Raw genomic sequence first — 72,089 nt, 5'->3', positions numbered from 1 at the left:
TATCAAAACTAAAGAACTAAAATGGTGTTGGGTAGGACACACAGTTCGAAGACATGATGACAGATGGACTAAGAGAATAACAGAATGGTGCCCAAGAGGAGCTAGAAGAAAACCTGGAAGACAACGGCGGAGATGGATAGATGAAATTCATGAGTTTGTGGGTAGTAAATGGACGACCATTGCACAAAAAAGAAGGAACTGGAAAGTTGCTGGAGAGGCCTTCATCCTGCAGTGGATTGAAAATGGCTGATGATGATGATGATATGAACCTATGAGTGTCCCTCCTCCAGTAGCCAACTGTTCAGCTGGCCTTTGAATTTCCCCAAACTGTCAGCCTCTACTACCCGTGTAGGTACCTTATTCCAGTAATTAATAACAGGCTGGTTAAAATAAAACTTCCTGCAATCCTGTCTAAACATCTCCCCCCCCCCGTAACTTGAATTTATGATCCCTAACTCTAGAATCATTTATAACCATGAAAATTTCGTCCTTATTCATTTTGATTATGCCTCTCAGAGCCTTAAACAGCTTAATCAAGTCTCCTCTAAGGTGCCTAGCTTCCAAACTGTGCAACTCACATATTCGCAGTCTTTCCTCATATGGACGCCCTTTTGCCGATCTCACCAGGCGAGTTATCCGTCATTGGACCCTTTCAAGAAGCACAATTTCTTTCTTTAGGTCTCCATACTTGAACACAGTGTTCCAAGTGTGGTATGACAATAGCCTCATATAATTAAATTGTGACGTATTTATCTCTACTAGCAAATGTTCGAGAAATCATCGATAAGACACCATGATCCTTTCTTGCAACCTGTCTAAAATGCTCGGAGAACTTCGTGTCTAAACGTATCGTAACACGCAAGTTTCTTTATTCCATTAACGACTTTAGTTCAACTCCAAGCGTATAAGTTATTTTGGGATTATTGTTCCTCAGGTGTAAGACCTTGAGCTTTGCTGGATTAAAGGATTAAAGCAAACACTTTTCTGACTATCCCTGAAGTCTATCTAGCTCTGAAGAAGTTCTACTGGGCGGTGATTATTAACTACTCTACCAATCTTTACACCATCTGCAAATTTAGACATCAGGCCCTCTATCCCTTCATCGATGTCATTTAAGAAAATCAAAAACAACAGTGGTCCTAATACTGATCCCTGGGGAACCACACTTCTTAAATCAACTGAGGAATAACCATTTATCACCACTCTCTGCCTCCTGCTCTGAAGCTATCCTGCTATCCATCTAAGGATTTTCCCTGTGATTCCAACTCGTTCCAACTTACAAAGTAACCACTCATATGGGACTGGGTTATATGCTTTGCTGAAATCTAAATAATGTAGAAATTATTCCCTAAATAAGGCTCATGAGTAACTCTGTCAAAATAGCTAACCAGATTTGTTAAACATGATTTACCCTTTACAAAACCATGCTGCGTATTCTTCAGAATTCGATTTCTATCTCAATGATTCTGAATTCCACTCTTGATCATTGTCTCCATGATTTTCCCTACTACTGAAGTTAGACTGACCGGCCGATAATTTCCCACTACACTCTTAGAACCACCCTTATGTATTGGAGATACATTGGCACTTTTTCAATCCAACAGAAACTCTCCTGAGTCCAGTGATGCTCTCATAATTAGCCTCAATGGTTCAATGCACTCATTAGCCGCCTCCCTTAAAAGCATATGGTATATGCCATCAACCCCATGACCCTCACTCGCCTTGCTCGAAATTTTTTTCATTAAATAAACATGTGAAATTTCAATATTATTAATTACGTATTTTTCAACTTCACTTCCATAATTTCTCATTAACATAAAAGGCTTTTCTTCTATAAATATCGATGCAAAGGAACTGTTGAGTTCATCTGCAACTTCAGCTGGGGTATCTAATAACATCCCACGTCCATTACACAAGGGTCCGATCTGATTTGTCCTTCTCTTCTTTATATATATGGGATATTTTTATGTATTAAATAAATGATCCTTTCTGATTATTATAAATAGATTAGAGATCCTACAAACGGAAACGCCGTTCTTGTGATTTGTGTATTAGGCTTGTATGGCCTTGGAACCCCTCAGGAACCCCTTGGCTCTTATCTGATTTCTCTCATTTGTGACTTTCTTAATGTTTTTAAAAATAAATTTAAATTTAATTTAAATTAACAATAACAATAACAGAGCGTACCGAAGGAGATTACAAAAAGGTGGTTCTGTAAATGGATCCGAAACTCAAAAAGGTGGTTCTGTAAATGGATCCAGAACTCTGAAGTCTCTCAATGGAATCATCTTTGAGACATCGGAATGCACGATTATAGCACTGGATATTGAAAACAGATTTATGAGATTCATAGTCATTTTAGAGTTTTTAATTTTGGTTTAATCCTAAATAATCATATATACACTGAGTGATCACTGAATTATGACCATCCCTATGAAAACTGAATGCGACCCGTTCACTACGTGAGGTACGAGAGTGCGCAGTTAGCGGACCTGCGTAGCATAGATGAGGTGCTAGTGGTTCAGCAAGTAGTAAAATTCCGAGCGTGATGGGTAAAAGGAAACATTTATCGGAATTTGATAAAGGACAGATTGTGGGAGCTCGACGAGCTGGTTCCTCGATTTTCCAAACGGCTGAACTGGTGGGGTGTTTTCGAGAGCCGCCGTTGTTAAAGTGTACCAGGACTGGCGTCAAAATTGTCAAACAACGACCCGACGGCAAAACTACAAAGGTCACCAAAAGGTTGTTGTTAGAAGTGAGTGCCGGGTCTGATGACTGATACAGGCAAACAGGCGCAGCACTGTTGAAGAGTTACTACCCAATACAATATGGGCCAACCCGGAACAATATCTTTCATGACCATGCATCGCACGCTCGCACGTATGGGCTATACGAGAAGATGACCCCTACGGCATCCGCTCCTAACCAAGGTTCATCGGCGTAAAAGACAACTTGCAAAGAGCATGCAAGTTGGACGTTAGAAGACTGGAAGAAGGTGTGCTGGTCGGATGAGTTCACGTTATTTACTCCACACTGATGGTCGTGTACGGATTTGGGGTCAACAACGTGAGGCTCTTGATCCATCATGCATGGTATCAAAAGTGTAGGCTGGTTGAGGCGGTTGTATGATGTGGGGCATGTTTCATTGGCAGGATCTTGAACCCCTGGTGCATGTGGAACAATGTATCACTGGTCTCTGCTATCGCCAACTGCTTGCTGATTGTGTACACCCGGCTAAGTTACACTTTTTCCCGAATGGCGATGGTGTCTTCCAAGATGACAATGCGCCGAGCCATCGGGAACTTGATGTGCAGGAATGGTCTGAGGAACATAGTTCTGACCTCCAGCATATCGATTGGCCTCCGATATCAGTCCCATAGAGCACTTGTGGGACACTATGGAAAGGCATATCAGGCGTCTGGATACACCAATCACCTCCATACCTGCATTTCTGACCGTATTACGCAAAGCTTGGTTGGCCATACCTCCCGAATGCTTCCGACTTCTTGTTGAATCAATGCCACGTCGGATAGCTGCTGTACTGAGGGCAAAAGGAGGACCTACGAAGTATTAGGTAGGTGGTCATAATTCAGTGATCACTCAGTGTATATTTCGCATTAATCTCGCATATAATTTTTCACACAACTTTTTGTTTTGTTTTAGGTCAGTATATTCAGTAAGCAAGAGATCTGCAATGTCCCAAGAGGGAGAAAGAATTTTTCAAACGCACCTTTTCGTTTAATATGTCTATGATTGTTTTTTTTTTGTAATATATGTGGTAATAAAACTGAAATATTGTAATTATTATCAATCGTGCTCATTACAAAATGTATTTGCTCTTTTCACTCAAATAAAGGCATTTTTAAATAAGGTTTATAATTTTATTTTAATTATTTAATTAAACAAATATTAAATAATTATTAAATAATGAAATTTTCATTTTAATTATTTAAAATGCAATTTGGATGTAATTTTAAATAAATTATAATCAAAATTTCATGCTGAAATTTGCCAGTTGCGATATTTTGACACAGTATCTGGGACCTAATACTTTGTAACTGCAATATACACATTATTGGTTGCCAAGGGAACAGTCTGATGCTTTGTATTAAATTAAAATTCAATATTTGAAAATTAATTATTCATTTTAATTTTTTATGAATACGCTATGTAAATTTTTAATTAAAACAAATTGTAAAAAATTAATGATTTGTAATTATCAATTAATAACTGTTAATTAGTAATTTCTAAATTAGTAATTAAAAAAATAACAATTACAATACAACAAAAATGTTTCCTCTGTGTGACCGCGCGCCATCTATTGACAAGAGGTTAATATACGCGAAAATAATTGATAAAACAATTAAATTGCAAATTTTGATTTAAGGTATGTTTAAGAGAATTTTAACCAACAAAATGATAAAAAAATACTTAAATTATTAACCGAAATTAATTTGAATAAAATAAAGTAAAACATTGGATTTCTAAATACTAACTGTTAATTAATAATTTAACTTCCAATAGCGATAACTTTGCTGGCGAAAAAAATTGGTTAAATTATTGATTTAATTAATTGATTTAATTAATTAATTAATTTAATTAATTTAATTGGTTAAATTATTAATTTATAAACAACAGAGGATTAATACCAATCAATGATTAATTAAAACATTTATTTATTATTATTATTGCGTATAAAAGGAAGTTATTTTACGAACAGGGCTATATAGAAAATGAAAATAAATGAAAACAATTTTTAAAACAAACAAATATATTTTTGTTTTTTAAATATCATTTTTAGTGTGTAGCGTAAGGTTTTTTTAAGTAATTTTGTAACTGAACCCACTTTGTTAACTACTATTTAAAAACTGCACATTGTGTATAAAAATGTAACATGGGAAACAAAAATTGCTATAACATTTTCTTTATTTTCAATAAATGCATTTATTACTGATTTTCATTAATTTTATTAAATCTTAATTCTACAATAGTGACCTCTTTCACAATCACTGCAAAGCAGAATAAACAAATTTATATAAGTTGAATATCTTCTCCATAGATGGCGCAGCTAGATACTCTGAACCCAATTATGCGTTGTTCATAGTTACCGGTGTGGGTTAAATTTGGATTAAATAATATCTTCATTAATTTTCATCCAGCAAATTCATTAATTCATTAATTCATTAATTTTCATCCAGCAAAATAGATAAACAAACCATACATCACACACAATTTATAGATATAATACCCAAAAAAACTCACAACTTTAGTTGCTTTTGCACAAAACGTTTGACACTCCACCAAACGTTTGACAATGGCCTTTTTAAGTGACAATATTCAAATATAGAGGAATGATAGCAATAAGTGGGCCATTTGTTTCTTAAGAAAAGGCCCAATAATAATAAATAATAGAGGATAAGATTTGAATTATTATTATAAAGGTTAGTCCGAATACATGGCGAATCCGTGTACAATCATTTCAAGCATTTATTTTATTTTTATTTTCCTTTTAGTATTCTTTTAATCTGGTTCCCTCTTTGGTCAAGAGTGGACTATATGCTTGCAATAATTCTGACTCTGCAGCTATTTCTCCTAACCTTTATAACCAAAATTCAAAATTCAAAATTCAATTTCGTTAGTCGCCCATTGAAAATGGTATTAAAATTAGATGGTATTCAGTAATACATCCTGTACATAGTCCTGTACACAAATATATAAAAAAACATATAATGTTTTTTTATATGTTTGTGTACACCTGTGGGATGTATACTTGCTGAGACAAGTTGTTTCTTTTTCATCCAGATAGTCTTCCAACCAATGTACATAATATATAGTCAGATCAATCCTAAATCATCAATACTAGAATTTCTTACAGTTGAGAATATTGGGCTGATCCTTACGAAGGAAGCCTATTCTTCGTCTTTCACAAACAAGAAACAAGAAAATTGCTAACTGTTTCTTTGTTTCGGCTTTCCTCCTGACCGTTGGATTTCACTACCAGCACAACGGACACCTTTAAAGAAGAGAATATTGGATTAGTTATATCTTCATTTGGCTTATTGCAACTCCCGATGGAGTTTTAGCATTGGCGCTTCATGGTAATATCGGCCCCCCTGAGCATTAACGTGCTTTAGGGGACGATGTTTATTGATCTAGGGGTACACATCTAGTGAGTAATGGCTTGACACACCCAGGGTCCTGAGCTAGATATCATCATTCATTTCTTTCTTGGTGATTCCCTTCTACTTCTCTCTCTCTCTCTCTCTCTCTCTCTCGCTCTCTCTCTTAAGCCTCAGGCTTCTTTGCACCATATGGCTAATAATAATAATAATATATATATATATATATATATATATATATATATATATATATATATTATATATATATATATATATATATATATATATATATATATATATATATATATATATATATGCAGCTTGAAATAACCCCATAAAACCTCAACCATCTCACTAGGAAGTAGTCTTCAAGTTTTCCAACGATGGAAAAGAATCCACACATGTACAGACACGATATACTATTTCCTCATTGTGGAAGCTTTCTCTTGGGTAGCACAGAGAGGTTAATATACTGTCCTTCCGACACCCGGTGTGAAAAAGGCCCGAGTTCGAATTCCGTCAATGACGCGAGGAATTTTTATGGTTCTTTTTCACAACGCGACTGAGTTAGTTGGTCTCGGGAGAGAAAAGCATGTTTGTTTTTTTCCAGGAAAGTCGGGTTTTTTCGTCCAGCAAACAGCAAATCGACCATGAACACATGCAATTTACAGCCATGTCGTTGTTGTGCTTAAAACCCTACAATAAACAAAAATCCACTTTGCTACCTGCGAGTGTCACTTTTAGCCCACATTCAAAAGCTGAAAAAAAATCAGCTTTTTTCATTTTTTTTTTCAATTATGTCCTTCAGGTATTCCCAGCGGAAATTGCTCACATACTTCTTATCTTTAATGAATACACTCCAAGGCGATTTGCATTATTCCGATATTAATTAAAAGAGGTCACGCTGGATAAAAATTCAACGAAACTGCTTTTCATTTCTCCTTCAGGCAGCTGTACTTTTTCAAATCATTACATTGATCCATTCAGTCTCTAGAGATTAATAAAGATACTTGGAGGTAGAGCAACAAACTCTGAAACTTTAAGCGAAGAAAACATTATGTAGATAAAGGCAAGGTTCTACTAGACGGGAAGGGTGACCAAGGAACTGATATAGGTCATTTCTTTGTTAAAGACCTTAAAGAGAAGGTGTGACACAGGAATACCCTATCGACTCCACCCGATGACGTCAAAGTACAGGAAATACCATAAGGTGATCACTCAACGTAATATAGAATGACTACACTCGGAAAGAACTTTTCTGTTCAGTTTATAGTTCAGGGAGGTGGGGATAAAGCAATCCATGCACATGAGTACGAAGAGGGAAAAAAGCCATATACATCAATTAATCAATCCAAATTACAGCGAAAATAAAATAAAACAATTAAGGTTGTAACAGTGCACAAACGAAAGTTCCTAAGGGGACTTGTGAAAATATCAAAATTTGGATTAATGAATTCCTTTAAGCTATTTGTCTTTTAGAATTCAGATTTCCAATTTAGGGTGAGACCACTTCTTCAGGAAAACGAGAGATGATAGCAGTCACCACGTGAACAATCATCTCGAAGGGGATACTTTGGTACACCAGGTGTACCAAAGGACCAGACATAACTGGCCTATGCTAGAAGGTGCCAGACACTGGTAAGAATTGTGTACAGGATATACCATAAGGTGGTCATTCAACGTAGCATAGAATTACTACAATCGGAAAGAACTTTTCTGTTAAGTTCTTTCCGATTGTTCTTGTCTAAATAACATTTAACAACAACTGCAGATTTCAGCAACAGTTATTATATACCATGATGCTTCAGAGACATTGCCGAGTTTATAACACAACAGCAGAACATCCGAGCACAACACACTAATAGGATTATGATGTAGAGAAAGTGATATTGCAGAGCCGTGTAGATAGATAGTGATATCTACACTGTTGTGCAATAATATTTAGGGCATATTTTGTTTATTTGGGACTTTGAAAGACATAGGTCAATGCACGGATAGTATTCTTATATCGTCTTATATACATCTTATCATGATGATTTTTCACCGTCATTGCAGTTCCTGGACCTAAACGCAATAAAGAATTTGTTAGTTATGTTTTAAGCATGGGATGCATATAAATTATCAGGCGACACAGAAGCCTATGGCAGATATAAGCTAGACTGTAATCAAGTCACAAAGGACTACAAAGACAGATTACAAAAGACTTGATTATGGAGGTGAAGGTAGATTACGAGAAATCTTTGGCAAAGGACGCAAAGAAAAACAGCAAAGAGTTCTTTACTTATGTAAAAACCAAAAGGAAGGGGATGAATCAGATTGGTCCACTTAACATAGATGGTTCGACTATTGATGATCCTGGTCAAGTAGCTGATAAACTGAATGAGTATTTTGCATCTACATTCACACATGAGGAGTTATTCAAGGAGGGGAATTCCAGAAGTTTAACAAATGCTAACAGGGAGTTTGTGATTTTATAATAATTGAGAGCAAAGTGGAGGAGAAACTGTTGAAGTTAAACATAAAAAAGGCACCTTGGGCAGATGGAATCTATCCAGTTATAATGAAGGAGGGCAGCAAGGAAAGTAAGCAAACCCTTAGCTATAATTATGAGAGCATCCTTAGAGTCAGGGGATGGCCCCATGGACTGGAGATGTGCAAATGTATCCCCAATTCACAAAGGGGGTTCAAAGGGTGACACAAATAATTATAGACCTGTTAGTTTTACTTCTGTTCCGGGGAAAATAATGGAGTCACTGGCTAAAGAGGTGATACAGGATCACCTAGACAAGACAGCTGCAATAGCTCAATGCAATAGCTTAAAAACACAGCATGAGTTTTTAAGGGGAAGCTTTGTATGACCAATTTGATTGGATACTACGATGTGGTCACAAAGGAACTGGATGCAAAAAATAATTTTGATATCATATACTTGGATTTCAGGAAAGCTTTTGATATTGTTACCCATGGAAGACGTCTGTACTTATTAGCGTAGTATGGCATTAAGGGCAAGTTACTGCAATGGATAAAGGGATGGTTGAGTGGGAGATGGCTGAGAGTTGTTATAAATGGACACTGCTCTACGTGGACTAATGTTATTAACGGAGTCCATTGTTGTTTTCTGTATTTATCAAGGATATCGATGAAGGTATATCAGGCTTAATGTCCAAGTTTGCAGATGAGTTGGCAAGGTTGTTAACGACAGTAAAGACAGTATGCTACTGCAGCAGGATCTTGAAAAGTTAGGCAGATGGGCTGAGAAGTGGCAACTGAAGTTTAACATTGACAAATGCAAATTACTACATATGGGTAGCAGTAACCCAAGAGAAACGTACCAACTGTGTGGTACTACACTCAGAGACGTGGAGAATGAAAAAGACCTGGGGAATGAAAAAGAATGAATGAAAGACCTGAGAATGAAAAAGACCCTATTTTGTCAATGATATATAGGAATTTTGCTAGCAGAGACAAGGAGGTAATTATCCCTTTGGGTGTAAGGCAATGGTTAGGACACACCTTGAGTACTGTGGTCTGGAGGCCTCATTTTAGGAAGAATGTAGAATTGCTAGAACGAGTACAGAAAAGGGCAACAATATTGGTGAGAGGAACAAAGGGGTGCTTTGACGAAGAAAGGCTTAAGTTCTGCAAGTTACAGCATCTGGATACTAGGCACCTGCGAGGTGATCTGATCAAGGTGTATAAGGCTTTGAATGGTTTGAGCAGGCTCAATGCTGACAAGATATTTCCGTTTGCTCAGATTAAGAACCTGAGGGGGCTCAGATTCAAATTGAGGAAAGATAGCTGTAGAATAGATGTGAGGAAGTTTGCCTTTAGCAAGCGGGGAGTTGATTGCTGGAACAGACTTTCATCTGTTGTTGTGGAAGTTGATAGCTTAAATAAATTTAAGGCTGAACTAGACAAACATTTTGGGTGACTGGATTGATGGAATGAGAAGGTTTTTTTTTTTTTTTTCTTTTTGCTGATACTGTATAAGCTTGCTTTCTTGCATCATATACCTCAACTAATGCTAATGCTAAGTGCTATCGGACATATTATTGGATCCAGCCTTGTAGTAGTAGTAGTAGTAGTAGTAGTAGTAGTAGTGGCACATGATGCAAGAAAGCAAGTGTAGGAGCTTATGCAGCATCAGCCAAAAAAAAAAAAAAAAAAAAAAATCACACCATTCCCTCCAAATGCCTGTCCAGTTCCTCCTTAAATTTATTTAACCTATCAACTTCTACAACGACAGATGGAAGTTTGTTCCAGCAATTAACCACCCGCTGGCTAAAGGCAAATTTCCGCACATCTATTCTACATCTGTCCTTTCTTAATTTGAACTTATGTCCCCGTAGGTTGGTAATCTGAACAAGTGGAAGGATCCCATCAGAATTCAGCGTGCTCAACCCATTCAAGGCCTTATAGACCTCAATCAGATCACCGCGCAGGTGCCTAGTCTCCAGCCACTGCAATTTGCAGAACTTAAGCCTCTCTTGGTAAGAGAATCCCTTCATTCCCCTCACCAATCGTGTTGCTCTTCTCTGTACACGCTCAAGCAAATCTACATCCTTCCTAAAATGAGGCCTCCAGACCTGTACGCAGTACTCAAGGCGTGGCCTGACCATTGCCTTATACAGAGGGACAATCACCTCCTTTTCCCTGCTAGCAAAATTCCTATATATCATTGACAAAACCCCATGACCCGCCCTAGCAGCCTGTCTGCACTGCTCAGAAAACTTCATATCTGACTGCACAATTACTCCCAGGTCTTTTTCATTTTCTACCACCTTAAGTGTAGTACCACACAGTTGGTACGTTTCTCTGGGGATATTTCTACCCATATGCAGTACTTTGTATATTCAATCCACGATTCATCTGGATTGACCTTACAAGGCTGGTTCATTAGATGATCAGAATTTTTTATCTCATTATAGAAAATATGCTAACCGTGTGAAACTTGAGAAAACGCATTGGCTGATTTAGAATTTCGCTGAGGCATCTTCATTGTTGGTTGATAGTTACTGTAGGGTTTTCGGCGCATCAGCAACTTAGACCATATTTAGTTGTATATGTTATATCTGTAAATTGCATGTGTTCTCTGATCCACCTGTTGTTTGCTGGACGAACGAAAAACCTAAATTTACGGGATCAAAAATATGCTACACTCTCCTGCCACATTGTGAAAAAAAACTCACAATGATTTCTCACGTTATTGATGGGATTCGAACTCGGGTCTTTTCTACTCGGTGTGGGGGAGGACGGCGATTGTACGAACTATCTGTGCCTGTGTATGGATTCTGTGGTGAGTTTGCCTGTATTGTGGAGGATTGTGAATCCAAATGAAGGAAAAAACCATTTGTTTATGTTTACTGCTTGATGTATAAATTATACGACTGCAAATAAATCAGTTTTTGTAGAATTTTTATTTCGAGTGGACATAAACATTCATTAATATTATTTCTGGCAAGTAATTGTTAATTGTCCAGGTTTTGGTATGAAAATTTTATACGCTTAATTGTCCAATCTGATGATAACTTTCTAAAATCTTAATGGGTCGCCATTCCTATGGAGCACTGGGATAACATTCTTTTGAAGTATCTGCTAACTTGATGGAATATCTTATAGCAAGAAGACTCTCACTGGTAGCAGGTGGACATAATCACCTTCCTCCACACATACCGGCTGGAAAATGCTCAAATTCCAATTTTGTGAATAAAGAACAATTTTTTTCACAACGTGGCCATTTTAGTCGGTCTCAGGTGTGTCGCCCCTGAACATCGTGTGTTTTCGTTGAGTAAACACATAAAGAGCAACACACGATACATGCTATTTACAGACACAATATATTGACACCTCATAGTCTTAGTTGCTTTGGCGTTTAACACGCATCTAAGAAGTAGTGCTTTTCACTGATTCCAGAGGATTTTTTTAAAAGGAGGTTCCGCCTTAAAAACGACAACAGACCCTTCCCCAGACGCCGAACCCTAAACCTGTTCGAACTCTTAATAAAGCACGTGCGCTTAGCTTATAACTAGATCAGATCGCGTGACAGACACTTTCTACGTACCTTCGGTTTCCAGCATGACCTTCAGCGAGAATCCGCTCACGAGTGATTGAACGACATCACGAGCAGATCTGGGAAGGTAGAAACGAGTCCCGAGTGTGGGAAGCAGGTCACATGCAGGAGCGGCGGGCAGTTCGCCCACCGTAAGGTGATCTGAGGAGGAACAAAAAGCCATTGTGTTGCCAACGAGGTGATTAAGAGTTTTTTTTTCCCCTAGTACACTCATTTCGCTGTTTGAGTACTTTTACAACCCGTGCTCGTGTGGAGGTCAACGTTTTTGAAAATTTTCTTCAAGAGCAAACCGTAATTAAAAAATAATAAATTCCATTATAATCGAATTATAATTTAAGTTTCCATATTGGAAAAAATGGACAGTTGTTACCATGGTGATTAACTTATGTATAGTTCAGTTGCTGTCTAGCTAACATTTATGGCAACTACAATCGAGAGTTTATACAATAATTTTTTTTGAATTATTCGCTTTAACTAAAAATTTATGTTCACTAACTTTTGAATTTTAACTTTTTAATATTATTATTAAATAATATTTATATATTATTTAAATATTATTTATAATAATATTATTATTATTTAATATTATCTTACATCATATTTGTCTCTGTTCGTTTGGATGTTCGAATATTATCGAACAATATATATGCGATTAAATTCCAGTCGCTAGAGGGAGCTGCGGATTGGTGATAACAGTCCAGTAAATAAAAAAATAATAATAATTAAAATATAGTTGAATGAACTTAATGTTACTTATTACAAACGAATAGAATATTTAATATCCGTTACATAAATAAATATATAACGGAAAATATAATTAAATAAATAGTGTATATAATAAAATTAAATATAAAAAATATATAAAAAAATTAAATAAATAGTATATATAATAAATGTTTTCTGAATTTTTCACTTTAACTAAAAATTTACGTTCATTAACTTTTGAATTTTAACTCTTTAATATTATACTACGTGATTATAATAATAATAATAATAATAATAATAATAATAATAATAATAAGAATCAGGTTTCATAAATAAATTACTATTTTATCAGAGATCATATTTGTCTCAATCGATTCAAATGTTCGAATCTTATCTTATCGAATGATATTGCCATCGTAATTCCATTCGCTAGAGGGAGCTGCGGATTGGTGGTAATAGTCTATTAAACAAAAAAAAAAAAAGGAGATTGTACTTAATTAATGTTAATTATCATAAACGAATAGAATATTTAATATCCGTTACATAAAAAAATATATAACAGAAAATATAATTAAATAAATAGTTATTTATTCAATTATATTAATTATAATTATTTAATTGCTTATAATATAAAAATTATTAATTATTTATTATAAACCATTAATTTAAAATTAATTATAATTAATTAATAATTTGTTATAAATTAACTAATCGTATTAAATAATTAAATATAAATAATTAATAATTTGTTATAAATTAATTAATCGTATTAAATAATTAAATATAAATAATTAATAATATTAATCAATTATTATTAATTATTTATATTAATGGAAAATGATAATTTATTATATTATATTAAAAAAATAAACTTTGTTGAAGTTAAACATAAAGTAATGACCTGGGGGTGGTGGGAGCAATCGAATTATACTAAGGGTGGCAGCAAAGGAGGTAAATAAACCCTTGGCTGTAATTATGAGAGCATCTTTGGATTAGTGACAAATGGGCCTGGAGTACTGGGGTCCATAGTTTAATAATTTTCAAATAGATATTTACAGTATACCCAGTATAAAATAAAATATAAGTACAAATTCAGTAGCTTTCGGAACCCGTGTCCCTTTATCAACTGACAAATTTGAATACATTACAAGCAAAGTGGCACGTTACTCATGCGTCATTGTTGTAGCACGGACGTGTGCTGCCTTACGCCAGTGATCATCCATCAATAAAACGGTTGTCTCTAGGATGGGATGTATACGCATGCCTTTCTGGCGATTTAATGCCTTAGGGTTGTTTATTATGTTTAGTGACTCTAGCCATAGGCGGTGGCGAAAGATTTTGGATTCAGAGGTGGTCATGGGGTGGATATGTGCGAATTCCAATTCACAAAAGGGTGATCAAAAGGTGAAATACGCAGTAATAGACCATTTATTTAAACTCTCTTCTAGGGAAAATAATGGAATCATTGGTTAAAGAAGCAATGTAGGACCACCTAGACAGGAATCCAATTGTATTGCAGTCAACATCGATTTGTTAAGGAGCGATCTTGTATGACCACTATCATTTTGCATTCAGTAACAAAGGAAGTGGGTTCAACAATAATTTTTACTTGGACTTCAAAAAGCATTTGATACTGTTGCACATTAAAGACAGATCTACAAATTGGAGTTATGTGGCATTAAGAGCAAGGTACTGCTATGGATAAAGGGATGGTTGAGTGGGAGACGGCTTGGAGTGGTTTTTAATGGACATTGCTTATCATGTACTAATGTTAATAATTGAGTCCTGCAGGATTCAGGGTTGAGTCGATTGTTATTTTTCTATATTTATTAATGATATTGATGAAGGTATGTCAGACTTGATGTGTTTGCAGATGATACAAAGGTTGGCAGCGTGGCTAATGATATTAATCATGGAAAGCCACTGCAACAAGATCTAAAAAGTTAGGCGATTAGCTGAGAAATTGCAGTTAAGTTTAACACTGAAAAATGCAAACAAAGTATTGCATATGGATAGCAGTCATGCCAGATTAACGTACCAACTGTGTGGTACTACGCTCAGGGTAAGGAAAAAAATGAAAAAACTATGCAGTCAGATATGAATTTCTCTGGTAAATGCAGACAGGCTGCGAGTAGAGCTCATAGAGTTTTGGCAATGATTAGAGGAGCTTTGCTAGCAGAGATTAAAATGTGATTATCCCATTGAACAAGGCAATACTGCATACAGAACTGAAGGAAGGATGTTGAGCTTTTTTTTTAGGAAGGATGTAGAGCTTTTTTTTTTTTTTGGAAGGATGTAGAGCTTCTGGAAATAGTGCAGAGAAGTACAACAAGATTGGTAAGGGGAACAAACGGTTCTCTTTCCAAAAAAAGGCCTCAGTAGTTCTGTAAATTACAGCGTACGGAGACTAGGAGCATGCGAGGTGATCTGATTGAAGTGTTTAAAGCTTCTCCGCCAGGTAGTTGTTTATTGAAATAAAGTTCCATCTATTGTTGGGGGAAGTGGGTAGTTTGAATAAATTCAAGGAGAAACTAGACAAATTATTGGAGAAGATGGAGAGGTGATGGAGAAGGTTTTTTTTTTTTTGTTTTCTTTTTTGGCTGATGCTTTATACGCTTGCTTCCTTTTGCGTCATTTGGAATCCAAAAAAAATCAAACTATTATTTTTAGGCCACCCAAATAATTAAATTCATCTGCCGTGCTCTGTGTCTTATGTCTATTAATTGCGTGTGTTCTTTGGTCGATTTGTCTGTTCTGCTGGACGAAAAACCAAGTTTTGGGGTAAAAACCTTGCTATCTATGCCTGAGACTGACTAACTGAGCCACGGAGTGAAAAAAGCCTATTAAAGTTCCTCGCGTCATCGATGGGATTCGAACCTGGGCCTTTTCAACCCAATGTGGGGAGAACGGTGACGATACCACTGTGTTACACGCGCAGACCATTGGGAACCCAATGATGTCCATGAACACAGCTGACAAACCATGATACCACTTCCTCTGGCCAAGCCTGCAATTTGGTTGCAACTGTTCACCTGCTCGCCATCGAATACGAATGCATCCATCTGCATGATGAAACTGGAACCTTGATTCGTTAGTCCGAATGATTCTTTTCCAGTCGTCCAAATTGCAGGAACGGAGCTCCCATGCCCACTGCAGGCAGAGGTGTCAAGGACGGCTGGTCAACATGGACACAAGAACAGGTAGACAACACCGTAGTGTCCGCTGGATGGTATGCTCAGTAATATTGCTCTGCGCGCGCTGATTGTAGTATGCTGTTAATTGAGGGAAGTGAGCCATCTGTTGTCCAGGACAGCCGTGCCGATCGCCATTGTTCCCGTCCGGGCATGTCGGGTGGCTATGCCTCCCTTTTCAGACCTTTTCCACGACATTTTCGCTACAGCAGCCATCGACAATGCTTTCGGTTGCTGAAATGCCGGCCCCGCTTTCCTTGTGCTTCGAATCAATCCCGGTCAAACTTCTTCCAGTCTTTCCCTTTCTCCGTTGCACGATCTTGGTACTGACTAACTGATACTCACGCCATCACTATATGTGCTGCGCTTGCGTGACGTCACTCCAAACTGTTGTGATATGCATCCATTCATGAAGATAGGGAGTGATAATGTTTTGGATAATGATTGTATATTCAAGATAGACATCATTTATAAATTTAAATTTTATAAAATTTTGAAATTAAAATTTTCTCTGAATAAACATTTCTTTTAGTCAAAGTGTTTAAGTTCACTTTTCAAATGTGAACAACTATCGATAATATAGCATCTTGCTAATGGAACTTTTCAACTTGAAAATTATAATTACTGAGTCTATAAAAATACTTTTTCAGGCATTTTCCTAAATCTTGTTGTATATGGTCAATCAGCGCGGATGCTAGGCGGGACCAACTCAATTCTCTAAACAAGAATTTCTCTTTCTATGACGCCCACAGTTGGTAGAATCGCCGTCCTCTTCATACTCAGTGGAAAAGACCTGAGTTTCTGTCCCTTCGATGACGGAAGGAATTTTTATGGTCATTTTTCACAACGTGGCTGATTAGTTGGTCTCAGGCTAAGGTAGCATGTTTTCTCCAGGTAACTTAGGTTTTTTATCCAGCAAACAGAAAATTGACCGCAGAACCCATGAAATTTAGAGACAGTATACATGGAGCAATATGGCCTTAGTCGCTAATTCCCTTACTACAACAACAACTATCCAGAATTCTCCTTCATACTCAGTGTGCAACCGGAAGCAAGAATTCAAACAGAAATTATAAAATAAATAATAAACTTCATGATAATTGCAGTCAAATGGAAGTTGTCAAGGAAGGTCATGAAGCTGAAAAGAAGAAACAAAAAAGTGATCACCAATTATTCACACCATGTGGGCTTGGTATTATTCCTTTCCGTTTTTTTCCAAGGACATCTTTTCCAAGTGTCGGAACTTGTAGAAGGTTGGGTGTGGTTGCCTTCATCTTCCCCTCCCCCTACCTCCGCAGTTCATTTATTAACTGTAGTCAAACTTCTTAAATTCTTATCATGAGAGAATTCACCTTACGCAGTGGCGTGAGAGAGGTCATAACCTTTTGTCGTTTGCGTCGTTCGTCTTCCGCTTGGGCCGGTCTGCGCTACGATCCCCTTAACCCTCCACATCGTCATCGTGAGCTTCGCTCTGACCAGAAATGGGGGGATGCTGTTAGAAGAGTTAAATGCACGTATTGAAAGCGTATTTACGGTCAAGGCAAATGGGATGGCAGTTCAACTTAACTTCGGGGTCACCCAACCCGTGAGACAAAAGATGCGGTAAACCTTGAAGGACGCTATTTTAGTATATAAGTAAGTGGCGGTGGTGAGAATGGGATTGTTGGATCATCTGTGACAAGCATCAACATGAAGTTTATGGTAAGTGCTTGAAGTTTTTCTATTCCAAAGTATTTTGGAGTGCTGTAAGCATGTTGACTTCTTGGAAGATTGTTCGAATATCTTTGCTTTTAATTGTGAAATTCTCTGAATAATTACTCGTTCTTGTAGTTCATAATTTGTGCGGTAGATGTCTCCATAAACGGATGTTGACATTGCAATGATTTATTTCAAAATTACCCCGTTTGTTTGGTTTGGCACCAACTTCCTGTGCCAAATCGACTGTTATATGGCACTTTGATTATTATGATGGAGAGGCGATTAGTGGTTAATATCAAATAATCGGATATGGCTAAAAGAGAAAGATAGAAAGATGTTTTTAAACAAACGGAGGTGAATGATTAATTAATTAATGATCTTTAAATGCTCGTTTAAGGAGTTCTCTGAGAAGTGGTAAATGGTACTAAAACTACAAAATTATTGGTGTTTGTGAGTAACTGTGGGTGGATTAACTGGGATTATCTTGCCTGCTGAAGTCTAATTAGTCATCTGCTAATAAGAAGAAATATGTAGAAATGTGTTCTGTGGTCGAATTCTGTTTGCTGGACGAAATGAACTTTTTCTCCCTAGTTTCCGGGAGAAAAAATCATGCTACCTTTGCCTAAGACCGACTAATTCTGCCACGTTGTGGAAATGACCAATAAAAATTCCTCACCGCATCGAAGGGACTCAATCTCAGGTCATTCCACCCGGTGTGGGATGGACGGCGATTCTAACTCCTGTGGCACGAGGGCCAGAAACCGCATCTCCACAATTACTTTCTGTGTGAGTTTTTTCTAGATAAGGACGTCATAGTCCCATTATAAAAGGCGATTGTTTGAATAGTGTGTTCAAGTGTGGAAACTGCATCTAAAGAGAGACATTGAGCTTCTTGAAAGGGTCCAAAAACGGGTAACTCATCTGGTGAGATCGGCAAAAGAGCGTACATATGAGGAAAGATCTGGAATATGTGGGTTGCAGAGCTTGGAAACTAGGCAACTTAGAGGAGACTTTATGGAAGTGTTTAAGTCTCTGAGAGGCAAAAGTAAAATGAACGAGGATGAAATTTTCACGATTATAAATGATTCTAGAACTAGGGGCCATAGTTTCAAGTTCTAGTGGGGGGAGTTATTTAGACTGGATTGCAGAAAGTTTTATTTTACCCAGCGAGTTATGAATTACTGGAATAAGTTACCTATATGGGTGGTAGAGGCTGACAGTTTGGGGACAGTTACTACGGGAGGAAGGAAACGCATTGGTTATCTGTTTCCTTTTCTCTTATTATTATTATTAATTTACTTAATTTTATTTTATTAGTATTATTTATTGTTTATTTATTTATTTTTTTTTTGGCTGGTGCAGCATAAGACTTAGGCTTCCTTGCACTATGTGGCCATTGCTAATACTAATACTAGTCATATTTCAATAATCAGTCATCTAATTCTACAGAATGAAAAAGGCAGATGGTAACAGAGAGAGAGAGAGAAAGATGGTTGGAAAGAGAGAAAGAAACGGAAAGAGACTGAGTGAGAGAGGCAGATAGAAACAGATAGAGAGTGGTCATTGTAGAAAAAACAGGAACAGAGAAAAGAAAGAGAGGAAGTGATCAATGCAGAAAAAAACAGGAACAGAGAAAAAGACAAAGACAGAGCGAGTGTGTGTAAGAAAGAGAGAGAATAAGGGTAAGAGAGAGAAAGAACGAAAGAAAGAGAGAGAATAAGGGTAAGAGATTAAGAAACGAAAGAAAGAAAGGCAGAAAAATATGTGAAAAGACAGAAAAGAGATATAGAGAAAGATATAAAGAGAGGGCGAAAGAAAGAAAGAAGAGAAAGACGATAAAGAAAGAGGAAAGAAAGAAATGCAGGAAGAGAAAGAAAGAAAGAAAGAAAGAAAGAAAGAAAGAAAGAAAGAGAAAGCAAAAAAAGAGAGAGAGAAAGAGAAAAGAACAGATAAAGAGAGAGACAAAGGGAAGAGACGGATGAAGAGATATAAAGAGAGACGAAAAAGAAAGAAGAGGCATAAAGAGACAGGAAGAGATAAAAGGTGAGGAAAGAAGAGAAATACAGAAAGAAAGAAGAGAAAGATATAAAGAGAGCAAAAAAGAAAGAGAAACCTAGAAAGAAAGAGAAATGTATGAAAGAAAAGACATGATATTAAGTCAGCGAGAATGAAGAGGAAGAAAAAAGGAGAGCTAGAAAAAAAGAAAAGGAATAAGAGAACGACAGATGGAGAAAGGATAGATGCATGAAATAAAGATCACATCAGAAAATACTTCAGTTAATATGCGGTATATAAAAAAAAAAGAGAAATACCAAAGGTGGACAGTACTATAAACGAAAACTAGGCCCCCTCAAGTGACCTATGCACCCGGGTCCCAAGATGGCTGCACGGTCCTGCATACAGAGAATTGATAAAACACTTCATCACCTCATTAATAATGCAAATAAATTATTAATGAACTTATTTACTGAGAAATATTTAATTTGTGTCTGATGCTCAGTTATTCGTTTTATTGCAGGTTTCTGTCGTTCTGGCGGCCATGTTAGGGTGCGCCGTGGCCATCCCTGCTCTTCCCTACGGAGTATCCCCCTACGCTGCAGCTGCTGCGCATTACGGCCTCGCTGCCCCCTACGGTGTGGCTGTAGCCGCCCCTTATGGAGCGTACTATGACGGAAGTGGTGCCATCGCGAGGAAAGAAGGCGTTCTTTTGAGCGGAGCCCCCTTTGGAAGGGCCGTATCCTACGGTAGCAGCATCAATCACGGAGTTCTGTACGGTTACGGAGCCGCCCCTTACGGGTTATATGGTAGGGGACTTTACGGTGCTTACGGCGGAGTTAAATACGGCATTGCCGCACCCTACGCGGGTTACGGCTACGGGAAAGTGTTGCTGTAACCCGGTACCCCCCTTGACGGAAGGTCACCATGAACTAAGAAATTAATGGAAGGTAAGAAAATTTTTTATACTACTACTGTATATTACAGTACTGTACTTTATTAATGGTGGTTGGTGGCGCCATCTAGTATCGAAGAGATGAATTATAAACATTTCTAATGCTGGTTGCTCTAATTTGTTTTTAAATGATATTTTAAAATATTAATAAATTAATACAACAACTATTCCTATTAAATTAAATTTATTTTTGTTTAATAACCAATTATTAACCTATTAATAATCTATTATTATTAATGTTATTATTGATATAATTTCCGTATTTTTGTTTTATTAATGAGATACTGGAAATTCTTTTTTTATTCGTTTAGCCTCCCACCCCTACACAGTACAAAAAAGGCAGGAATACGAGAGGTTCCACAGCAACCACCCACCAGACGGACAGACAGACAGACATCAACCAATTGCTATCACTGTATTTGATCTCCTGAATTTATTTTTAAACTTTTGAATTGTTTGATTTATACGTGCGTGTGTATGTATATGCGTGAGAGTTAAATAAACTTTTGCTAGATTAAAAAAGTGATAAAATCTGCTTATTTACACAAAATGTATTTTACAAAACACTATTTGGACATTATTACACTTTTTTTACTAAATACAAACAGTATATTTAGGCGCCATCTACTGTCGAATAAAAGAAGCTACAAAAATTAAAAACTACGATTTTTCAAAAAATATCTTTAAAAAAAATTAAATAGTTATGAATTTTAATAATTAACCAGCCATACTTGAAAATTTTCTTTATTACTGTCATAAATATTAAAGATTAATGAAATCGGGGAACAGCGTGAGGGTTGAAAAGTTTGAAATTTTTGCAAAATACATATCAAAGAATATTGATTCAGCATTATATATTCGAAGCGCCATCTACTGCCAATGCAAAGAACTGCAAAAATATTAAAATAAAAGTCAAATAATTATAAATTTTCATAATTATTCGATGCAGAAAAATATAAATATATCTAATGGTTACTTAACCTTCTGAATTACTTCCCTTAAATTATATAAATATATTAATTTATCCACAGATTGTGGTAACTTTTAAATAATTATATTTAATATTCTTGGGAATAATATAAGATTAAAATTATCTGGATCACTGCATCAACGGGGTTCGAAATTCAAAGTATCTGAATGACAAGTGTCCAAGGCCATTCATAGATAGTTGTTTCATTGTCCACATTCAGCCACCTGGTGTCCGTGAACTATCTTACTGCAATAAGGAAAAACAGAAAGCAGGATAAGAATAAGATCAAAATTTAACTGGGCAAATAAAGCGATATCCGGTCTCTAAGAAGCCTAGAGGTATGTCCACCAAATAACTATTGGATCTAAAGCCTTAACCAGTGTATTATAATCAAATTGTTAAGCTCACGTGAAATATTTTCTCTGCTTTAGCAGGATAATATGAAATTATCAAGCCTACTTTTGTTAGAGGCACCAAACCACTATTCCATAGCTAATATATTTAAATTCTACCACATCAAAACCTGTGGAAACCATCAATTCCCACCATGCATGCTAGTATGATGAAATCTGTTTTTCTCTGCTCGCTCTCTCCATATGAAAGCCCGTCGATAATCTCATTGAAGGCGGTATCTGGATTCATCAATGAAGAGCACCATGAAAAGCGAAAGATCCGTCTTCCCAGAATATTACGTTCTTTCTATTTGTATTGAACAGAACACCTTGTGGACGGATGGCTAGACACCTACGAGTTTTAGTACGAGTATATACAGAGTGATTATGAAATAACTTCTGTGTTTGAAGCTTTATTTCTCTCAAGACAACTAGTTGGAAACATTTAAAAGTTTGAATCATAGGAATATAGCAAAATTTTCCAAATATTCCACATTAAACACGCCACAGATTTGTATAATTACATAGTTCTAGTTTGTGCTACCAGGTGTAGGATGACCTTTTTAAAGAAATTAATGCGCATGGATCAAAAAACATGACCATCACGATAGGGAGGTACCACAGCTTTTTTTTCTGCAGGGTAATGTGCAATTTACCATCATAGCCCGTTCAGACATGACCTCCATGATCGCTGGACTTAACACCCGGCTAGTTATGAGATAGCTAAATTCAGAGTTTATGCTTTGAATGATTTACTGGAATTTCCGTAACAGTAGCCAATCTGGCTTTGATTATTAAAGAGGTACAAGCATCTCGTGGAAATGGTGCTCAGTTGTATGTAGTATGGACGTTAGTAGTGGCCATATAAGAGAGATATAAAAAGCCTGAAGCCCCTGGATGTTTTAGGACATTATAATCTCTCATAGATAATGTAAGATGCTGGAGCCCGTACATAAAGATTTTGATGTAAAATCCTCAGAATTTATTAAACCCACACTTATCTTAAGGACATTCAAATACCAGATCCAATATTAGTTGACACCGACTTCACGAAGATATCATTGATCTCCAGTTTGACTCTCCAATTTCGTGACATTCAGAAACATCGTGTCTTTTTCAAGATCTCTTCTAAACCGAACATTTTAAATATATTCTTGGATGTTTTAGTCTTGAGAAAACCCATTCAAAAAGTTCTTCACAGAGAAAGCTAGATTAGCCAATTACAAGTAGAAGAATTTCTTAATTCTCAGGTTTTAAACAACTTTACAATTTTTCCAAAGTTGCACATTCTCACCTAAACTAGTAACTCAATGAGTAGAAGATACCGTCTTACAAAATTTCTTATAATTATGCCACACAAGGACAAGAACTAAAAACATAAAGTCATAATCTACAGTACACAAACTGGCATCATGCCAAGAGTTGTTTCCATTGGAATGGATTATGGAACAGTGGCGACGTATTTCATCATCCCTAAGAGAGTTTATATATACAGCTTCTGTGATCCAGTCTATACGTTATTTTATTTGTTAACTGCCCATGTTAGTGATGAAAATGTGTAGAGGTTTTGAATTCGCTCAAAGGAAAGAAATATGTAATGGTAGTACAGCAAGGATTTCTCATCAGGATCTTTTTTACGCCTCTAGAAAGTAAGTCTTGGTTTCTTTTATAAAGACATCCTACTGCTGATTCCATGGCCAGATATCTAGCCGGATCTCAATTAGACCGAGGTACTCTTGAGAGTTTGTGGAATCTCCCATAGGGGAGAATAACTGGTAAAATGAAACCACAAACCAAAAATCGGCACAAAAAAGCTATTGTACAGGTGGACCCACGCCTCTGAAGACGTGGACTTTTCTATCACCAATGGTATAGGTGAGAGATTCCAATATACTTTTAATATTAAATTGCTTTCCCCAACGAGATTATTTTTCTATTTTAATGTAGATTTTATTCAAAATGATGTCTAAGACTTATATTACAATCATTAGAGATCTATGGATTGTTTATAGATTAGAATGCTGGTTAGCGCGCACAGCTCCCTTCTCCATTTTGTGCCTTGACGTTTTCTGACCCTGGTTTTTGAAAAAAATAACTATTAATTTACATTACTAAAATCAGCGGTGTTTTAAGAGGTTTAAGACAGCGGAATGGACTACCTTGGGTTGATTAAATCTACAAGATCTAGCGACACTTGGGAGTAAAGGTGCAGTGCAATGGTATTAAAAAAAAAAGCATTCAGCATTAATAAACCTAAACCAAAATGGGTCAAGGTAAAGAAAATTTCCCATAGGAAGCGGAGAGTTGTTGTTTATGCCATTTAATTTTAGGAGTTCCGCTTGCTTACCGTCCTACTGAGTGACCTTAGATTTAATGATTTCGCAAGATAATTATATTACCATAAATATCGATATGCATGTTCTAATATTCATCAACTGAACTTCGGGTTGTTGGGTTTCAATTACAGTTTGTGAATCTATCATAGCCCCATAATTTAATTAGTGAGAATTATTTATTAATTAATGCTAATCATGTTATTATATTTTTCCACTCTTTTCAATAATTGAATTCTGTTTAATACAGATTTTTTTTGACCAGCATTCAAATATAAGATTTTAGAAAGTATATTTTTAATATGGGACTCAAAAAAATTTCTGCCTTCAGTGAAATTCAGAAACAATAAAATTGGTTGATATTTTGAAAATCTATTGAGATTCCTAGGAATTTCAATAGATTTTCAAGGATGAGCCCCATATTAAATTAATTCCCAATTTCGAGGAAATTACACAAAATACCTCAATTAACTTGTAGCAGTTTGTAAAAGTTGCTGGTATTGTAATTTTCTCCAATCATTGATAGCCATATCTCACTGTAATGAACTTAATATACACAGACGGACTCATTTATGGGTTCTTCTTCACACCACAGTCAATGTAGTGGATCTTTGAGTTGTAAACCTTTTTTTTCCATTCTTGATAGTACGTAATCTACAGACTCTATACATTGATGCATCATGGTTTCAGTTGCATTAGTGCTTATTCTAAAATAGTCCAGCCAGATCCTAGATTGTTTTAGAATAATTAGAGCCATAATTACCAAATCTGGCATGGCATATTGTTTCATCAAGGGGAAGGCTGAAGTATGCCTGGTTACAATTTTTTTCCCTCTAGGGACACAATAGTGGGACTAGTTTAAATCCTCACCTCTCCCGGATATTCCTCTGCTAGATAGTAATTCATTAGTTCTTTGACCAATTTTCTTCAAAAACATAGTTCAATATAAAAAAAAAAGAATTTTGGCACGAAATGGACTCCTGAAAAATGAATTTTGGAATTCAAGAGTTTGGAGTCTTTCTAACCTCAAAATGAATCCAGGCATATAGTACAGTGGTTATAATCACCGCTCTCTTACACCAGCTGGAAAAGCTTCCAGTTCGAATGTCAATGATGTGAGGAACTTCGTGGCTGGGTTAGTCAGTCTCAGGCATGTACAGCTGTGTCCCACCCGGAACTGGTGTTTCATCCAGCAAAACATACGTAATTTATAAGCATAGTACAATGAGTAGATTCATCTCATGATACTACAGTTTGGTTGGGAGTAATTTTTTTCCCGAAATATCCATAAAAACCACGTTCAAAGGTTGCAATCGTGCGCAATTCAAAGACAAAAATTTCCCATTCAACCATCGAAATATTTTTATTTATTTATTATTATCATTATTATATTTTTTAAAGTGGAGTTTACAGTCCGGGTTGCCTCGACTTTTATAAAACATTAAGGACACCAAACTCCCGATAAGATCAGGGATAATAACAGTACTTAATATCCTCTAACATGTTACCACTGTAATCCAGATTACGGCAAGATTTGGACAACAAAATATGAACTGGTCACGCATGGATTTGTACTTCGGTACCATTTTTCTCAGCGATCGCTTTTGGTACCACCAGGACTGCTAGATCTATAGTTAAAGTTGGCAAGGTGGGTCAGCAAAAAGTATCTCCTTTTGATCACCTTTTATTATGCAAATATGGCTAGTGAAAGTACATGCAGCAGGAGATAAACTTTTCGGATAAAAGTTTATGTATTATCATGTAGACTCCAGCAACTCCTGTAGTTTGCAAAGCCGGTTAATTAAACATCTCCTGAAATTAGGGGAGAACGTGACCGCTCATTGGAGATTAATCTTCCATACTCCTTATTATTAAGGTAACGCTGTATGCGTGTATTGTTAAAGAGAGTACGTGTTCTTATTGCGTGATAGTCTTTCGCACTGTCTTCGGACCTTTCTACCTGCGCTACCAGTTAAGACAACTTTAAGAGCTCAACAGACAGCCTACTTTTCAATAGTCGCGGCTTGAACCTAAAAAAACAACGAATGCCCCTTAAAAATACATCACTATAAGCCTTAAAAGAAACCCTAGAGCAATACTAAACTTTTTGATGCGATAACATTCCCGACTACTCCCCCTCATTGTCCATGTAACTCCACCACCTTTTTCCTCCCACCAAGGACAATAATTTTGATTTGTTGTTTACGTTCTTTATATGTAGTTTTACGAAGAGGCTTTATTTTGTAACAATCATTGCAACCTTCAGAGAAGCCACAACTCACTTTTGAATACTACTGTAGAAAGGAGAATTGTTTAGATCTTAGGAGAGTATCACCCGAATAAAATCTGGATGTTCTCCAGAGGTCTTCTTTGGAATTCCATCAGAGATTGGAGAAATTCCTAACGGATTCTAGTAGAGACATACCATTAAAAAGAAAGTGTCATCCAAATAAATCTGCATGCGGGTGTTCTCAGAGCATGCATCACAATGTGTGAGATTTTAGTGGTTCCACCACATGTCAATTATTTAGAAAGGTCTCCTTTGGAATTCTGTCAGAGACTGGAGAAATTCTTAAGGAATTCTACTAGAGACTATTCTGCGGCCGATTTGCTCTTTTCTGGACGAAAATCCCTACTTCCCAAAAGAAAACAACCATACTGTCCTCGCCTGAGACCGACTAACTCAGCCATGTTGTGAAAACAGCCCATAAAAATTCTCTGCGTTATTGGCTCAATTGGTCAGCTCTTTTCTGCCGAATGTGGGGAGAACGGTGCTTTTACCAACTGTGCCACCAATGATGACCCTCTTGTAGCGATTTATGACAAATCATATGAACTACATTGCCTAGCCAATTTAGTATGAATCCCCTTACCGAAATAGAATGACTGTCTTAGTAAGAAATACGCGACACTTCAACTTAGAAAGTACGAATATTGATAATGTAGTAAATTCTTGATTAAGAAGCACATAGAATCTACTTCTTCTGAATGGATTCATCACGTCTTCCATTTATTCCAACTTTTCGGGTATAGCATATTCCACGATGAAAATGCTACCACTAATAGAGGTGGGATCGCATTGAATTGGTTTGAGGAACATGAAACAGATTTTTATCACCTTTTCCAGCCTCAGTGACTCTTGGATCTGATGAAATAATCCAATGAAAATCTTTATGACATATTGAAACATGTATCTCGAATATACTCACCCTTGCCTTCATCACATCCTGACCTTGAAGCACCTTAATTGAGTGGACTAAAATGAACTCAGATTTATTCAGAATGATACAATAGGTTAGGATTCGATTGCTCTTGGAGGAACCACCAATATGAGTGGAGTTTATAATAAATTGGTCAGGAAAATGACTTTTAAATCGTGAGGAATAATGTGCAGGATCCTCATTACAGTTGCCAGACCTTTATATAAATCTGAGGATTGATTTAGCTCAATTTGTTTAGATGAGAGATTGTGTGTGGGTATGTAATCTTCAGAATGTGTGATATTGCAACGTTGGACACGAAATCGTATTGTATCTATACCGATAGTTAGTCGATTATCTCAGAAATATACACTCAAATCCTAACGTTCAAGAAGGAAGCAAAAAGAGAAGAAAATGAAAACAAGAGAGAAAGAGTGAAAAGAAAACTTACTCCCATCTAGGAGCAACGTCATACACGAGTGAGCTGTATGACCACGTCCTTGAATAGCAGCTGAGAGCAGGTACGAAGGACATCGTAGATAGGCAGGCAGTTGACCTGCATGTCGTATCACAAATGATCTTTTACTAAAGTGGCTGTATCTATGGAGGGGGCGTGTCTTTCTCGGGCACGTTTTTAACTAGGCCAGCGTGGTCGACAGATGTGTGTGTGTGGAGAGGTTAGGGGGCTTTCAAGACACGGACAAGCCCATTTGTTTATTTATCTCAGAACTTCGAAGAAAGAAAACTTAGAAGTCGAGTACGCTATCAGTGGTTACTGGAATAAGATGGTTCGCTAAATGCATACACACTTAGATAAATAAATTAATATAAATATTAAATACGTTCAATAGTTTATAGAAGGATGGTCGTTGTATGGACAAGTTAATGATGGCATCATGCGGTTCGCTATTGAAGGTATTCAAAAAGTTCGCCACCTCCATCTAGACACTGTTCAATAGCAGTGGTTTTTGCTCAGTTATTAACCCAGGAATTCCCAAATTCATTCCTGAGTTCTTGGAGTATCGCCAGTTTCTCACAACAAACACCAAGATATATGATTATTCGTTGCATCATGGTCTACAAACACCAAGCCATCTGGTTATTCGTTTCATCTTGATTCCCTTTATTTCATTTTCCTGGAAAACTGATATCATGGTACACTCTAATTATGGTGTTGGATATATAAGTTAAAGGTACTCAGTGTTGTCAATAGGTCACGAAAACTGGTGCCACGCGAGAAATTTCACCTCAATTCCAATATGCTATTGATTGTTAAAATTGAAATGGAATTTGGAGTTGAAATTGTTAATGAATATTGTTTAATCAGTGTTCTTTAGCCAATAAAGCCAAGAACAATCCGTTTTACAGCCTAGGACAAGAAGGTAACACCACCAAAATGCGTTAAATATATATACACTGTCATACCAAAAGTCATGTGGTACTTTTAGTTATGGACAAAACACCAATTTATTCAACGATGTTAATAGCCTGTTGGTTTGACAGCCCTTGGCCATAATGGCTTCTTCAATGCGTTCTGGATGAGGTTTAATTTGATCATCGATGTTTTAATTAATTTATGAGCCTATGGCCCATAAACTGACTAAAACATCCATGCTGATTTTCATCTTAGGAGTAGATTAGCATAGTTCCCGAAGGAAACAGAACCCTGATATATTTCGTGTGGTAGTTGAATGATTAAACTAGATTGGGACAGGTCCTTAAAATGAATAAAAATGGACGAAGAGAAAAAAATTTAAAGGAAACATTTCATTTAAACGTAGGTTTAAATTTGGCTGACATAAGAGCCTATGGTTTTGTCAATCAAAGATATTTACATTACTATTACCAATCTTATAACTGGGTCAAGGAATTGTAAAAAAGAAACGTTAGAGTTTGATGTCATCCTATATGACAGAGTAAACAAAGTTAGGTGTGGGACAAAGATATGCTTTTGCGGATGGCGATGTGGATAGCGCTATTGCCCCCACACTAGGTGGAAATAGCCTAAGTTTGATTTCTATGGAACAAAACTTGCTGGGGACCAGAACTTTAAAGAGTATTATGAAAACCCCTGGATGAGGGCAACAGCTCTGGGTGCTAAAGCATTCCGGAGCCTTTATTTTTGGACTTTGTGCACTTGAAATGGCTTTAAACACACAAACTACCTAAAATTTCCTACCTGACTACCCAAAACAAGCAAACTACCCAAAAAAGAAGTGGATACAATCCCGTCCTCTGATGCTCGCTGGAAGAGGACCTGGGTTCCTATCCCGTCAATGACGGGAAGAATTTTTTTTTTTTTTTTTTTTAAAGCGTGGCCGAGTTAGTCGGTCTAATCATGGGTTCACGGCTTATTCTCTGACAACTTGGGTTTTTTTTCGTCCAGAAGAAAACAAACCGATGGAAACAGAAGAACACAAGAAAGACTTATATTCGCAATATACTGACACTTGAAATCAGGGTCATATTCTGACTCCAAGTCAGGAATACGCCCCAAGTTAATGGGGAAATATGTTTCCCCGTTAATCAAAAATTGGAAATTAAAGAAAAAGAAAAAGCGCCGTGTGTTGTGTTGCGAAATGTTTGGAAATAATAAATTATTGTCATTTTTTGTGATTAATACGTATTAACATGTTTTCCTAATATTCAAATAAAGATAATTAATCAAACATTATTTATGCGCACACAAACATTATTTATGCGCATATATTTCTAGGTCTATCTAAAAAAAGGCACACAAAAACCTGGTGGCCATGTCCCTTCCTTACGATGATATCTGAATACGATGCTGCTTGGAGTTGATGAAAAGGAAAAGGTTCAAGACGTTATTTGCTCTCGGGTAGCACAGTTGGTATAATCATCGCTCTCTCCTCCACCCGCCGGGAAAGACCTGAGTTCGAATCCCATTAGTGACACGGGGAATTTTTAAGCGCTTTTTTTCACAACGTGGCTGAGTTAGTAGGTTTCAGGCGAAGATAGTATGACTTTTTTCCTCCCGGAAACTCAGGTTTTTCATCCAGCAAAAAAGCAAATCTCTAAAGAACACACGCAATTTACAGACTTATTATACACTGCCCTACCATTAATATCCAGACACTTGCCTTTAAACAAAAAAAGAGCTTTTACTGTGTCATGTCATTTAATATTTTGTGCTGAAACCTTTTGCTTTTATGCCAGCCTTCAATCTTTGCTTCATACTCTCAACCAGCTTTTTATAAATGTCAGGTGATATGTTCCTCCACTCAACCTTTAACGCAGCCACCAGTTCGGCCTTGTTCTTTGGGCGATCTCGACGTGCGCGTACCCGACGATCCAGTGCATCCCAAAGATGCTTGATAGGGTTCAGATCACTACTCTGGGCTGGCCAATCCAACTTTTCTATACCCATGTCCTCAAACCACTCTGTTAGGACTAGATTAGTATGGTATGATGCCTTGTCTTGCTGATACAGGTATGGGCCTTCCCCGAAGTAAATGTTGGAAGTGCATAATTGTCCAAGGTGTCCTGGTATTACACAGCATTGATGGTTTTGTCAATAAAGACTAATGGGCCATGCCAAACCATGAAAGCAGTCCCATATCATGACACTGCCTCCACCACATTTCATTGTTGGGAGGATATAATCAGGAAGGAACTGATTTCCTGGCATTCGCCACACCCAGGAACGGCCATCAGACTGGTAGAGTGTGAACCTCGACTCGTTTGTCCATACAACTGTTTTCCACTACTTTACAGTCCAAGATCCGCGCTCCTTACACCATGTTAATTGGCGTCTAGCATTTGTTGAGGTGACCAATTCTGTTGAACTGTGGAGGTGACCAATTATGTTAAACTATTGAGGTAATTTTGTTGAACGTATCATATTGCATGCCCACTTTTGCAATTGTCTGTTCGAAGCCCAGCGAGCATATTTATAACAGTTTTCGAGACGTTATGCATGCATAGGACTTGTTTCCACATTCGTGGAGGGGATGGTATACCGCCGTCCTCCTGATACTGGAAGGAAAAGATTTGAGTTGGAATCCTGTAAATAATGCAAGGAATTTTTATGGGTCTTTTTCTCAACTTTACACTTTTATCAGAATGTATAAATGAATGTGTGAACCTTCAACAGAACGTATAAATTCACATATTGATACCAGCAGAGATCATGTACTTTATTAAGGTTATTTCTATGGATTACTAATGGACCAATTTTGACCACTCCTGAACTTATTTGCATAACTCTCTGATTCAAGATTGAAACTGTCCAGCCTATCTTCATTTATGTATTTTTGTTTGTTCCTTATCTTTTGAACACCAGTGTATTATGTTGTATTCAACTGATTACCATTTTAAGTTTTATTTGTAAATTACAGAGGAGAGTTTTATGTTGTGAAGGGATGAAATGTTATTCAACACTTTGCATAATAATTAATCGGTTGTTTGTAGGAAGGAAAGCTATCTCCATTGTACCTCTTTCTGAATAACAACAACAGAAAATTAATTACTGAATAATCTTATGAAATATGTTGATGTGGATAGTCTAAATTTTGCGTCGTGATTTCCACTAGCACTTTCTCTCAACAAGGAGATCGCAGGTAGAGGTAATTTATTACTATCAGTCCTTAGAGGGCTAAGACCAATATCAGACAAGCGTCTGTTTATTTACCTGAAAAAACAGAACTTGGAGTGAGTAACGGCTTGAGACAATTACTTCCAATCTCTATTTTCTTTATAGCACCGCATGATCCATTAACAACCCACACACTTTCCACAACTCGTCAAAACAGCTAATTTTCATTGGTGTGCGTCACCTTGACCAAATCAGTACAAGGCTGTCGTTAGGTGAGATATTAACTGATAATATCAATTGTTTTCTGAATAACATAGCAGTAAAGGCTTGACCACCTTTAAAACCAGATGCGGACCACACCCCCATAAAGAACGGTATGGTACATGAATGTAGTAGTTGCCAGAGGGCGAGCAACATACCACCACAACTTTTTTTTTTTTTGGTGAAGTACTGTGGAAAGGGTTTTGAGTAAAGTATATAAGAGCGTTGGTCCGTCTTCATTTCCATGATAACTTCGGTTAGCATATCATATCTCTCACAATGAATACCCTGGTAGGTAGACTTTGCCTTCAGTTATATTTGAGAGTTGTTGCCTTGTATTCTAAGTTGTGTTCTAATTCCTTCTGCCTAAATCGATTTTATTTATTTAAATAAATTGTTGTTGTAAGGTTTTAGGGACGTTAACGAATAAGAACTTATAGCTTAGTATGTATTTGTCTTTAAATTGCGTGTATTCTGTGGTAAATTTTCAGTTTTCTGGATGAAAAACTGTGCTACACCCTCCTGAGACCGACTAACTCGGCCAAGTTCTGAAAAAGGCCATAAAAATTCTTCCTCAAGACATCGAAGGACTCCAACTCAGGTCTCTTTCACCCGGTGGGGGAGAGGATGGCGATTCTACTACTATTTATAAATAAATAATAATATGCTAGTTAATAATAATTTAAATAATAGTTTATTATTTAAATTTTTATTACTGTTTTCATAAAAAAATTGGTTTAATTATTGTCAAATTAAACAAAAAAATAAAAGCATTAATTATAAAAAAATTGAGGATTATTATTAATAATATAGTTTAAAAATAAAAATAATTTAAATAATAATAAAATAATATTAAGCAATAATAAAATTATATTTGAATATAAAAATAATATTAATAATATTTTTTTAAAAAATAATATTATTAAATAATATTTTAAATAATAAAAATAATATTTAAAAATAAAAATAATATTAAGTCGTCCATTAATTGCTAAAATGATATTTTTAACAATTAAATTATAATTTTGGAAATATATAAAATGTGATCATTTAAAGACTTGTGGATAGATGGCGCTAAGGTAAAAAAATTGCAAAATACAATTCAAGTTCAGATTTAATTATTTATAATTTTGCTTTATAAAATTTAATTATTTAAATTAATGTCATTATTAATTAATAATAAAACTAACAAATATATTTCAAAATTCTGATTATGGTTTACAATAATATTATGAGAGCTACAGTATTTTCATTTTAATAAACACGTCTGTTGCATTTTATTATCTTGTGGATAGATGGCGCCACAAAAATGCAAAATATTTCTAATTTCTTTGCAAATAAATAAATATTATAGAATTTGGTCAGAAAACATTTGGGTTATTTTTTTCAATGGAGTTAGTTTTTAGAGAGTTAAAGGTAAAAAAGATTTTAAAAACGCAACAACCATTAAATATATCAAGTAAATTCACATTTACATTCAAAAATACTGACTTTTATTTGCTTTTTCTTCTGCAGTTCGTTTTCGCTTTCTTGGCTGCCTGTGTAGCCATCGCCAATGCCGTTGGTGGTGCCCTTGTTGGAGGAGGTGACGCTGCAGTCGTCTACAGTGCTGACAACCAGAGGGCAGCAGGCTGGGGTGGACTCGGTGGCTGGGGATATGGTGGACTTGGCTATGGCGGCGGATGGGGATATGGTGGACTTGGCTATGGCGGCTATGGACTCGGTCATGGTGGTTGGGGTGGAGCCGGCTATGGAGGACTTGGTTATGGTGGCTATGGCCTTGGTTATGGTGGCAAATGGTAAAATATATCTTAGGTAGGTAAAGTACAATGACTTATTTTGGCATAAAACAATTTGTGAGGATTTCTCTTGATCTGGACCTTGAGTTACAATATGCTTTCATAATTATAAATGAATTCCTAATTCTCATGAAATATTATTTTACTTTTAATTTCAGATGACACTCCGAATGCTTCTTCTGCACATCGAAATGTAAAGAACTATTCCACTTTTCTTGAACGAGACCCAAGAAGCCACGACTCAGACGACCTTATACCATCTATCTGTCGATACTCTTGTAATTTAAGTCTAAAATAAATTATACAAATGCACTGAACTTTGTGTCTTTTGTTGTACTTATTAGATACACATTCGTTTCTGAATAGAATTCAGGATAAATTTGAATGAATACACCAACAAGAAACGAGTATTCTGTTATGAGATTTAAGCAGAAAGAATACACTTTTGTGGGAGAAATATTTCGATTTTGAAAAATGCAATGGTTGTCATATTTTTCCTATAAATTTTTAAACGATCTTCCTTCGAACAGAGATACACATTCTAAAACAGGAGAAATCCTTTCACCAGGATTTTATTTAGAGTTTTAAACCACAAATTAGACTTATTCCTGCAATTTAAAGAGGCTCTTTGTTGACAGTCCATTGACAGCTTATCTTTGCAGTGATCGGACAATTCCACAATATCAGAGTACTAAGTTTTTTTTACTCCTTTAGGACAGTTTCATGCCAGTTAACTGGTAGTATCTCCTTCTCATCTCTCATAGAGAAATACGCCACGACGCCACTGGATTTATTCTCCAATATACCATATAGTGTAAGGATGAACCTGGAAAAACTGGTGATTTGCAATGCAAGACATGTGAGGTGAGATGCATATGCATATTATAGTTTCCAAATTATAATACGTACATGTCATTCACTAGGGTGGAGATATATTGTAGTATTTTGTTATTTTTAACTGGTGAACGTGACAAACCAGTGGGAACCTCCATCATAGAATTAATGTCATCTATGGTCACATTGGTTGCTTTGAAAATCGGGCATAAGTGGGTGCAGTTCAGGTTTTGAACAATTTCGTTGGATTTTCTGCTAAAAAATGATGTACTGGAAGTTTCTGAATTCTGACGAAGGATATCTGTTTGGACAACACCTTAACGAGTTGTCCTATGCCATATGATGACTATACGCAGATGAAAATTTAGAGATGATAAATTAAATAAAAATGATGGCCAATTAATGAAGAAAAATAAGCGAAATTACCTGTAAAAGGATAATGGGTTCGTTTATCACCTGTTTGAACCCTTGAAAACAGCCAACAGCAGAACACGTTTTCAGTACCTGGTGCGGAGCAAAAGTGTGTAACAGTTCAAACCTTTTTTTTTTTTTATAATGGCATCACATCATTGATGAATCAGTGGAGTACGTACGTATTTTTAAATGTAATTGTACAGTTTTAGAGAAAAATATTAAGTTAATATTTCGGGCTTTTTAAGAGTCTTTAAAGAATTTCTCTTCTCTCCCTGTTTGAAAAAATAAACAGAGTGAGTGCCAAAAGCCAGGGTAAAACACATTTAAAAAATCTTGAAAATCGTTATATTTAGAAAGAGAATGTTTTTGTTGTATTTTATATGCACCACGGCTGAATGCAGGGGATAATCGCTGTTGAACACTTTTATTAAAAACATTCAAATATAATAATCATTCGAAGAGTGACCCATTCTTACTCTCCTATACCCTCAAGCATGTTATCTATTATATAAAAATAATAAAGCATTTGGGGAGATCGGGTGTATTGCTAATCGCCCCAGAAAGCAAGTCTAGATTGAATTCCTCAAAAATCCAAATTTAAGGAATTTAATCCAGAAATTTGAAATATTTTAGCTTACTTTATTCAATTAAATTCTAATTCCAATAAAATTCTCTTGGTGTTGATAGGAACTGTTATGATGGAATTATTGGACCATTTTTCTAAAGTAAATATTACTTGTAACATCTTTAAGAATGTTAAAGGATTCTGCTTATCCTAAAATTGAAAGAAAATACCTCTTTTTCATGCAACTAGGTATTTCCAAATCGAAAAATTACAAAACAAGTGAAATCAGGATCGAGGTGTCCGCCAAAGTTACCACCAGGAACCTCCCGGAACCCACTCCAGAGGGGAGAAAAAAGGAAGGAAAAAACGGGGAGAAGAATTGAAAATAAAAAAGAGAGTAGAACTTAAAATTTCTTAATGTTTTCCTTCACTGAACTCTTATGCACTGTCTTCATAAAGCATTTATACTATACATATTCTTATTCCTAACATAAATTGAGTATCAACCAAAATTTTTACAACGCACTGCTGGACCTATGCAAAGATATTCGTTTCAGCAGGAATTTTCACCTCTTAAACACCTGTTTGGCAAACATGAAGCGCATTTAGATTAAAGGGAGTTTCAATAAGTCTATTCTCTTGATCCAGGAGAAATTGTTCCCACAGCAGTTTCAAGTTCTATCCTGTTGTTTAAATAATGTGGACAATCATACAAAACATTGTCCCAACTCTTGGCCTCTCCACAAAATCAGAGAAGTGAATTGCTCAATCCGATCTTACACAGATTCTCATTTAACGAACCATGTCCTGCAAGAATATGAGCTGAACATGCTCATAGAGAACCACTCTTTATCTTTATGTCCATCAAATAAGAAACTCGAGGAATAAATTTCTTAGTCACAAATCCAGCTTCGGATGTACCCCATCTGTCCTGCCATTTGTTCACCAACTCATCGTAGTGTTTCTTTTTCTCTCGGTCTCTCGTTTCTCTCGCTCCTAACATCTTGTTGTGTGTCAATCTCAATCCCCATAAATGCAGTTGGAATCTGTTTACCGATTCCAACTGCATTTATGGAATCGGAAATTCGATTTAAGAAAAAGTCTAATGGTAACACTCCAGCTAATATCTGCAAAGCAGTCGTCAATACTGTTCGACAAACGGGTAGAATAACCAACAGCTTTGTCCTTTGCAATGATTTGAGTTTTAATTGAAATCTATCAATTACCGCAGTATGGTATCATGCTCCAGCAGCATAGGTAACCATAGGAAGAAGAGTGCAGAATGATAACTTCAATAATTTTTTCAATAATCCCCACTGTGCCCGTAACATCCTAAAAGTATCTGAGTGAAATCTTAACTTTACCAAATAAATAAAAGATATTATGAAAAATTTTTGCTTGTAATCAATTGTCACTCCTAAATATTTCACTTCAATTACAAGAGGAAGTTGAATCCTTAATTTTAATTTCAGGAGGTCTATTTAGATATAATTCTTACCATTATAATAACTAATGGTAAGCTTGTTCTCAAGAATTTTTCACTTATTCAGATCCTTTAATACATGTTGGCAGAAGACTGAAGCCCTACAGGAACTACGTTCCCGAAGAACTTTAGAGTCGAGCCTTGAGGGCACCTTCGAGTAAGCCAAAATCGAGCCTTGAGGGCACCTTCGAGTAAGCCAAAATCGAGCCTTGAGGACACCTTCGAGTAACCTTCCCCTCTACACATAGAAATTTTGATTTCACCAGTATTTTCCTTTCTGAAAAATAACTTCGTGCTAAGTTTTATAACTGCTGAAAGCAATTAGCTTGATGTAGTCTTGTGAGGGAATTCTTCCATCGAATGGAGTCGAAAGCCTCCTCGAAATTCACAAAAATAGCAAGCAAAAGAAGATTTTTTTATGTGATTCACAAATCTACAAGCGATTCCTCACTGGATCTTACAGGGCAAAATCCATATTGCTAAATTTACCTCATGAAGGAGATCAGTTATTCTGGAAGCCATAAGGCGCTCCAGAATCTTTCCCATATAAGCCAACAAAGCAATTGCCTATAAGACCTAGCATCATTTCTTTTTCCACGCTTAGGAATAAGTTTTAATAACGCTGTTTTCCAACTAGTTGGACATAAACTCTCATATAAACACTTATTATATAGTACAAACAAAATCCTTAGTATCATTTTGTAAAACCTTAATATAAAGATATTTTCTAATAGATCCATACCAGGACATTTAGAAGTTTTTATTTTCTTAATTACTGAGTCGATCTCATTAATACTGAATAGCTCTGAATCATCAATCCTTCATCATCAACAGGAAAAAGCCTATCTAGTATTACATTACTTGTTCCATACCAATCCAAAGTTTCATTCCAATTTTCCCGGACTATCCCACAAATTTCCAGTGAATGTAGTCGATCTCTCGTCAGTTTATATAGAAGTCCCCAAAGATTATTATGATCAGATGATTGAAGTAATTTCATCCTGCTAATGCGATTGCTATTCATGATTGCTTTTGTATAAGCATTCTTAATATCAATATATGTTGTTTGTAACTGCTGAACCTTAGCAGAAAGCCAATGTCAATGGCGTTGGTATCTTAGACGAGCAGCATGTACTTGTCTTCTTAAATTAGACAGCTAGACCACAAAGAACAAGGTCCAAGAACACTAGACCACCAAGAACAAGGCCCATCTACAGTTCTCTTCTTGTATGTTGACTTGTATGATGCTTTTATTAAAGATTCCTGAATGTAATTTGCCAGTTCAGCCATTTTATTTTCAAATAAATCCGATGGATTGGAAAAATTCAAATTAACAATTTTCAAAATTTGTCCAGTTAATTTTACTGAGAGAAAATCTAGCCAGTTCTGGAAGTGATTGAGAATGACCATCACAGCAATGTGTTTTTTTGACTTGACAAAATAAACTATCGCATGATGATCGCTGATAGTCCAATGTGTAATGACCAACCATTCTGATATTAGATTTGCAAAAGAAGAGGAAACCAAGGTGACATCTATATTTGACTCGCCTCTAGAGCTACTATAGATTATATACTGGCTAGGTCTGTTAACCACAGTTAAATCTTCCTCGAAAATCCATGTTATTATATCACAAGCTCGATTTGGCATTGACATCTGAGGCTATAAGAATCTTTTCGTGTAGTTGCATATTCTAAGTAATTCACAGACTCATTAAAATCTTCTGTAGGAGGACAATATAGAGATATTAAATAAAACGGCATGGAATGGTATGTTATTAGAACACAGGTAGCTCATGAAAAGCAAAGCGTATTGATCACTGTAACATCAATCATTTGATTAAAAACAATAATACCAGTTTTTGGATTAACATATACCTGTTGAATTGCCCTTGCTTTTATCAGAAAACCTGCTATTTGCTTTAACAGACAAGGTTCTTGTATTATTGCAGTATCAATAGAATTCCCATCATCCATTTTGCTCCACCTATCTGAATTTATTCAGCAAGGGGATTCCTCTATATTTGGGCATTCTGCATAGACATGATCACTCCGGCCACAATGTCCACAAGATGGAGATGAGTCGTATGCACGTATCCCAATCATAAAAAACATTGGTAATAATCGTAAATGGCCAATGTCTATGCGAGCCACAGGCCAAGAAAATCCTTTCCATAGTTGAGTACATTTATAAATTCGAGGGGTAAAACTGATTACCCAGTGAACATTCCACGAAGATTTTTTTCTTGTCGTAAATCTGAAAGTAGTATCCTTTCTGACTTCCTCCAGTGCTAATCCACAGTCACTAAGATTTTTATTGTATAACTCCTCAACGATGTCTTCTTTACTTAAATCCTTAGTCCTATATGGTATATCAAGATTATAAGGTTAACTTTGTTGAGAACCTTGTAGATATGCCCACAGAGGATAATGAATCTGAAGTAGATATGCTTGCTAGGTCAGACTTGGAAGCAGTTTCTATAATTACCCCTTTATTACGCGCTAATCTCAAGGATTTTATTTTTACATTCTTAAACTCTGTCTTTAAATTATATCTCCAGCCTTTTTAGTAACCTTGTTGGGTGCATGGAATTGTCAAAAATGTTAAGGTTCCTGTCAGTGTCCATGGTTCCCAGGAAATATCAAAGCTCCTAGGGCATCTTTGAGAAACAGCATTACACCATCATCTAATCTCCTCCTACGAAATACACTCTTGCCGCCGCAATGCCTTCCCACAGAGGATGTCGTAATATCAATAGGGCCAATGTGGTTCTTCCTTTCCTCAAGGCAATTTTTGGCAATCGATTATCTGTAATCAATATCCTGCACGATATGTGATTTATAAGTCTGATAAAGAGTGTATAGTTGAAGATGAGAATTACACAAAGTGCCAAGGACTAGAAGGGTAAAGACAGTAGGAAAAAGAAGTAATGTAGATTTGAAAAAGATACCTCCCCTATACCATGTGCTTGTTACTATTTATTTTAATTCTTCTAATCTCCACAAAATTCCAACACTAAAATATATTTCCATATTTACTCAAAAATCTACATATATTTCAAAACCTTTTTCCATTCTGAAAACACTTAATCATATGTTTTAGCAGTATCCTTATTTTTGCCTTAATAATTTTCATATCACTGACACTGCGTTCAGACTACCTTGTCCATACTGTAAAAGAGTGTGCTAATTTTTTGGGGGGATTTATTTCACATTTCTTCTGCTGTTATCGACAAGTATAGAAACGCAGTTCCTGATATATGGTCAGGTGTAGACCCCTGATGAAATACCTGACCACGTATCAATATTTCTTTCCATGGTTATTCCACTGTGTACGCTCATTAGTCAACTCATCACATATACACCCAACAAAGTGAACTACTTGAAATAATTCTGGTAACTCCCATTACGAAAATCCTTGTTGGACGTGAACTAAAACCGGTTGAAAGTAATCATGCGAAAAGAAAACAAGCACTGATAATTTCAACTATTTTGTCTCACGTGAACGTGTCTGACCACCTTTCAAAAAGAAAGAAAAAGCAAATGCCACACCCGAGATACAAGACAGTACAGCTCGCGATTTCTGACCTTGCTAAAAGGCGAACATACCACCATAGGTTTATTTATTTGTTGTTGTTCTTTTTTAGCAAGTGTCTTAAAATTAGCATAGACGAGGGTATAAAAGTGTGTTGGTCTCCTGGATATCCATGAGAACTTCGGTTAGCATACGCCAAACATCACCATGAATACCTTGGTAAGTAAACTACCTCTCTTGCAATCTTAGTTTTATAAAACTGTCCAAGACTTGCTTGGCCAATTAGTCTTTATATATTAAGCAGTTCAACTTTTGTACTATAGACATCAGAATCTACCTTTCATTCAACTAATCTTCTTCTAAATGTCTGGTTTTCTTTTGCAGTTCGTTTTCGCTTTCTTGGCTGCCTGTGTAGCCATCGCCAATGCTGTAGGTGGTGTTCTTGTTGGAGGAGGTGACGCTGCAGTCGTCTACAGTGCTGACAACCAGAGGGCAGCAGGCTGGGGTGGACTCGGCTATGGTGGCTGGGGATATGGTGGACTTGGCGGCTACGGCGGTGGCTGGGGATATGGTGGACTCGGCTATGGAGGACTCGGTCATGGAGGCTGGGGATATGGTGGACTAGGCTATGGAGGACTCGGTTATGGTGGCTATGGCAAATGGTAGAATACATCTCAGGTAGGTAAAGTACGATGACCTAATATGACATAAAACAATTTGTGGAGATTTCTCTTGATTTAAATGCAAGAAGAATTACAATATGGTTTCATATCTATAAATGAATCCCTTATTCTCATGAATATGTTGTTTTAATTTCAGATGACACTCCCAATATTTCTCCACTTCGAAATGTAAAGAACTCTTCCACTTTTCTTGAACAAGACCCCAGAAGCCACGACTTAGACGACCTTATACCATCTATCTGTCGATACTCTTGTAATTTAAGTCTCAAATAAATTATACAAATGCACTGAACTTTGTGTCTTCTGTTGTTCTTATTAGATGCCCATTCCTTTTTGAATAGATTCAGGATAAATTTGAATTAATACACCAACAAGAAACGGGTACTCTGATATGAGATTCAAGCAGAAAGAATACACTTTTTTGGGAGAAATATTTCGAATTTTAAAAATGTAATGGTTGTCTATATCTCTGATAAATTTTTATAGGACCTTCCTCCCAAGTCAGCAGGGATAACCATTCTTAAACAGGGGTAAATATTTCATCAGAATCTCATTTAGAGTTTTTAATCCAACAAATTAGACATCCCCGCAATTTAAAGAGGCCCTTCGTTGATAGTTCATTCTCTGCTTGTATTTGCAATATCCGGACAATACCACAATCTCAGAGTACTAAGATTTTTACTCCGTTAGGACGGGTTACATGCCAGTTTCCTGGTAGTATCACCTCCTAATCTTAAATCAAGAAATACAACACGACGTAACTGGATTTATTCTCCAATGTACCACACAGTGTAAGGATTAACCAAGAAAAACTGGTGATCTACATCAGTTTTTCTTGGTTGATCCTTAAATTGCAGTATATCACTGATGTGGAGATATATTGTAGTTGGTTTGTCACGTTGAGCTGTTAAAAACCATTTTGTGATTTTTAATTGCTGAATGTGACAAACCAGGTTAAATCTCCAGCGTACAATTAACGTCATCTATAGCCCCATTGGCTGTTTTGAAAATCCGGCATAAGTGGGTGGAGTAAAAGTTCCGAACAATTCCTTCGGATTTTCAACAAAAAAAAAAAAGTTCAACCAGACCACTATCTGGCTCTAACAGCAAGACGAAACCGTAAGATGTCCTTCATCAACCACACAGGGGCCACAACTGCGCGGCCACAGGCGAAAACATTTCCAACCGGACTGTGTTAATAAGGCTCAATTCAAGAGGACTCTATGCAGAGTCCACTTGAATTGAGCTACTTGAGGAAATTGATAAAAGAGCCCAATTGCTACCAATTGTTACCAACTGTTACCAACTTTATCTGTGGTTTCTGGTATTCAATAAATTCGTCTAAGACTAAAACGATGATCTTTGGATCACATTTAAACCCTCAACGAACCCCTCTAGCGAGATTAATAATAACAGGATTCCACTTGTCTCTGAAACTAAATTTCTTGGGATTACAATAGACTCAAAGTTGAATGTAACAATAAAGATCAGAAGATTCACTAGTACTATTGTAACAATTTCTCGTTCTTGCTAGACATACCATGAGAATCTATTATAGTGCTGTATTCCTTCCTATGTCCTTATGCTATTGGTGCATGGCTTCACAGGGGTTGAACTGTTAAATTTGTGTGTTGTGTATTAGGGTACAATGGTTATCTTGGGACATCATTTACATTAATCTTTTGACTTTGAGCTTGAACTGATCTGTATACGTTTGAATTGATTTTGATCTGGCTTGTGATATAGAAGATTATGTTTTACAAGAGTAGGATACTTACATGGTGCAGTATAACTTAAGCCATCAGTTTATTTGTACTAAATCCATTTTATATTAGTATTAGTATTAGTAATGGCTGCGTGGTGCAAGAAAGCCTATGGCTTATGCTGCACCAGCCAAAAAAAAATAAATAAAATAAATAAATAAATAAATAAATAAAAAATATCCGAACAAAACAATGATAAAAACAAAAAAAAATAAAATAAAATAAAATAAATTGATAATAATAATTAATAAAAAAAAGGAAATTAAACCTATCATCCTATGCGCTTCCCTTACCCAAAGGTACTATCCAGATGACCTTTGAATTTCCCCAAACTGTCGGCCTCTACCACCCATGAAGGCAACTTATTCCAATAATTTATAACTCGCTGGCTAAAATAAAACTTCCTGCAGTCCAATCTAAACATTTCCCTCCGTAACTTGAATTTATGTCCCCTAGTTCTAGCATCATTTATAATCTTGAAAATTTCGTCCTCATTCATTTTAAAAATTGTCTCTCAGAGCCTTAAACACCTCAATCAAATCTCCTCTAAGGTGTATAGTTTCCAAACTCTGCAACCCGCATATTCGAAGTCTTTCTTCATAAGGACGCCCTTTTGCCGACCTCACCAGGCGAGTTACCCTTCTTTGCACCCTTTCAAGAAGCTCGATGTCCTTCTTTAGGTGCGGTCTCCATACTTGAACACAGTATTCCAAGTGTGGTCTAACATAAGCCTTATATAATGGGATTATCATGTCCCTATCTCTACTTGCAAAAGTTCGATAGATCATCGATAGGACACCATGGGCCTTCCTTGCAACCTGTTTACAATGCTCAGAGAATTTCATGTCTGACCGTATCGTAACACCCAAGTCCCTTTCCTCCAGTACTCGGTTTAGTTGAACTCCACCAAGTGAATACGTTATTTTGGGATTACTGTTTCCCAGGTGTAATACCTTACACTTTGTTGGATTAAAGCACAGCTGCCATTTTTCTGACCATTCTTGAAGTCTATCTAGGTCTCTCTGAAGAAGCTCAGCTTGACAGTGATCATTAACTACTCTACCAATTTTAACGTCATCTGCAAATTTAGACATCACGCCCTCTATCCCTTCATCAATGTCGTTTATGAAAATTAAAAACAACAGTGGTCCTAATACTGATCCTTGGGGAACCCCACTTCTTACATCAACCCAATCTGAGGAACAGCCATTTATCACAACCCTCTGCCTCCTGCCCTGAAGCCATGCTTCTATCCATCTAAGGATTTTCCCAGTGATTCCAACCTGTTCCAGCTTATAAAGCAACCGCTCATGTGGGACTGAGTCAAAAGCTTTGCTGAAATCTAAATAAACAATGTCGAAATTATTCCCTAAATCCAGCTCGTGAGTGACCCTTTCGAAATAGCGCACCAGATTTGTTAAACATGATTTTCCCTTTGCAAAACCATGCTGAGTATTCTTGAGAATTTCAATTCGATCCAAATGATCCTGAATTCCACCCTTGATCATTGCCTCCATGATTTTCCCTACTACTGAAGTCAGACTGACAGGTCGATAATTTCCAACTTCACTTTTAGAGCCACCCTTATGTATGGGAGATACATTGGAACTTTTCCAATCCAAGGGAATCTCCCCAGAGTCTAATGATGCTCGCATAATTAGCCTCAATGGTTCAATGCACTCGCTTGCTGCCTCTCTTAAGATTATAGGGTATATTCCATCAACTCCAGGAGCCTTACTGGTCTGTAGGCTCGAAAGTTTTTTCATTAAATAATCTTGCGAAATTTCAATATCATTAATTACATATTTTTTAACTTCGCTCCCACAATTTCCCACTGCCACAAAAGGCTTTTCATTTGTAAATATCGATGCAAAATAACTGTTGAGTTCATCTGCAACGGCAGCTTCTGTATTTATTACTATCCCCTTTCCCTTACGTAAAGGTCCGATCTGGTTTGTCCTGCTCTTCTTGGCATTTATATATGTGAAGAATTCTTTATCCCCCCTCTTTGCTCTGTTTGCTAGTGATTTCTCATAAACTGCCTTTGCCTGTCGAACCTTTTCTGTGGCTGTATTACAGATCATCTTGTAGCTGTTATAGGCTTCAGTACTTTTTATTGCTCTGTAACCTTTCCATGCCACCTTTTTCTGCTCAAGTAATGTGGCAACTTCACTATTCATCCAACTTGGAACCCTTCTCGTGGAGTATTTTTTTAATGGTATATACGCATTCAAGGCATCTGTGATTAATGTTTTAAAAGCGTACCACAGTTCAATTGTATTCATTCTCTGCGCGATATCTACCCAGTTAATAGAGGCCATGTAGTACCTTAAGGCATCGTAATTTCCTTTCCTGAAATTAAAACCCATTCCTTTGCCTTTTACTTCTGCTACCTCTCTCGTCATCATCCACCGTAGAACTCCGTGATCACATCCTGCTACTGGTTCCTCTTCTGTCAGCCCTGTTATGTCATCTGATTCATGGGTGATGATGAGGTCTAGGATATTCTTTTCTCTAGTACTTTCCCTGACATGTTGATACAAATAACAGTCATCTAGTTGATTTAAAAATTTTGTTCCCCATGTCGAGTTTCCTTCCCATTTACTCCAATCAATTAGAGGCAAATTGAAATCACCCATAATAAGGCATTGACGCTTACTTGCCCATTCCATTTGCATGTAGAGGCTTTTGTCATAATCTTCACAATCACCTGGTCTGTAGATTACGCCTACTCGCATTGTACCTTTGTTTCCAACTATCTCACACCATACAGACTCTATACTAGCATGTGAAATGTCTGAATCCGGGAAAGCTATCGTCGCACTCAGGCTGCTTCTGATAAGAAGCATTACCCCACCACCCCTTCTATCTACTCTATCCTTCCTAAATACATTATACAAGCCGTACTGAAACTCATCATCCCCAATTTCCGGGTGGCACCACGTCTCCGTAAGCCCTATTATGTCCGCGTTACTTGTTTTAACCAGCAGTTCGAATTCGCTCATTTTATTGACGACACTTCTAACGTTACTGTATAAACAATGAAGATTTACTGTTCTTGTATATTTAACAACTCTAACACAACCCTTGAAGTTTTTTTAGGCTCTCTTCCCTGATATTAGCTACCCGTTCACGTGAAATGTTTCTGCCCCCAGAACATCTAGATAATACGTCCAGTTGGGGTAACAGATAAGAACTCTTAAGGTATGTGCAAGAGTTACAGTGACCAATATTATCAGATAAACGCGTGTCAGTATTACCCACATCCCCCCTAACTAGCAGTTTCCCTGAACCTTTAAGGTATCCTCAATAATACTGGCAAAAACTCTTGCACCACCTTTGTTTAAGTGTATCCCGTCTCTACAAAACAAATTCCTTCTAACTACAAGTGTGGGCCATGCTGATAGAAATTTCCCCCCTAAAGCCTTGCAGATTCCTTCAAGTCTTGAGTTAATCCACAAGGCTCTTAACATATAATCCCTCCTATCGTGTCTGGGCAGAATTGCAGACACATAGACATTATGGCCTAGCTCGCGACATTTCCTCAGCATGGTCCTGTATTTTTCCAACAAATTGTCAGATCGTGTACGTTTAATATCATTAGTCCCCCCTATTTTGATTGATAAGACATTGTCTACAGTAAAGGAATGATAATTTTTATATGATCTATGAATACGAAGTATAACTTCTTTTTTAAGACCACGGGAACTTTTTCCCTCCTCTGGAGGAAAGGGTCCCAGAGGAATCGAGCACACATTTTGGCAACATCAGGTGGGTCAAAGTCCAGAATTGAGACAGCATGAGCTAAATTGGGACTGGCCCAATTTCCTGTGGTGTGGACGAGTATTCAGAATCATCTCTCGAGGTGATTCATTCTTTTGGGTAGCCAAGTGGCCAGAACTCACATACAAACCTATATTACCCACATATCTGGTTCTTTTGCAACGGTACTGTTCTTCACAGAGATAGGAGGCAGAGTTAAACTGACGTTCCAGGAGCCGCCCTTTTCAAAAACCCATGTACACATGTCTATCTCGTATCCAACCCATTAACACCAAACCACCGCAGAGATCGTCGAAACCGGTACAGTGAACATGTGACTTGGACAAATGGGATACAGTTATATTTTGAGATGATTCCTGTTTTATCCTACAAACATGATTCTAGACTTTATTTCATCTGGAGATAAAAAGGAATGTGGTACCAACCCTTCTACATCAGAGAAAGGGACACTTACATGGAGGAGGTGTTCTCGTGTGGTGCGTAATAATGATTAACTGCTGAACCCCTCTTCATGTTTTTGACAGGGACACAGTAACTGCGAAGAGGTGCCGAAAACAGATCCTCGAACCGTATGTGCGACTTTTCGGGGTGCGGTTAACCCAGACTTGCTTTTAATGCACAACAACGCCACTGCGCATATCTTAATTCAAGATATTCAACGACTTCTGTGGCCAGCACGATCACTACACTTAAATCCGATCGAACATGCGTGGGACGCCCTTGGGAATAGCATTGCACGCCGACAGCCAACACCTCGGTCACTTAGTGAGCTAAGGTGGAAGAATGGGAATTGTTGCCAAAGAGTCTTATAGACACCCTTATATTGAGGATGGTTCACTGCTCAGAGGCCTATTTAGCCGTAGGAGGGATCATATTCCTTACATCATATTCCACATGATGTCATGTGACCATATTTTCGAGAAACTTGTATCGAATTCTATAATGTGACCTTTTTGGTAATTCTTATACAACCGCTCTAAATGTCCCTTATATTCTATGGTACACCACCATTTTGTCCCGCTTCATCGCAAGCTGCACGAGTTACACCCCGTTTCTACAGTTCTGTTTATTTTGTCGAGCAGTGTACTTGAAATAATTCTGGTAACTCCCATTATGGAAATCCTTGCTAAATATTAACCAAAACCGGTTGAATGTAATTATGCGAAGAGTAAGAGATACATTGATAATTTCAACTGTTTTGTCTCATGCGAACTTGCCTGATCACCTTTCAAAAAGGAAGAAAAAACCAGATGCCACACCTGCGACAGTAAACAGTAGAGCTCGAGATTTCTGACCTTGGTAAAAGGCGAACATACCACCATATCTCTATTTATTTGTGATTTTTAGGAAAGTGTCTAAATTCCACAGAAATGTAATTAGTTTTTGCCTGATTATTGGAAATCCCATCGTCATTCATCATCAACATTCGAAATCCCATTAATCCATCATCATGGTTGATGACACGTTTTAATACAGCATTCCGTGTACATTTTATTCCATATTCAGTGGTCATAATTCCATGATTAAGGAAAACAGAGGTATTTATTGTCCAACTCAATATAACTGAATCTTATAAATGAGTTTTCCATAAAATATTTAATACAATTCCATCAAGTACTTCTTTTGTTTCACAGTTCAGATCTCATGGTTGCATCTTAACTTTTGGGCTCCAGTGTAGTTCACTGATCTCTGGATGATTCCAGGGACGTAGAAAATTAAAGAAACCGTTTGTTATTTTGCCCTTTATTATTTTAAAATTTTTACTGAAAAGGTTCTTTATTTCTTCAGATGAGGAATTTTATAAAATAGGGCTGGTCCTAGAGCTCAAGGAACCCTTGAAAGACAGAAAGTTGGAAAACATATTTTTCAATAAATTAGATCATTATACTAGTATTTTCATGCAAGCTAAATTATTAAAAATATTTTTAAAATAAAATAAATCTGGTAAAAATGTTTTCTGGAAACGTTTATTGGTGCAATATGACATTACAGTCCAAAGGGGGACATCAAAAGAACAAACGAGTTGGACCTTGTCTCGGTAGGGTATAGGAGCAGATGATTCCAGCAGGCTTCCCTCTTGTCAACTAAAAATTGTGGGGACAAACATTTCACACTAGGGTTATCCTAGTATGGAAGCTCATATACCAAGGGTACACGATAGAAAGTTACTGAATCTACTTCCAACTGACCTCCCTCAAGCCTTCCAATATTTTTACAGAGGAAATATTCAAGTACATTCACCCACCCACAGAAACATTTATGGTGCAATGGCTGATCTCAACAAGGAGAATACTCATTTTCAGCATCGATAATACCCTCAATCTGGAGTGTATGTCAGTTCATATTTCAATGAAACAGCCATGTCACATTAAAGCTCATAATGAGTCCTGGTCTTGATTAGAGGTTAAGTCTTTCTCAGGAGTAAATTTTTAACTGCTTCACCTCACCGCAGAAAGTCGACTTTGCATTCACTACATAAAATCACAATCAGGATAAGTCAAGGTCTTTGTTTCCACAACAACATATGCGGCTGATGAATCCATCAGATAGCAATGGTAAAGCTGTAATCTGGAATAGCACTGCTCAGGAAATGGAATTCAATCCATGTACAAGTCCATGAAGCAATGGAATGAACAAGGGATGTAGCATCCTGTTATTAACTATTAAGGAATACGCAGCTCAGTAGCAGACCGGTCTCAACCAATATCTCAAATAACAAAGCAACGATTAGTTATTCGGCCATCGCCATCACAAGCAGCAGGCTCGCCGTGGTGGCCTAATCCACAACAGGAGCCCCCAGTTTCTCCGACACGAACCCATCCACCAGGAGACGACAAGTGTGCTTCTAGGCTGATGGATCACAAATTCAAACTGGTCTGTACCCTAAATGCTGCACCTACCTCAAGATTGAGATCAATAATTTCATAGTTGGTGCATTAATTCATATAGGTCGCATACCACTGTACGAGATATTCTTCAGTGGCACACAACTTCCGATCTTCAATCTAAGTGCCACAAGACCATGTTAACTCACTTGTACGTCTGACTTGTACAAGCGTCCATTCACTTGTACATCTGTTGTATACGAACTAAAGCAGGATCACAGCCATTCATTGGTCAGGTAACCCATAGGTGTGTAACCAGGAACCAGAACTTTTCACTATCAGACTAATTATTGAAACGCCCACGGCCGTTTCCAATGAGGAATATTTTTCATCAGGGCAACCGACAAACATCCGCACAAAATCATGACATTCATCTTACAAACCACCCACTGTGGTTTCAACAGGATAACCACCCACCATTATTCGAAACGGTTACCTCACAACCTGTGGTTACCCTGTCTCAAGCAATGCTGAATTCATTGGTGATCTGGAGTAACTGCTAAAATTTCTTCTCGTTTGCCTCGTACAGCTGACGTCATCCATGTACATCAAGTAGGGAGAGAATGTAAAAATTTTTCCTTTCTTCTTTGAGGATATATCTTTCATTCTGTTGAGATCTTCAGCGGACTCAGAACATCTCTCTGAAAGCGTCCTCTCTTGATGGGATCAGTCTAATTGTGATATTTTCGACCTTCATAGTGGTACTCCATTTCTCCATGATTGCTCCTGTGATGTGTGTTATTAGTGTCCAGTTGACTTTGCAGATCTTCGTTTGTTAGCCAGCTATAAAACATAGAGTCGAAGGCCTTGGGGTAGTTGATGTAGGCCGTGTAAAAGTTGCGTTGTTTTTGTAGGCCTCCTCCATAACTGCTGCGCCAATCGTCAATTGCTCCTTGCATCCTTTTCTCATCTGCTTACATCTTTTCTCCAGAAAGTGGCATATGCGGCTGTTGGTTGGTTTTCTGTGGTAACTAAAACTAGGATTCGATCGAACTTTTATCGCTTCAACGTTCTATGTTATTAACTTTACTGAAAGTACCTAGAACAGCGTCTACAAACGCTCTACAGGTAATTGCTGGTACCATGCCATTGGATTTATTTATTATCTATAGAGGGGTTTTTGAAAAGGGGTACATTGTTAACGTTTTTGGATATCACAATCGATTTGGGGAATAATATTAAAGAAGAAAAACAAAGAATATGGAATAAATTAATTGAATTATGGATGGGAAAGTGTTGATGTTGGAGCTGTCACGAGGAAATATATTCCTCAGGTGAACTATGCATTATCAAAATCCGTGGCATCTTGGTTTGCGCCTTCTACGTATACTTCTTTTTTGTTAACAGGACATGGCTCACTTAGGGCCAAATTATATGAAAGGATTGGAGCCAGATCCTTTCTGTACATGTGGCAAACAAGAGACTTGGATGCATGTAATTTTTTTATGATACAGTACATTTACTTATTGCAAATCGTGACTGTTTTAATTCATTTCAGGAGTTTTCAGCTGCTGTTTTTGCAAGAACTGTTGTTAGAGCCTTTTTTGAGAGGCAAACCTGATGACTGGATTGTCTTCATGAAGTTTCTTGTTGTATCTGTTTCTTTGTGTCGGTTCTATGATTTTGGAGAACGTTGCGTTCAACGTTCTCCAAAACCACAGGTTTCTACCTGTGGCTAGCAGCTGGAGTGCTAGACCTGATTCATGGTGTAGGGTCTGGTGCTCTGGTTAGTTGTCTTTTGTGCAGTGATAATGAATGCTTCCTTCTGGATTCTGGGGTGCTGGACCTGATTCACTGCGTCGGGTCTGGCGCTCTAATGGTTCTATTATCCATGACGTATAGTTGGAGATTTGCTGGGCAGTACCTTTATTGGGTTTTGAGGTTCCAGTGTTTGTGAAACAGCAAATGAGGAAATATTCAGTCGAACTGTGATTTTTGAAGAAGTTTGTAGTTGTGCCATCCAGACTATTGATTATTAGTGATTTTTTTTCCTGCTGGCACCCTGGTATGGGCAACCCGGAGAGTGAGATTGCTGGCACTCGCTGGTATTGCACTACCTCCAGTGTATGCGGGATTTCATGCACGAATTGCGCTACAGTAAAATCAGTAAAATCCATACACAAACAGGTAGGCCAGTTCCAGTTCCAGGATCTGGGACACGTTTTGTCTCATAGAGAGAGGATAACATTCTTTATTTTAGTAGAGTAAGAGGTACTGGCTTTACAAGACTAAATTCCCTGTACTGGGCTGTCAGTGCCTAAAAGTCCAGATTGTAGTATTAGATCACTTCTAAGATAATTGTTCCATTGTCTTAGCGAAAGCACCACCTCAAGATGAAAGGAGAAAATGTGCATATTGTACATTCTAATAAAATTTTTATTGTAGTTAATATTTTGAACCTTCCCTTTTTATTTTATGAGACATAGAGTGTAATCACAAAATCTTATATAGGACCAGATCTACTTAATACAGAAGACCTACTCAAGTACTTTTGTCGATTAAACTTCCTTTCAGAATTCGTGGAGCGCTTGTAAATTATGAGATGTATCAATAAGTTTAGTTTCCTGTCCAGGAGTAACTAAACACACAGAAGTTTCAAGTTCTGTTAACGGCGGTATCTTCCGAAGGCTTTCGCTGATGTTTTAGATGCTAGAAGGCTCTAAAGCACTTCGAGAAGTTCCTCCTATTCATATAATCAGATTATCCTCGAATGCAGTGACTTTAGTTCTTGTAAAAGATGTATCTAACTAATCCTGTAGGACCCTCGTGGGCAGCACAGTTGGTAGAATCGCTGTCCTCCCTACACTTGGTGGAAAAGACTTCAGTTCAAGTCCTGTCGATGACGTGAGGAATTTTTTCTGAGCGTTTTTCACAACTTGGTTGAGTCAGTCGGTCTCAGACGAGGGGAACATGGTTTCTTTCTACCGGAAACTCGGGTTTTTCATCCAGAAACAGAAAATGGACTACTGAACACACGCAATTTACAAACAGTCTACACCGAGCAAATATGGCTTTGGTTTTCTAGAAACTTACTCCAAAAACAGCTGGTGACTCTTATTATTATTAGAAATTCTTTCCCCAAGATACTCCGTTCTCCAAAATCTTCGAATGGTTAATAAATTTATGACTTACGTTCCCTTCGAGCTGGTTAGCCAAATTATATTTGCATCATACAAAGTAGTTATCGAAGTGATCTATTCTGTCCACGAAAAATCGGACTGCGTCTTACCAAGCCTAAACCAGTTGCGTGAAGAGAAAAATATGAATTCATAATTCCACTGTTTTCTTTTTTTGAACCTCTAGACTGCTAACCAACCTCAAATGGATCAAATTGCCACACCCACGAAAGAAAACATTACCGTTCGTGTTTGTTGACCTTGCTAGAAGGCAAACAACATGCCACCATAGTTTTATTTATTGTTTTTGGGAAGGTGTCATAAAAAAGAGTGTACACAAGAGTATAAAAGTGCGTTGGCTTCCTGCATATCCATGAGAACTTCGGTTAGCATACCATAATCGTCACCATGAATACTTTGGTAAGTAGACTTTCTCTTCGATTCTCTGTTTCAAATAACTCTTCTCAAAGTCCGAAAAGTTTTCTCTGTTATGGATTATGTTTTAGAGCATGTAATGTGATCCTTATAGTATTAAAACAGCCTTAATTTAATTGATTTCAATTAAAAATTCTAATTGTAGTCTTGCTTTTCCATTGCAGTTCGTTTTCGCTTTCTTGGCTGCCTGTGTGGCTATCGCCAATGCTGTAGGTGGCGCCCTTGTTGGAGGAGGTGACGCTGCAGTCGTCTACAGTGCTGACAACCAGAGGGCAGCAGGCTGGGGTGGTCTCGGCTATGGTGGCTGGGGAGCTGGTGGACTTGGCTATGGCGGATGGGGCTATGGTGGACTTGGTCATGGACTTGGCTACGGTGGCTGGGGATATGGAGGACTTGGCTACGGTGGATGGGGATATGGAGGACTTGGTTATGGAGGTTGGGGCAAATGGTAAAGCACGTACCAAGTGAGTAACATTTATCGTTTTGCTTTAATATAAACATCCGAAACTGTTTATTTATTATTGTAAATAAACCCTGGATTTTATTTAAATAGATAGAATAGTTTAATTAAACCTGAATCTATTTCATCTCTATATCTTGATTTGTAATTCGCCATTTCTGTTTTTCTTTCAGACTAAAGATAATCTACCTTCCAAGCAATGAATCCCCGAACAGACCAAGACTAGAGGGCATCTAGCCTACAGAAAACCAACTGAGCTGTTTATTTTTTTTTTCATTTGTAAATTATGTTTAAATAAATTATACAGAAATGATTTTGTTGTTCTTGTCTAATTATTCAAGATCTAATCGTGTTCGATATTCATAATAATTATTGTAGATGGTAATCCAGTCTCCATGGTGATATCGAAGTTCCAGATACCTTCGGTAGAGTACTGTACTTCTTCTGACTATCATATCATCTTGTTGGGTTGTGTATTAAGTATGTGGCAGTTATTTATGCATGTTTACTGAATACTAAAGTAATCAGTAAAGATTTAACTAAAGTAATCGGTATCAAATACAACAGATTGTGCATGTTTAACCAGGGTAGACGCCCCCTCCACCCTGCTCTTCCGGCCCATCTGTGATTCCCAGAATTTTATTTTCCGAGTGGAGTCTAGGAGACTCCTGCGGGTTAAACTTGTCTGAGCATGCACTCACTTGTTTGTACAGTACACTCAACCACAGAGCCTATATAAGTGGCACATCCCTTATGGGGTCACAGTACTCCTGTAAAAACCGTCGTGAGCTCTCATTGTGTGTTAGTTTTCTTTTAGTATGGCAACCAGAAAGTGTATAAACATATTTTGTTACATATGTGGTTGGTGTGTGGCGCGAGCGAGTAAGCCATGCCATAAGACCGGTCCGCATGGACCTGACCTGCCTGTAAAACCTCCACCAGAAACTTTGGAGTCCACATCTTCTTCTACCGAAGCAGAAGCTAAAGAGGTAAGTGAAGACGAATGTTATCAACCAGAAAAAAGTTTAACGCCACAATAATTTACTGATTCACGCAAGTCGAACTGAACGATTTGGTAAGGGACTTAGGTCTTCCAAAGGTATGCTGCTGAAATTCTGGGATCCAGACTTCAAGCGAAGAATTTACTTGCTCCAGGTAATCATGACTCAGACCAGAGCAGTAAAGCAAAAGGCTCAAGCTAATGGGAGTGCTGTGGCTCAGGGGAGAACTGAGGGGGGCAGTTGCCCTCTGAATCACAGCCTTTTAAAATGCACTGCTTGCATGATGTTTGTGGAACAATCGGGTACAGGACATGATATTGCCATGGAGGATGTCTTTGTGTGTGCGCGATGCAAGGAGTGTAAGGAAATCAGGCGACAACTCAGCGTTGTTATGGGGCTATATGAGAGCTTGAACGACAGGGTGGATGCCCTCGAAGGATCTAAATTGAGGGGCCCATCAAGCTCTCAGCTGCCCACATCAACGCCACAGCTTGCACTTGGTCATCACGCAACACAGCGGCAACCCCTAAGGCAGAATGCGCTGGTCCCAAAGGAACTAGTAGTTGTTGGTGACTCTATTGTCAGGGAAACGGGAAACATCCTTTGTAAAAAGGATAGGTGGAACAGGACTAGGGTTTGTATGCCAGGGGCAAAGGTTGATGACGTTTAGAGCTGATATCATCTTTTAAGGGCACAAAGGGTGATGTAGTTGTACACGTTGGCACTAGTGATATTAGGAGTAGGAGACCGGGGGAATTACTTAAAAAAAAGAATTACTTAAAGTGTTGAAAAAAAAGCCGTGAATTAGGGTTGCATTTTAAAGTGTCTGCAATACTGCCCAGACACGATAGGAGGGAGTATATGATGAGAGCCTTGTCGATCAATTCGGCCCTGGAAAGATTGTGCAAGGCTCAAGGGGTAGAATTTTTTTCAGCCTGGTCTGTACTTGTTAACAGGAGAGATTGCTTCTACAGGGATGGGATACACTTAAATAGAAAGGGTGCAAGAATATTTGCTGATGCTATCGAGGCAGTGTTAGGTGGGTCGGAAAACTGCTAGCTTGGGGGATACAAGGACTAATAGATTAACAGTAGCCACTGGCAGAGGTGAAAGTGATTCTTGCACTGCTTCTATTGGAATGAGCAGCAGCCTGGAAAACAAGATGCAGGGTATTTCAGAGACTGCTGGGAGTCATTGCGGTACAAGTAAACACATGGGTTGTGTTAGGGTAGCTAAGAAAAAGAACAGGTGCATGTATACTTGCGTGTACACCAATGCTAGGAGTTTAGTAAATGAATTTGATGAATTTAAGGTATTGCTCAAAACATCAAAGGCAGATATCGTTGGGATATCAGAGACGTGGTGTCACACAGATATAAGGAACGCAGAACTGGAATTTGGAGAGTACAATGTGTACAGAAAGGATAGAAAGGGAGGAGGGGTTATGCTATTAGTTAAGAAATACATAAAATCCAAGGAAGTAAAGCCAGTGGACATCGCTGGACAGTGCAGTGTCGAGTCAGTTTCGTGTGACATAAGCATTGGAAGATCAAAATTGAGAGTAGGAGTGTGCTATAGGCCTAATGACTCTGATGAGTATAATAAGAAACTGTACAGGGAAATAGTGGGCCAGTAAATCAGAGAGTCTTATAATGGGGGATTTTAATTTCCCAGATATTGACTGGAATTTGGGGGCTGGTTACTCACACACTAGCAGGGTTTTTGTGGATTTATTGGATGATTGTTTTCTACATCAGCATGTTCGGGAGGCAACTAGAGGGATGAATACTCTTGATCTGATTATCAGTAGTGATTCTTCATGCATTAAGAATCTGCAGATAAAGGAACCACTAGGTGGCAGTGATCACAGTGTGCTGAAGTGGGATTTACTCAAAGCGGTAACTACCATCAGGGGTAAAGGGACGGGTTTTTGCTTTGGTAAAGGTGGCTACGGTGGTCTAAGACAGTATTTAAATTGTATACAGTGGGACCAACTGATGATGTTACCAAAAGCAAATTCAAATTGGGAAGCATTCAAAGAACTTATCTTGGAAGCTACTAGGCTTTACATACCAACTAAGAAATATTGTTCAAAGTTTAGGCCTAAATGGATGTCAGAAGAACTGATGAGGCATATGGCAGAGAACAAAAATGCATGGGATACATACAAATTAACACGTGATACAGAAGCCTATGATAGATATAAGTTGGTCTGTAACCAAGTTACAAAGGAGGTTAGGCAGGCGAAGGCTGATTAGGAGAAATCTTTGGCAAGGGATGCGAAGAAAAAGAGCAAAGAGTTCTTTACTTATGTAAACTCTAGAAAGAAGGGGATAAATCAGATTGGTCCACTGGATATCCATGGCTCAACTGTTGATGATCCTGCTCAGGTAGCTAACAAACTAAATGAATATTTTGCATCGACATTCACACATGAGGAGTTATTCAGCGAGGGGAATGCCAGAGGTGTATTCAACTCTGGCAGTAAGCTAGATAATCTTGTAATAACTGAAAGTAAAGTGGAAGAGAAATTGTTGAAGATAAACACAAGAATGGCACCTGGTGTGGATGGGGTCTATCCAGTTATATTAAAGGAGGCAGCAAAGGAAGTAAGCAAACGATTAGCCATAATTATGAGAGCTTCCTTGGACTCAGGGGGGGTACCCACAGACTGGAGATGTGCAAATGTGACCCCAATTCACAAAGGAGGATTAAACACTGACACAAGTAATTATAGACCTGTGAGTTTAACTTCTGTTCCAGGAAAATTAATGGAGGCACTGGTTAAAGAAGCACTGCAGGATCATCTAGACAAGACTTCAGTTGTAGCTCGGACACATCATCGTTTTTTTAAGAGGAAGTCTTGCCTGACCAATTTGATTGGATACTATGATGCAGTCACAAAAGAACTGGATGCAGGGAATAACTTTGATATTATATACTTGGATCTTAGAAAGGCTTTTGATACTGTTGCACATGGAAGACTGCTGCACAAATTGGAGCAGTGTGACATTGGAGGCAAATTGCTGCTATGGATAAAGGGGTGGTTGAGGGGGAGAACACAGATAGTGGTAATCAATGGACACTGCTCATCGTGGACTAATGTTATTAGTGGAATCCCTCAGGATTCAGTACTGGGTCCATTGTTGTTTTCTGTATTTATAAATGATATTTATGATGGTACATGAAGCTTAATGTCCAAGTTTGCAGACGATACGAAGGTTGCCAAGGTTGTCAAGGACACTATTGACATTATGCTGCTGCAACCGGATCTGGAAAGGTTGAGCAGATTGGCTGAGAGGTGGCAAATGAAGTTTAACATTGACAAATGTAAAGTACTACATATGGGAAACAGTAACCCCAGAGCAACATATCAACTCCGTGGTACTACACTGATAGTGGTATGAAGTTCTTTGAGCAGTGCAGACGGGCTGCAATAGTAGCTCATGGTGTCTTAACAATGATATACAGGAATTTTTCTAACAGGGATAAGGAGGTGATTGTTCCCTTGTATAAGGCCACACCTTGAGTACTGCATACAGGTCTAGAGGTCTCATTTCAAGAAGGATGTAGAGCTGCTGGAACGAGTACAGAGAAGGGCAACAAGGTTCGTGAATGGAACAAAGGGGTGCTCTTACGAAGAAAGGCTTAAGTTTTGCAAATTACAGTGTCTGGAGACTAGGCACCGGCGAGGTGATCTGATAGAGGTGTATAAAGCCTTGAATGGTTTGAACATGCTCAGTGCCGGTGGGATTCTTCCCCTTGCTCAGAATAATCACCTGAGAGGGCATAAATTCAAATTGAGGAAAGACAGATGTAGGATAGATGTGCGGAAATTTGTTTTTAGCCAGTAGGTAGTTGGTTTGTGGAACAGACTTCCATCCCTTGTTGTGGAAGTTGATAGCCTAAATAAATTTAAGGCTCAGCTGGAAAGGTATTTCGAACGAACGGAGGGGTGAAATGGGAGCGTGTTTTTTTTTTTTTTTTGGCTGATGCTGCATAAGCTTGCTTTCTTGCATCATATGCCTCTACTAATGCTAATGCTAAAGTTAGGCATAATGAAGTAATTTGTTAAAGAATTGAATAACGATGGTAACTGCTTTAAGTACTTTGCAGTAAATTTCCCGGTTTATCTGACGCAAAACTTAAGGAGGGTATCTTCATTGGTCCCCAAATTAGAAAATTGGTTTTTGACGGTCAGTTTGAAACTACTATGACAGACGTTAAAAGGCAAGCCGGATTGCTGTTAAAAGTGTAATGGAAAACTTTCTAGGAAATTATAAATCACAGGATTATGAGAAAATTGTTCAAAATATGCTCGAAAAGCTTCGCAATTTAGGTTGCAATATGAGCACCAAAATTCGCTTTTTGCATGCCCATCTTGATTTTTCCCCCGAAAATCTTGCACAGATGAGCGAAGATTATTATATTAGGGCCACCCGTACTCTCTTACATATACCCATATATGTATTTTGACTGTAAATTGCGTGTGTTCTCTGGTCGATTTGCCTGTTTTGCTGGACGAAAAAACTAAATTTCAACGCTCACTTCATTAGCTTGGCTGAGATTAAAAAGTTTTCTAAAGTTTTCATCAGAGTCAGAAACAGGGTCTTTCAAAGAAGACCTGGGGTACATAATTCTCCGTTGTGTTCATTCCCATCCTACCTTTATGGCAGTGTATTTGCCAGATCTTATATGCCAGAGCATATACACTGCTCTGCCACGAATATCCGGAACCCTCCCTCCCAATGTTGATAGTTAGTAACATCATGCTCAAGCACCCAAGCGTCAGCCACAGAATTTTTTATTTTTTTCAGAGTTAAAATTGAAAATAATTCCAAAGTAAACTGATATCCCTTCAAAAAAGTATATTGCTATCCCTTGTTGTGGCATGTTGCACCAATTCTACAGCGTCTTTTCAAGTTTTGGATGCAACAGTCCTCATAGACATTAGTGTAATTTTATCATGGATTATAGTAAATTCCCACTGAATTCCTGAATATTCAAATTAATCTTAACAACCACATTAAAAATACAAATGTATGACTGGATAAGGGACCAGGAATAATGAATAAATAAAAAAAATAATCAATAAAAATAAATAAATCGAATAAATCACAGTTCACCCATCCGAACCCTCCAAGAACCTGTCTAGTTCTCCCTTGAATTCATTCAACCCATCCACTTCCACGACAACAGATGGAAGCCTGTTCCAACCATCAACGACTCGCTGGCCGAAGGCAATCTTCCGCGCATCTATCTTGCAACCATCCTTCCACAACTTGAATTTATGCCTCCTCACGTGTGTAGTCTCAGCAAATGGAAGAATGCCATTAACATTCAGCTTACTCAATCCATCCATGGCCTTACACACCTCCATCAGATCACCGCGTAGGTGCCTAGTCTCGAGACGCTGCAATTTGCAGAACTGAAGCCTTTCTAGTTAAGAGCGCCCTTTGGTCGCTTCATCAATCTGGTTGTCCTTCTCTGCACCTGTTCCAACACATCTACATCCTTTCTAAAGTGAGGCTTCCAGACCTGTATACAATACTAAAGATGCGGCCTGACTTGATGCGACCTGATGCGGTCTCCTATTGTGGATAAAACCACTTCTTATCTTCAACATTATAATTAACTTTCACATTGGGAATAAAAGTTCAAGTAACTTCTCCAGTAACACTTGCTTCCCATCGATGTTGTTACATTTCCAATAACTTTGTAATAATCATTTCTTTTTCTTTTTTAACGTTTTCAAGAGAATAGACGTTTATCCCCAAAAAAACTAACCCTTTTCTTTTTCCTCAAGAAATAACAGAATGCTCAATAAACAACTACCAGATCTAACGCTTTACAGGTTATAGGAGGGGTACTGACATGCAGTACCCCTCCTATAACCCAGTATGGAGATCACTAAGCAATATATGAAACAAAATGGCTTTATGATCACTATTGACTCCACTAAACTCACCACTTAATACACTTGTTCCACTTGGATTAACTGATTTAGAATTTTTACCTTCAAATACTTTAAATCCAGTAACTTCTTACTTTGATCTGAGTGCAGTCTTGGAACCCTAGAAGAAGGTTGGGTGAAAGCGCCTATCTTCCCCTAATTTACCTTTACCCCTTAAAATCTTCCCAGTAAGCTTACTTTCCATTTACTGTAACATTGATGAGCCAAGCAACCAGAAACAACCAAAAGTAGAACCACAATCTTCTATTTTATGACAAAATAAAAAAAAGTCAGATTCAAGATTCAGATAACCTACCAGATTGGTTAGACAAGACCATACGCGCTCTTGGGTAGCACAATTAGTGGAATTGCTGTCCTCCACACGCCGTGCGGAAAAAACCTGAGTTCGGCTCCTGTGATGTGAGGAATTTTTATGGGCTTTTTTCACAACTTGGCTGAGTTAGTCGCTCTCAGAAGAGGGTAGCATGGTTTCTTTCTCCCGGAAACTCAGGTTTTTCATCCAGAAACAGAAAATGGACCACAGAACACGCGGAATTTTCACACAGTCTACGCAGTGCAAATATGGCTTTGGTCTCCTAAAACCTTACTCGAACAACAACAACAACAACTCCTATAGACCATGTTCCCAATTAGTGGACCTAAGATGGAACATGGAGACATTCTCGAGTAACATGTGACTTGAAAAAATTCTGATTTAGCAGTTAGTTTTCTATGAGAAAAATTACTTCGTACTAAGATACATAACTCCTCACAACAATTAACATAGTTTTTCCAGGGAGTTCTCTCACTATATGGAGTCAAAAAATCCCTCGAATTCCATAAAGATTTCATTGAGTAAAAAACTCTGGGATCGTCTTTCAGCATTGGGTGGCATCATCACCATGAACTGCTCCACTGGGTGCTTGTATACGCTGATGACTCTAATTATTATTACAAATTCTTTCCCCAAGATACTCCGTTCTCCAAAATCTTCGAATGGTTAATAAATTTATGAATTACGTTTCCTTCGAGCTGGTTAGCCAAGTTATATTTGCATCATACAATGTAGTTATCGAAGTGATCCATTCTGTCAACGAAAAATCGGACTGCGTCTTACCAAGCCTAAACCAGTTGCGTGAAGAGAAAAATATGAATTCATAATTCCACTGTTTTCTTTTTTGAACCTCTAGACTGCTAACCAACCTCAAATGGATCAAATTGCCGCACCCACGAAAGAAAACAGTACCGCTCGTGTTTGTTGACCTTGCTAGAAGGCAAACAACATACCACCATAGTTTTATTTATTGTTGTTTGGAAGGTGTTATTAAAAAAGGGTGTGTACACAAGAGTATAAAAGTGCGTTGGCTTCTTGCATATCCATGACAACTTCGGTTAGCATACCCCAATCGTCGCCATGAATACTTTGGTAAGTAGACTTTCTCCTACTCTCTGTTTCAAATAACTCTTCTCAAAGTCCGAAAAGATTTCTCTGTTATGGATTATGTTCTAAAGCATGTAATGTAATCCTTATAGTATTAAAACACCCTTAATTTAATTGATTTCAATTAGGAATTTTAACTGTAGTCTTGCTTTACCATTGCAGTTCGTTTTCGCTTTCTTGGCTGCCTGTGTGGCTATCGCCAATGCTGTAGGTGGCGCCCTTGTTGGAGGAGGTGACGCTGCAGTCGTCTACAGTGCCGACAACCAGAGGGCAGCAGGCTGGGGTGGTCTCGGCTATGGTGGCTGGGGAGCTGGTGGACTTGGCTATGGCGGATGGGGAGCCGGTGGACTTGGCTATGGAGGATGGGGATATGGTGGACTTGGTCATGGACTTGGCTACGGTGGCTGGGGATATGGAGGACTTGGTTATGGAGGTTGGGGCAAATGGTAAAGCACGTACCAAGTGAGTAACATTTATCGTTTTGCTTTAATATAAACATCCGAAACTGTGGAGTATTATTGTAAATAAACGCTGGATTTTATTTAAATAGATAGAATAGTTTAATTAAACCTGAATCTATTTCATCTCCATATCTTGATTTGTAATTCTTCATTTCTGTTTTTCTTTCAGACTAAAGATAATATACCTTATAAGCCATGAATCCCGGAACAGACCAAGACTAGAGGGCATCTAGCCTACAGAAAACCAACTGAGCTGTTTATTTTTTTTTCATTTGTAAATTATGTTTAAATAAATTATACAGAAATGATTTTGTTGTTCTTGTTTAATTATTCAAGATCTAATCATGTTCGATATTCATAATAATTATTGTAGATGGTAATCCAGTCTCCATGGTGATATCGAAGTTCCAGATACCTTTGGTAGAGTATTTCTTCTGATTATCATATCCTCTTGTTGCAGAAAAGAATGAAAAAAGCTTACATGCTTCAGTTGGGTTGAGTATTAAGAACGAGAGTGTAGGTAATTAAGGTAATGAGAGAACCTCATCATATGGTGTCAGTAAATTGTGAGTGTTATGAGGTTGGTTTGTCTAACGGGAGAAGAGGCTCTAGCCCGATTCTTTGCAGGGATCTCTTTTCATGTTACATTAGCTCTGAAGGTTTTATGGGCCATTTTGTGACGGTTGTGGCACCAGTTAGCTTCCATTTGCTGATCAGATCATCAATTATCACTCTAAGGATTATTATACTGCCCTGGAAATCTATTAGCACACACTGACTCTTAATAAGATGATTGGAATACACGTCAGCACCAGTCTAGTGCGCAGGACACTTCATGATATGGGTTAGAACAGTCCTGCAGTTGTCCACCTCTCACTAATCACCACCCGACACAATATGAGATCGATACGCTAGGTAGCAAGCCAACTTTTTCGCAGTTATGTACACAAAGAAGCTGAATCGCCCATAATTGATTAAGTTGAAAATTAATCCTCTCAAATGTAAAATGGAGGAAAACCTGATCACAACAGACCTCCACAAATCAAATTAATACGTCCTCATCAGTCTCAGAAATGGGGTCTTTCAAAGAAGACCAGAGGTATATAATACACTGCTGTGTTCATTCCCATCCTACCTTCAGTGCCAGAGCATATACACTGCCCTGCTCTGCCATGAATATCCGGACCTCCCTATGTTGATAATTGGTGACACATAAAATATTCCCACTGAATTCCTGAACATTCTAATGAATCTTAACAACCACGTTAAAAATATAAATGTATGATTTGGAATGAACTTATAAATATTAACACATAGGGACGTTTCCTCTACTGGATAAGTGACTAGGAAAGTTTTCTCAGCAAAGATTACATATCATCAGCCAAAAAAAAAAAATAATAATAATAATAAATAAAAATAAAAAATAATAATCAATAAAAAATGAAGAAATAAAATAAACTACAGTTCCCCCATTCATACTCTCCAAAAATCTGTCTAGTTCTCCCTTGAATTTATTCAACCAATCCACTTCGACAACAACAGATGGAAGCCTGTTCTAACCATCAACCATTCGCTGGCCGAAGGCAATCTTCCGCGCATCTATCTTGTAACCAACCTTCCTCAACTTGAATTTATGCCTCCTCACGTGTATAGTCTCAGCAAATGGAAGAATGCCATTAACATTCAGCTTACTCAATCCATTCATGGCCTTAAACCCCTCCATCAGATAACCCCGCAGGTGCCTAGTCTCGAGACGCCGCAATTTTCAGAACTGAAGCCTTTCTAGGTAAGAGCACCCTTTGGTCCCTTCATGAATCTGGCTGCCCTTCTCTGCACTCGTTCCAACACATCTACATCCTTTCTAAAGTGAGACCATACGCCCTCTTGTGCAGCACAGTTAGAAGAATTGCAGTCCTCCACAAGCTGACTGGAAAAACTTGAGTTCGAGTCCAGTCGATGATGGTAGGAATTTTCTAAGGCCTTTTTCACAACATGGCAGAGTTCGTCGGTCTCTGCGAGGATAGTATAGTTTTTTCTCCTGTAAACTTGGATTCTTCGTCCAGCAAACAGACAAACGACCTCACAACACAGGCAATTTACAGACAATATTCACGGAGCAATAATGGTCTTAGTCGCTGATGCTCCTAAAACCCTACTGATATAACAATAACAACTCCCCTTAAGAAATCCATGCTCTGACTCAGTATAACTGCATTTCTCTCCATATGGTTCCGCATTACTTCTTTTCCCAGTGACTCCATTATTTTCCCTGGACCAGATGGTGAGCTTACAGATCTGTAATTACTCATGTCGCCTTTTGATTTCCCCTTTATGAATTGGGGATACATTCGTATATGTCCAGTCAATAGGAACCACCCCTGAACAAAGATTCTCTCAAAATTATGGCTAAAGGTTTCCTTCCGTCTTTTTTGCCTATATCTCATCAACCGAGAGCCTTTTTCATGTTCAGCTTCAACAATTCCTCTTCTCTTTCTTTTCAGTTATCACAGTCATATAGCTCTCCATTGGAGTTTGATAAACTTCTGGCATCCCCTTCACTAAGGAATTTCTCATGTATGAATAGATGCAAAATACCTATTCAATTTGTCCATAAATTGAAGATGGTCATCAACAGTTAACGCGTAGACATCTAGTGACCACTGTGATTCAATCCCCTTCCTTCTACTGTTAATATAAGCATAGGAGTCCTTTCTGATTGTCTTTGCCAGAGACTTTTCATAATCTGCCTTAGCGTGCCTAACCTTCTTTGTGGCTTGATTACAGACTAATCTACCATAGGCTTCTCTCTCAGCTGATAATTTATATGCATTCCATCATATTTCTTCTCTGTCACAATCATTATCAATCCACTACAGGAGGGAAGCCTCCTAAAAGATTCATGTTGAGGGAATGGACCATAATATGCCATGCTGATCCAGTGCGGGTTGGCAGATCGACCGTATTTAGCAGCCAGGCGCTTGAACCTCGGTCTACTCAAAGAGGGTGTCCTACTGCACTCCCGCTCCTGACCACTCGGCTACGGAGATCTTTTTTTTTTTACCATCCATTTAGGTTGAACATTATTCCTTAGTTGGTATGAAAAGCCTAGTAGCTTCCAAGAGTAATTTCTTGAATGCTACCCATTTAGAATTTGCTGTTGGTAACATCATCAGTTGGTTGCACTGCATACAATTTAAAAACTGTCTGAGACCACCGTTGACACCCTTAAGAAAGCAAAAGCCTTTCCCTTTACCATTGACAGTAGTTATGCCTTTAATTAAATTCCACATTAGTACACCATGATCGCTGCCACCCAGTGACTCTTTTACCTTCAGGTTCTTAATGCATGAAGAATCACTGCCGATAACGAGATCAAGAGTATTGCTTCCTCCTGTTGCCTCTCTACCATGCTGCTGTAGAAAACCGTCATCCAAGAAATTCACAAAATCTTGTTGGTGTGTGAGTGACCAACCCACAAATTCCAGATACAAAAAAACTATTTGGTCATTAGGCGTATAACACACTCCTATTCTCAATTTTGTTTCCCCAGTGTTTATATCATACCAAACTGACTCAACATTGCACTCCTCACCCAAGTCAACTGGATGCACTGTCTTAGATTTAATATTCTTCTTAACGAAGAGCATAACCCCTCCACTCCACTCCACCTGTCCTGTTCTGTCTTTCCTATACTCCTCCCTATATTCAATGTCTCAGTGACTCCATGTCTCCTCTAGCCCTACAATGTCTGAATTTGATGGCTTTATCAGTACTTCAAATACATCAAATTTATTTACAATGCTGTTACCATCAGTGTACATGGACATGTTCTTACTCCTAGTTACCCTTACAGAGTCCATGTTCCATGATGACCCACAGCAGGGCCTGAAATCCCCCAACACCTTGCTTGGATAAAAATAACCGAAACTGGTGTTCTACCTCTATTCAGACATCTGTCTGAAGGTCATGGCCCATTAAACTTTAAATTGTTCCCTTTAGTCTTCATCACACGGATCTGTGTTCATGAGAAGCTCGTGAAGATTGGCAGCTCATACTTTATGATTGTATGTGCTCTTAGAATACGTTTAAGGAACAATGTTTTGGACTTCCAACTTGGCTATGAAGCATCACCTATAAATAACCAAACTGTATGCTCCACCTTCCAGAACTTTTCTTTGAGAGGCAACGATTATATGGAAGAACTATAACTGCCTATCTTTTGTTCCATCATGGACTATATTCAATGAAAATTATGTATATTGACTGACTTTTACTTGTTATTATTATCATGAAAGATCCCGTTTCTCTCCTAGAAAAAATCCAACATGGCAAGGTTCATATGGTCTCCTAAGAGCTGCCGGTAGACCTCACCAGTGAAACGTTGGTCCTTGCTCATCAAGGGTACTAGTTCTTGCCAAAAAAACATGCTCCATATTAAGAAACTAACGCCACCATTGGGTACTGTGCGCAATGGATCCATGGACTCTTGTTGCTTGCGCCACACACGAAGACGTCTGTCGGCGTATTGCACCAGGAATTTGGACTCAATGGACCAGCATACTCCTTCCCAGTCCTCCAGTGTTTCCTTATGTTTAATTGTTATAATCACTGTTGTAATAAAAAGCCAATCAAAACATTAAGTTTACTTATATGGTATTTGTATTTAAAATCAAATGCTGCCTTCATGTCAGCGCAGTGGATATACCCAACTTTTTAATCCTACGGAGGAGGAGCTATGAGATTTGAGACGCGTCTAAGATTTTTTGCTGGAGAAAACTCAGGTTTTCCTAATCGTACTTCCAAACATACCTGCAAAGCGACCTAGAAAACGTGCAGTTTACAAGGACGACCTTCTTCAGCTGTTAAAGAATAAAAGCATCCTGGCTACTTTCAAAAAATACGGTGGCCACGCCCTGTCTGAAGTTGAAAGGAGTCTCAATTAGAGTAATCTAATTCAGCTGCTTCAGTTAATTAATATTCCATGTTAATATTAATAGTTAATCACTCTATAATTGACTGACAATGATTAAAAACTTATCCTTAGGCTGCTTTGAGTATCAGAGTATTACACAGCCATCTACCGGTTGAGTGGACACTGAGTGCCAAAGGAGTGGACGTTTTTTACATATGCAGTTGAAAGATATTCGATTCATATAAACTTTTTATGGCGAAAGAAATTAATAAGAATTAAATCTAACAATTTAGGACACAGAGGAGTGGTAAATTATTCTAAAACTGAATTTGTTTTCGAGTCCCGCTGTTGATGGAGGAATTATTATTGGCAGACTAACTCAGCCATGTTTTTTACAACGTGGCTGAGTTAGTCAGTCTCGGGAGAAGGTAGTATGGTTTTTTCTCCTAAAAACTCGAGTTTTTCGTCCAGCAAACAGAAAATCGAACACAGAACACACGCAAATATTCATCAAATGTCTAGGCTGAAGAAACTTTTGAACGTTTATATAATACACTTATTTGAAAAATTTCAGCCAAGAAGTCCTGGGCTCTCGTCCAATGTAGCCCTCGTGGGTGGCACAGTTGGTAGGATTGCAGACCCCCAACACATGGTACAAAATATCTGAGTTCAAATCCCGTTGATGACAGGAGGAATTTTTATGGGCTTTTTTCACAACGTGGCCGAGTTAATCGGTCTGAGGTGAGAGGAGCAAGGTTTTTTCTCCCGGAAACTAGGGTTTCTCGTCCAGCAAACAGAAAATCGACCCTCAGAGCACATGGAATTTACAGACAATATACACGGAGAAAAATGGCCTTAGTCGCTGATGCTCCAAAAGCCCTACACTCACTGACCAGAAATATTAGAAACCTCTACTCAATATCTAGCAAGGCGACCGTTATTCCGAATTACAAACCATATGAATCATCTTATGGATTGCACTGTGGGAATCTAGTGCAGATTGGACCATCCTTCCACCAAGATATTTATCAACGGCTGTATTGTGGTTAGGAGAGAAATGCGAAGCCGAACTGCCCTTTCCAGCACATCCCAGACATTCACAATTGGATTCAGATCTGGAAAATTAGGCGGCGAAGGTAGACGAGGGAAGTCCTGGTAAATATTCATTGAAACAATTGAGAAAAGATCTTTGCACGGTAGATAGCGTTGTCGTCTTGAAAGAATCCATCTCAATCCGGGTAAAAATGAAACATTGCAGGTTAAACTTAGTCGGATAAGACAAAACAAGATATCCGTTGGAGGTACCATGACCATCTATTGGTATTTGCATACCGTATGTTTAAATATCTGTTGACGCCAATAGAAAAGGGTTTCTAATTTTTTGGTCAGTGGCATGTAGCTGCTGATACATACCTTTGATCTCGAGGAAAGAGTTTGGAAAATGCTGAAGAAACCTAGAGCATTGATATGAACTTGATATGAATTGTGAAGGGATCAAATTACTTTGCAAGCGTAATTATTTTTGAAAATACGAAGACATATCACCTAGGATTAATCTGAACAAATCTTAATAACTCAAACCGGTTAGGAGTAATTAAGTAAACAGAAAACATGAACTGATAATTCAACTATTTGTGAACCACCTTTCAAAATGCCACACCCCCAGAAGAAAACGGTAAAGTCTACCATTGCTAACCTTGCTAGAAGGCGAACAACATACCACCACATCTATATTTCTTTATTATTTTTCGAAAAGGGGCTTAAAAAAGGGGTTGATGAAGGTATAAAAGTGTCTTGATCCACTGCATATCCATGAGAACTTCGGTTAGCATATCCTCGCCATGAATACCTTGGTAAGTAGACTTTTTTCTCCTTATCTCTTTGTGTAATATGATAGTATTAAGTATAAATTGTGATTCCTTTTAACAAACATTTAAAACTCTATCACGTGGTGGTTGGGAAGAGTGTTTTTAACTTCCTTAAAATCTAAATGTCTGCCATTTCTTTTGCAGTTCGTTTTCGCTTTCTTGGCTGCCTGTGTGGCTATTGCCAATGCTGTAGGTGGCGCCCTTGTTGGAGCAGGTGATGCTGCAGTCGTGTACAGCGCCGACAACCAGAGGGCAGCAGGATGGGGACTTGGTGGACTTGGCTATGGAGGTTGGGGACTTGGTGGACTTGGCTACGGTGGCTGGGGATATGCTGGTCTTGGTCATGGACTTGGCTACGGCGGTTGGGGATATGGAGGACTTGGTTATGGAGGTTGGGGACTTGGTATGGGCAAATGGTAAAATCCATCTCTGGTGAGTAAAAGTTATCTTACTGATTTTTGAACTATCAAATGGTTCCTTTAATGACATGCAATAATTTTGTATTACTGATAGCACTTTTGTCTTTTAATCATATTTTTTAGAAGACCCTGAAAGCGATCCTGGATTGAACGATCACTAGGTGGCATCTAGCCAAACGAAAACCAACTCAGCTATTTTTTTTGTTGTTGTTGAAAATTAAGTCTAAATAAATTATATAGAAAGCATCTCGTGTTTGTCTAATTTTACAAGATAAACTCCACAAAGTCTCAGATATATAAGTGAAATCGAAAATTATCAGTGGATCCATGTTCTACAATCATAATTTGTCTCCAATTATATTGATGACAGGACTGGTTCCTAGATTTCAGGTGGCCTGGGAGAAAAATTAATAAGGGATACACGATCCCCTTCTATTTGGAATTTAGCCATTTTCATTGGGAATCCAAGTCCAGGGACCATGCTGCATTTCAGAAGTTTCGCCTTCCCCTCAGGATTGGTCTTGGTTGATCAATGTCAATCCATTGTAAATTTAATGTTCTTATTAAAATTTTAATTAATTAATTCAATATGAGATGATACGTGGTATTCCAAAATAAATATTAATAATTAAAAAAGATCATCTGTGAACCATCTGTGAACCATCTATAATGTTATCTTCGTTTATTGGAAGTTAAAAGAAATTAATAGGAAAAAGATCGAATCGGTAATTAGAAACAATCCTTTCATCCAGAAAACAGCAAACCGACAACAGAACACACGCAATATACATATTATACATGGATCGCTACTTGATTTAGGTGTGGTCGAATACCAAAGCAGCTAAGGCTATGAGGCATCAGTCGGTTTGTGTTTGCTTGACAAAAACTCCAGTTTCGGGGAGAAAAACCATGCATCCTTCATCTGATTCCTACCAGATTTCCACCTGGTGTTGGATCTCGATGATTCTAATCATTGTTCAATTCTAAAAGGCGTTAAACCCCTATAACAACAACCTTGTTTTGATCTCTTGCTAATACATGTTCCTATGACGATGTGATGGGACATTTCAAAGGTCTTTTTGAAAATATGAACTCGGACAGTTTGAAGATTTATCTACCAAGAAATCCATATTCTTGGCATCACTTGCTCACCTGAGCAGTTCATGAGACATATTCGTGGGCAATAGGTTATCTGTTCAACTTAAAACACCACTACCACACTAATTGGCGTATAAAACAGCCCTTGAGATTGTAAATGGCTGCGTAGTGATCCTGTTTAACCATCTCAGCCTCCAGTACTCTAAACCCAGGACAGCCTTGATGGTAGCATTTGGGGCAGAAGACCAAATCTGAAATGCGTAGAGAGGGATGGGGATGATGCATCTTAAAATATATTGTTTAACAAGGTCAGGGTTCCTGATACCTACCAGTTCTTGTCTGGAGGTCCATAGAGCTGAGTAAGTTTTCTTCTTTACATGTCCGAAATGGGGTGTGAAGTTTAGGTTTTTGTCCCATTTCAGACCAAGATCAATATGCGTCCTGACTTTTTTGACCACGCTGCCATTCACGCGTATTGATATGTGGTTCTTTATTACCTTGTTGGTGAAAACCATTTGTGCTGGCTTGTGTTCGTTTAATCAGAGCCCCATGCAACTAAGGTGTTCTTGCAATTCTGCAATTTTGGAGTTTGCTCCGTTGTTGCGTTGTAAGGATGAGTTTTAGTCGTTCGAGGTGATGAAAAATTTCAAGTTATCGACAAATTGTTTTTGATTTTGGGTCAGGAAAGGATGCAGTGCTGTTGCAGAGAGTAGCAGAGAAGGACACCACCTTGTGGGA

At 37.8% G+C, this 72,089-nt stretch overlaps 2 protein-coding genes and 4 long non-coding RNA genes across 6 annotated transcripts; all 6 read left to right on the top strand.

The window, feature by feature from the left end:
• Positions 1-17,738: 17,738 nt before the first annotated feature.
• On the top strand, positions 17,739-21,255 carry LOC150082506 (uncharacterized). The gene is made up of 3 exons (XM_090378655.1): positions 17,739-17,786; positions 20,302-20,728; positions 21,045-21,255. Exons 1-2 carry the CDS (start codon positions 17,775-17,777, stop codon positions 20,674-20,676), a joined length of 387 nt encoding a protein of 128 aa, XP_090234781.1. The 5' UTR covers positions 17,739-17,774; the 3' UTR covers positions 20,677-20,728; positions 21,045-21,255.
• A 12,863-nt stretch (positions 21,256-34,118) lies between these two features.
• Positions 34,119-34,560, top strand: LOC150082505 (uncharacterized). The gene is made up of 2 exons (XR_016547226.1): positions 34,119-34,259; positions 34,402-34,560. It is a non-coding gene; the product is annotated as an uncharacterized LOC150082505 (long non-coding RNA).
• Positions 34,561-41,436: 6,876 nt separating this feature from the next.
• LOC150082504 (uncharacterized) lies at positions 41,437-41,745 on the top strand. Its single transcript, XM_090378654.1, has one exon. The coding sequence runs from the start codon at positions 41,437-41,439 to the stop codon at positions 41,737-41,739; it is 303 nt and encodes a 100-aa protein (XP_090234780.1). The 3' UTR covers positions 41,740-41,745.
• An 11,931-nt stretch (positions 41,746-53,676) lies between these two features.
• LOC150082503 (uncharacterized) lies at positions 53,677-54,190 on the top strand. The gene is made up of 2 exons (XR_016547205.1): positions 53,677-53,723; positions 53,903-54,190. It is a non-coding gene; the product is annotated as an uncharacterized LOC150082503 (long non-coding RNA).
• Positions 54,191-62,522: 8,332 nt separating this feature from the next.
• LOC150082502 (uncharacterized) lies at positions 62,523-63,051 on the top strand. The gene is made up of 2 exons (XR_016547225.1): positions 62,523-62,578; positions 62,756-63,051. It is a non-coding gene; the product is annotated as an uncharacterized LOC150082502 (long non-coding RNA).
• Positions 63,052-69,795: 6,744 nt separating this feature from the next.
• LOC150082501 (uncharacterized) lies at positions 69,796-70,426 on the top strand. Its single transcript, XR_016547188.1, has 3 exons — positions 69,796-69,819; positions 69,979-70,266; positions 70,377-70,426. It is a non-coding gene; the product is annotated as an uncharacterized LOC150082501 (long non-coding RNA).
• Positions 70,427-72,089: the final 1,663 nt, after the last annotated feature.

This window comes from Mastigoproctus giganteus, chromosome 7 (genome assembly GCF_048544385.1).
Source record: "Mastigoproctus giganteus isolate SK-2022 chromosome 7, ASM4854438v1, whole genome shotgun sequence".
NCBI lineage: Eukaryota > Metazoa > Arthropoda > Arachnida > Uropygi > Thelyphonidae > Mastigoproctus > Mastigoproctus giganteus.
This window is presented reverse-complemented; position numbering and strand designations above follow the sequence as displayed.

Coding starts and splice junctions, on each gene's coding strand:
- LOC150082504 (XM_090378654.1), top strand. CDS start 41,437: ATGTCTGGTTTTCTTTTGCAGTTCGTTTTCGCTTTCTTGGCTGCCTGT.